This window comes from Dipodomys spectabilis, unplaced genomic scaffold (assembly GCF_019054845.1).
Source record: "Dipodomys spectabilis isolate Male_0828 unplaced genomic scaffold, ASM1905484v1 ptg000104l, whole genome shotgun sequence".
Taxonomy (NCBI): domain Eukaryota; kingdom Metazoa; phylum Chordata; class Mammalia; order Rodentia; family Heteromyidae; genus Dipodomys; species Dipodomys spectabilis.
Window position 1 is genome coordinate 1,092,231 of NW_024870781.1, and position 72,089 is coordinate 1,164,319.

General features: G+C 41.5%; 1 protein-coding gene across 2 annotated transcripts; it reads right to left on the reverse strand.

Moving 5' to 3' along the window:
• Positions 1-1,792: 1,792 nt before the first annotated feature.
• On the reverse strand, positions 1,793-54,297 carry LOC122114033 (desmoplakin). 2 transcript variants are annotated; one of them, XM_042687144.1, is made up of 24 exons: positions 53,785-54,297; positions 39,205-39,307; positions 36,239-36,387; positions 35,715-35,889; positions 29,716-29,844; positions 28,816-28,866; positions 27,156-27,317; positions 25,106-25,210; positions 23,912-24,007; positions 23,148-23,273; positions 22,480-22,632; positions 21,386-21,540; positions 19,557-19,683; positions 18,507-18,708; positions 16,841-17,067; positions 15,743-15,909; positions 15,146-15,284; positions 13,946-14,139; positions 12,428-12,590; positions 11,160-11,243; positions 10,575-10,682; positions 9,932-10,030; positions 7,016-9,310; positions 1,793-5,687 (listed from the first exon to the last, which is right to left on the reverse strand). In XM_042687144.1, exons 1-24 carry the CDS (start codon positions 53,985-53,987, stop codon positions 2,451-2,453), a joined length of 8,649 nt encoding a protein of 2,882 aa, XP_042543078.1. In that variant the 5' UTR covers positions 53,988-54,297; the 3' UTR covers positions 1,793-2,450. The 2 variants fall into 2 exon arrangements, with proteins under 2 accessions (XP_042543078.1, XP_042543079.1); XM_042687145.1 differs by having other exon boundaries at positions 1,799-5,687; positions 8,813-9,310; positions 53,785-54,032.
• Positions 54,298-72,089: the final 17,792 nt, after the last annotated feature.

Consider the following 72,089-nt stretch of genomic DNA (forward strand, 5'->3'; position numbering starts at 1 on the left):
CCTGAATTCAAACCTTGAGATTAGGGAGGACAAAAAAAGCTTTGGGTAGCTCAAATAATATCTAATCTTAATTGTTTTCTTGTTGCCAGTGTCCAGCATATACACTGCTGACATATAGAAGCTGTCCTGATTGTTTTATATGTTTCATCCCCATTCATACTGCAAATACCTTATCAAGTATTATAATTCTACTGAATAAAGTACTGAGCCCAATACCAGACATAGGTGCTATGGTTTGTACATGAAATGTCTCCCCCTAAGCTCACTGTGGAGGGCATGATCCTTCATTGATGTTGCTATATTAGGAAGTTCTGGAACCTTTAGAAAGTGGGAACTAGTGGAAGAAATAGGTCACTGTGTTGTGGCTTTGGGGCCTTTATCTTCTCTTACTCTCATCTCTATACTGCTCTCCCACTTCCTCTTCCTCCTTGCCTCTCCTTCCTGCCAGCCATGCAATATGTAGCCTCTGCCTCTTGCTCCTGCTGGAACAATGGCTTCACCACTGTGTCAGAAACCAGGCCCAGGTTTACAGACTGAAACCTCTGAAAGCATGAGCCAAAGTAATTTTTCTAAGTGATTTTTCTTGAGTATTTTCCATAGTACAAAAAAGCAACAGTATTTATTAAAGTGAATTTGGTGATAAATTAATTGGAAGCATTTTATTACTTTCTCTTTGATTCAAAGGTGTAAGCTTATTATTTATTGTCTTTCAACAAAGCACCAGGAACTCTTTTGGAGTAATCATTTTCATAAACTCAAGGACAGTTCTCTCCTCTTGGTGGACAAAAATGAAACACTGCCTGTTTTTAGTCACTTCATGATTTTTCAATATTATAATGGTGTGGGGGTTTTCTGTCAGTCATGGGGCCTGAACTCGGGGCCTGGGCGCTGTCCCTCAGCTCTTCAGCTCAAGGCTAGCACTCTACCACTTGAGCCACAGCACCACTTCTGGCTTTTTCTGCATATGTGGTGCTGAGGAATCAAACCCAGAGCCTCATGCATGCAAGACAAGCACTCTACCACTGAGCCACCTTTCCAGTCTATAATGGTGATTTTTGCCAGTGCTTTTTGGAGCATGTGTCCCACAAACCAGAACAGGGTTGTGACATCTCAAATACCCTGTTTTCATAGGCTTCTTTCTAAACTATGTTAGTTCAAAGAACTAACTTCAGGGAACAAACTTCTAACAAGAATTCCAGGGCTGGGAAGGTGGCTCAGTGGTAGAGCGCTTGCCTTGTATGAATGAGGCCCTGGGTTCGATTCCTCAGCACAACATAAGCAAAAAGAAAAAAGCCAGAAGTAGCGCTGTGGCTCAAGTAGTAGAATGCTAGTCTTGAGCTGAAGAGCTGAGGGACAGCGTCCAAGCCCAGAGTTCAGGCCCTGTGACCGGACCCAAAAACAAAACAAAACAAAACAAAAAAGAATTCCAAACTAAGCCAGGCATTGGTGGCTCATGCATTTAATCCTAACTATTCAGGAGGCTGAAATCTTAAGAATCTCAGTTCAGAGACAACCCAAGCAGATAAACCCATAAGAACATCTCCAGATGGATGACTAGCAAAAAAAAAAGTGCAGGTACAGTTCAAGTGGTAGAGTGGAGTGCCAGCCATGAACAAAAAAGTGGAATAAGACCTCAAGGCACTGAATTTAACCCTCTGTATGGGGAAAAAATAATATAAAATATTTTAATGGTATTTCTTATTAGACTTTAAATAAATGGCTTTAGACCTGTTTGTGATAAAAAGCTGCTAAATGCAGTATGTATGAACATTATTAAGTCAAAGCACAAAACTTCCAAAGTCCAAAAGTTTATTGCTAGAACAGTAAACTTCATAAAGACACCTTTTTTTTAAGTACATAGAAAATGACAAGCAAAATAAACAGAAAACTTTGACCAAAGAAAAGCAAAGACTGCTGCTATCATGAGCAAATTAAAACCAAACCAAACAAGTACATTAAAGAGTATTCAGGTTATACAATCTATGTTCTTAAACTAAAGCCCAAGTACATGGAGTTTGGGTTGGGGGTGAGGAGAGGGGGTGCAATTTTTCACCTAATACAGAAAATGTAAATATTTAGATGAGAAACAGCATGTTGACTAAAATATCAAAGATCAATTTATTGTCTCCAAGAATAGAAATGTGCCTCAAAGGCCAAAAAGGGATTCAAGAACAGATCAAAAACCTAAAATAGAGGAATTCTAAATTCAATGTGTGCTATCCTTACAAGAGATTAGCCCTTCATCTACACTACACTAGCTGCACTAGCTAAATGAACTGAAAGAAGAAAAACCAGAACTGCCTTCCCTACTCATTGCACCCATGGGTTTGTTTAAAGCCTATAAAGTTCTATCATTATACTGCAAGCACCAGGTTTTCTTTTTTGTTGTTGTTATTTAATAAAGTAGAAACAGATGAATCCAAGGTATAGCAAAAATTTCCCACTGACTACTAGTGCCCAATAGAGCTAGTGCTAAAGGAGTAGGTATATGAGTAGGAAGAATTCCCTGTAGCATCAAAGCTTCCTCTTCGGGACCCACTTCGGGAACCAGAGCGAGAGCCTGAACGAGACCCAGAGCGGGACCCTGAGCGGGAGCCTGGGGCTGAAGACATATTATATGGGCTAGGTAAGCCCTTGGAGGACACAGATGCTGCTTCCAGAAGGCGCAAACCAGTGATATCTTCCACCATGGAGCGATTCATTGCATCCTTGTAGGATATTTTTAATTTGGTTTTGGGGCAGGTCAGGATTTTGGCATAGCTGCTGATGTCTTGCAATCTCTGAGCTGCTCGGCCGTCAATGAACCCCTTTCTGATGGCTTCTTCGGTACTTATCCTCCCATGCACCTCTGGGTCGACAAGGCCCCCAGTGAGGAACTGGAATTCCAGGAAGCGCTGGCCTGCCTCATAGGGAAGCCATTTTTCTTTCACTGCCTCTGCTGCTGACATTTTCTTCTTTCCCTTCACACCTTCAAATCCAATGAAGGCTTTCTGAGCAGGCTTCAGCCTCGTGGCCATATCTTGGTCAATGAGACCCTGGGAGACTGCATCCTGAAGTGATAGCTTCTGCCCAGTGGTAGGATGGATGATGCCACCTGTGCAGGCCTGAGCTTCCAGAAGCCTCTGACCAGTGATGCTATCAACAATGCCCCTCTCTATACCTTCTGTGATTGAGATTTTCTCCAGGTTTTCAGTGTCAAAGATGGCTGCAATGGGGCTTGATTCCTCCAGGGGATCAGAAAGAGAGCTGCTCCTGATGGTTAGATTCCGGACACTGGAGATGGTGGAAATTTTACTTACTGATTCATGTCGGGAGCTGCTAAAAACATCATCGTTGACACTACTGCTCATGCCACTACTATTGCCCACACCATTTTTCAAGGAGATCATGTCAGCAAACTGAGTGAGGCTAAGGCTGCCTGATCGGTACTGATCAAAGAACTTCCTATCAACAAGGCCCTTGTCAATAGCATCTTGAATATCGTATTGACTGCCTGTCTTCCTATCTACCAGGACCACCCTGGTAGACCCATCTGACCCTGTGATGGTTATTTCTTCCCATTCACACTCCTGCTCACACAGTTCTCTAAAGGTCTCATAATCAATAAGTCCTTTCTTGTAGGCCTCCTGAACAGACATCTCCTTATTGGTTTCTGGATCAACTATGACCACTCTTCGCTTCCTGAGGGTATTCTTTTGTGATGTCTGCACTTGTTTCTTCTTTTCCTTCAGAGGCAGAAGACATAGGCCAGTATCCTCATCCTTAATACATCTTTCTTTTAGTTGCAGATAGGTAAGATTTTCTTCAGTGTTGGGATCAAAAAATCCTTTAGTATCATCACTTGGATCTGAGAGAATCTCACTGAGCTCTTCATTAAAATAGCCCCTCTTATAGGCCATGTCAACAGGTAAACGATGGCTCTCCTTTGGGTCAATGATTCCACCAGTGGCAATCTGAGCTTCCAGTAAGCGAATGCCATGACCCTTTTCAATAAGCTCCTTGTTCATAGCTTGGAATAAAGAGATGATGTTTCCAGTTTCAGGATCATTATAACCAGTGACAGCTCGTTCTGCAGACAGGAGCTTCTCTTTAAACTCAATGCCTACCAGGCCTCTTTTATAGGCTTCCTCCACAGGTAACCTCAAGTTGCTAACAGGATCCACTATAAAACCAGTAGCTGCCTGGGCTTCTAGCAATTCCAGAGCAGTACCAGGTCGAACTAAGCCAATTTTCATGGCCTCATAAATGCCAAGCTTCTGTTTTGTGGTCTCATTGTATATGCCTGCTATACAGCTTGAACCCTGGAGGAAGTCCTTAATTCTCTCTCCCACCTCATCATAAGAAATCTGACCTGATTCCAGTTCATTTACAGTGGATGGTCTCAGTATACCAGAATTGACCAGCTCAGTAACGGTCACGGGTTGTCTGATTCCCTGGAAGGACATGCTTCTCTTCTGCACTGACAGCAAGAGCAGACCTGTGTGGGGTTCAATTCTGCACCGTTCCCTCAGCTGTATGTAACTGACTTTCTTTTTGGTGACTGGATCCACAAAGTTCTTCTGACTATCTCGAGGATCATTCAGGGAACGATACAAATCTCTGTCAATCAGCCCACGAGCCAAGGCGACATCTTTTGGCAAGAAGACACTATTCACAGGGTCTACTACACCACCTGAAGCAAGCTGGGCTTCCAGCAGGCGCATACCAGTTTCTCTGTCAATCAAATTTTTCTTGATAGCTTCTGAAACAGATACTGTCTTGCCTGAAAAGGGATCATCGAAACCAGTGATTGCTTTTTCTGCTGTATAGATTTGCTGGCGGTCATCAAAGTCAATGAGATCCCGAGCTATGGCATTGTCAACGGTGAGTTTCTCATTCCGATGGGGATCAATGATACCACCTGTAGCTGCCTGGGCCTCCAGAAGCATGACTGTAGATTCTGGGGTGATGAATTTCTTCCTCTTGGCCTCTACCAAAGAGTATTTTTCCTTGGGGGAAGCAGAAGCACCAGCAATAGCACCTGCACCACGCAGGAAAGGCTGGATTTCAGAAGCCACTTCTTCCACTGACTTCTTCCCCTTCAATAGTTTGTCCAAAGTTGTCTTGTCAATCAGCTGGCACTCATAGAGTTGCATCGCGGTCACTTTCTTCCTTAGTCCATCAAACACCAGCTTGGAGGAATCAACAGTCCATTCATATTCAGTCTGGGTCTCCCGATGGGACCCGTAGGGGCGCTGTCTGAGCTTATCGATCTCCCTCTGAAGTCGGCAGCGCTCATTTTCCAGCTGTGACTGTGTCTCCCTGCTGGAATCCTCCAGCTTTCTTCTGCATCTCTCCTCAATCCTCTTGATCTCTGCTTGGAGTCTTTCAATCTCACTCCTCAGGCTGTTCTTCTCTCTCTCACTCTTTTCTCTTTCTGACTCTATCTTCCTAATTGCCTCCTCCTTTCGAGAATACTGAGTTTTCCACTGGTTCAGGTCATTCTGGATCTGCTGTTTTTCACACTCCAGGCGCTGTTTCACCCTGCTTTCTGCCTCCAGGGTGGCCTTTGCACGATTCAGCTCATCCTCCAGCCGCTGCAGCCTGGCCTTGTCTTGCTCTAGGACTTTGATTTTTACCAGAAGACTCTCTCTCTCCTGAACCACCTGAGTACATTGACTCTTGGATTCCTGAATCCTATTAGATGCCTAGAATTTAAGAAGAAAGAAATGGGAAAAAAACAATGTTATGATCTTATAATAGTATCATAATGTAACTTCATTTAAAGTTGTTTACTTGGTTTTCCTTTCTGTGCCTTCCCTGAACAGTTGGCTTGCTATCTTATAAATTCATCAAAAAATTATGTAAATATATGTTACCACTGTGATACATGGCTTCATACTTACTGTTTTCTGGGTTTCCCAAAAAAGGAACTAAGAGAAGCTGTAGACTTGTCTTATTTTTAAACAATAATTATGGTTTGAAAACTACAGATTTTCTTCTAAGGTATCATCCCTACTAAAGCTCCATCTCAACTGTCACAGCCATAGTGACATGTTTAATAAAAGAATACAAATAGGGAGATATATACAGGTACCTTCCCAGCCCCACACAAATATTGTCTATGGAGAGCAAATGTATTAGAAGTTACAAGAAGTTAGTTTTTAAATTATGGGTTAAAAGAAGAAAGGTCAGAAAAAGTATTAGGATCATGATCAGAAAGAACAAGATAATACGTGCAGAAAATCATCTATGCAAGACAGAAATGGTGATTTAAAAAATTTTATAGAGAAATGCTTATGGCTCTCCCTTGAGGAAAATCCAAATTTGAAATGTACATCCTACAGGGATGCCCAGTGGCTCACACCTGTAATCCTAGCTACTCACAAGGCTGAGATCTGAAGACTGCAATTCAAAGCCAACTTAGGGCAGGAAAAGTCTAAGACTCTTATTTCCAATGAACCAGAAAAAAGCTGGAAGTAGAGATATAACTTAAGTGGTAGAGCTCTAGCCTTGAGTGAAAAAGCCAAGCAAAAGCTCAAGGCTCTAAGTTCAAACCCCTAGTAGTGGTACTGGCGTGCACATGCACACACATACATCCTAGATCACCCAATAAAAACTACTTGCTACTTCATTTGGTTACTTTAATTTTTTGGTGCTAGAGATTGAACTCAGTACCTCGTGCACGCTAAGGACACTCTACCACAGAACTATATCCCTAGCCAAAAGCTATCTTGAAGAAACTAGGTAGCTAATTTCTTCCATTCTGAGCAAGGAACATTCAGATGAAGTGATCTGAAATGTTACACACATGCTAAAGTTCTTACAAGCGAGGCCAAACAGGTTCCACACAAACTGACATTTCATGCAGTGACAGGAAAAAAGGGCAAAGAGCACTAAAATGACAAAAAGCATTTTTCTAGGTTTATGACAGGAAGTAGTTGAGCAACAAAAAGGAAAATTAGACTTTCCAGATCAGATGGTAACAGGGTCAACTGAGAAAACAGTGAAGCTGTGATCAAATATTTGTGAATACCTCTAAAGCCTGCTTTTGGAATTTCTCAATTTCCTGTCTCAAATTTTCCCTCTCTCTCTGTAAATCATTAATCAGCCCCTGCAGTTCCAGGGTACGGTTGTTGCTGATCTGCAGTTGGGTTCTTAATTCAGAGATGGTGGCGTTCTTATCACTATCTGCTTCACTGCGGCCCCTTCGCAGGTCATCATATTCCAGTCTCAGATTTCGTAGTTCTTCCTCCAACATCAAGTGCTCCTTTGTCAGGTTTTCTGTAAGAGACTGCAGCCTCTCGATTTCTATCTTGCTTTCATTAAGACTTCTGCTCTTATCTTCTATGGCCTTTTGGAAGTGTTCATTCCTCAAGTGAGCCTGCTTCACGTTTTCTTGCTCCTGGACCAGCTGTCGCCTCAAGGCCTCCACTTCTGAGGAGAGTATCCTCAGCTCTTCCTGGGTCCTCTGCTTATCCCTCACATGTCCATCCAGCACATCCCTCTGCTGCCGGAGGTCATCCTCACTCCTTTTCTTAACAATGGACGCCTGCTCCAGCTGCTGGGTCAGATTGGTGATTTTGATGGCTTGCTCTTTCAAAGACCTCCTCATGCCTTCCAGTTCATCCTCTAGCTTCTTCCTCTTGGAAGAGTCTTCGCAGGCTGTCCTCTTCAGCCGATTCAGCTCCTCCTCCACTTTCTGCTTCTGCAACTGCAGTTCCTTCAGAGAGCTCTGGAAGCGTGTGATGTCCTGATCCTTCACAGTCCTCTCCTGGGAGACCCTTTCATAGTCTATCCTCAGGCGAGTCAGTTCCTGCTCCTGAACTTTCAGCTTACTTATAGTCTCAGTTGCATTACTGTTGGCTTTCTGCAGGTCATACTGGACCCTTTGTAATTTCGCATTCTCATCTTCCAGGCTCTTCCGTTCATTAGTTTCTTTTTCCACCAGTTGCTTTAGCCTTTCTATCTCCTTATTCTTATCCTGGATTGTCTTGGCAGCATCATCAAGGGATTGCTTGTATCTCATGCTCTCTTCGGTCCGCATCTGAGTTACCTGTCTCAGCTCAATCTCCAATTGCTGTTTCCTCTGAATCACCTCCGAGCCAGTGGCCTTTTGCTGTTGGACATTTTCTTCAACTCTCCTTAAATTCTCAGTGGTCTGAGCTAAGGTGCTTTTTAGCCTCTTAATCTCTTCAGCTAAATTCCTGTTTTCTCTGGTGAGATTGTCTATCTGAGCTCGGTAGCCACTGGTATCTTCTTCCTTTTGCATGGTGAGCTGGTGGATGGTGGTCTTGGTGATGTTGATCTCAGTCTCAAACTGGTTTTTTAAGCTAATGATCTCCTCATCGTAACTGTTTCTTACCTTACTCAGTTCATTTTCGTATTCCCAACGGCGTTTGGCCTCCTCCTGAAACTCAGCTTTGAGTCTTTCGATTTCTTTATTTTTGTCCTGAATAGTCTTAGCAGCTTCCTCCAGAGACTGCTTATGTCTTGCATTGTCCTCTGAGCGCTGCTGGATGACCTGCTTCAGTTCAATCTCCAGATGTTGCTTCTTCTGCATGATCTCAGAGCCACAGGCTTTTTGCTGAAGAACATTTTCTTCAGCCCGCCTTCGCTGCTCAGTGGCCTGCAGGATGCTGTCATTGAGCCTGACAATCTCATCTTTCAGATCTCGGTTCTCCCTTGAGAGTCTATCAAGCTGGTTTCTAAGATTTTTGGAATCATCCTCTTTCTGCATAGATATCTCCTTGATGGTAGTCTTCGTAATGTTAATTTCTGTTTCATACTTGTTCCTTAAATTACTCATCTCCTCATTATAGTGGTTTCTTACCTTTGCCAGCTCATTTTCATATTCTCTCTTCCGGGCACCTTCTTCCTGCAGCAGAACCCTCAACCTTTCTATCTCATACTCCTTCTCCTTGATGGCTTTCTCAGACTCTAATTTCTGCCAGCCGAGGTTCTCCTTTTCACACTGCCTTGCTTTCTGCAGCTGGTCATAATCATTCTTTTGCTGGTCAAATCTGTCCTCTACAGTCTTTCTTCTTCGCTTTTCATCTTCAATCTCATACGTCAGTCGGGTGATTTTCTCATTGAGCTCTTTTATTTGGGCATAGCACTTGTCTAGATTTTGTTTTGCTGACTTTCCGTCCAGCTCAGCTTGTCTCTTCAGTTCCTCCAAGCTCACAAGCTTTGCTTTGAACTGGGAACACTCTGCCTGGTATTTCTGCAGGTTCTGATCCAAGAATTTGTTCTTATTACAATTTTCTGAGTTGGCATCTCGGGCCAGTCTGAGTTCCTCTTCCAAAACTTCAATCTTGGTATTTTTTAGCTGTGGATATGAAATCAGAAACTATGTTAAAAGAAAAGCACCTTACATCACAAGAAAGAAACAGCACTTTCCTCTTTCCAAACAAGTGTACATCTTCCACGCTCTCTCTCTCTCTCTCTCTCTCTCTCTCTCTCTCTCTCACACACACACACACACACACACACACATGCACACACACACACACACACACACACACACACACACACACAATGAGGTAATTTCTTTTAGGATTCAAAAGTTTATAATATCTAACATGCTGTTCATTTTATTTCAAGGTACAAGGTAAGTTTCCATATAAAAATCAATTCCAGTATTAAAAGGGAAGAATAAAATTAGTCACTTGGCATGAAAGATTTATATCCAACTAGCTCAGGGTATGCTTATCCAAAAGTTTACGAAGAAATAAAGCCAATTCCTTTACCAAACACCAAATGAAACTACTGAGTTGTGGTAAAGTGGCTACAATTTTGCAAGTATTTCCTAAGTCCATTTCCAGTATTAATACTAGAACACAGAAGTAATTCCAAACTCACAAGCACAGTGTATTATGTGAATGTTTAGAAGAAAGGCAATTAGATCTGTGATTTTCTATGTAATGAAGAACTCCAAGAAAACAATTACCTTTAGATCCTCCAGACTCTTCAGCATCTCACTTAAGAATCTATAATAATCTCCAGACCTTGTAAGTAGCTCTATGTACCGAGCATGAATGTCTGCAGCCTTTGAGAAAAGAAGAAAACATGTGTATATTTCATTTTAAAAAGTTCTGTGCAAGTTAACCAATTTTGTTTTTTAAAATAATGAGCTGACATTATGCAAAGGGAAAATTCTCTCATCATGTGTACCAGTTCCAAAAACCCAGAAGTCCAGCAAAACAAAGGCCCCCAAAATATGCATCCTACCCTTGTCACCCCACGATTTTTCCCTTAAACACCCTGATGGGTGACTCTCCAATTATCTTTGGCGAGAAATTGTCTTTCAGAAATCTACTATATGACTTCCACTTCTCCCTCTCCATAGCCAGAAATTTAAATCCAATTTCTACAAAGGCTCAAATAGCACACTCAGATTTTACTGAACATTTCTTTAAATGTATTATGTTTGAGTATGTTAAGCTGGAGGTAGCCTAACCTGCCTGCTCTTAAACTTTACAAGTGGACTGTCTGTACCAGGGATGAATTCAAGGTAATAGAGAGTAAGACAGGAAACAGGGAATAGAAAGGCAGAAGGGCAGATGCTAAGAGTTATGAAATGACATATATACCTCTTGAAGAATCACCCCAGATGGGGACTGAACCATGGTTCTCTTGATAGGTATGTTCAGCAGAGTTTCTAGTCCTGAAGTGTAGGATGCCAACTGGAGTTCATAATCCTGCAGGAAAAAAACAAGTTTAAAAAAAAAACACGTGTGTATACACCGCTATATAGCTGTGTGTGTGTGTGTGTGTGTGTGTGTGTGTGTGTGTGTGTGTGTGTGTGTGTGTGTGTGTGTGTGTGTGTGTGTGTGTGTGTGTGTGTGTGTAATGGGGTTCAAACCCAGGGTCTTGTGCATATTTGGTCAGTGTTCTATCTCTGATCTATATCACTTCAGCTACGTACCATCCCTTTTTTGTTTTAGTTATTTTTGAGGAATGGTCTTGTATTTTTGCCCACAGCTGGCCTCCCTGGCCTCTCTGCTAGCTGAGATAAAAAATATACATACCTTTATACCTAGCTACATGACCTAGATTTGTCTGGGCTGGTCTTGAACTATAGTCTTCCTGATCTTCACCTCCCAAGTAGCTAGGATTTCAGGTATGAACTACTAGTGCTAGGCTTGAAACACCAACACTCAATGAAACCAACATACCTTAATTGAATTTGCACAAAGTTCAGCAATTTTTTGTACTTCTTCTGATTTGTCTCGTTTGCCAGATATTTCATTGTGCAAGTTCTATATAAAGGAGAAAATATTTACAAATGTTATGCAACTATCTTTTAATGTCATGCTACTCCTTTACGATGGTTATTTTTCCTTCTTTGGTTTACTACTACATGTACTGTCTTTGTATTTTCAGTTACAGCTTAGGAGAAGAACATATTTTCTGTCATTTAGCAAGAGAAGAAGACTCTCTGATTCATTACTCCCGTTAAGGGGCTATTTTCAAGTCACTGCTGTTCTTCTGGTCATCTCACCTCAACTTTTACTTTACTTTATTTTTATTATTATTTTGAACTAGGAGCTTGTATATAGCCCAGGCTGGTCCCAAATTTTCAGTCCTCTTGTCTCCAAGTGGTGGGATACATGCATGTGCCCTTATCATCTCAATTTATAAAGACATTTTGATACAGAGCCAGGCACCAGTGGTTCACGCCTATAATCCTAGTTACTCAAGAGGCTGAAATCTGAGGATTGTGGTTTGAAGCCAACCAACACAGGAAACTCCATGAGACTTTTTATCTCCAATTAAACACCAAAAAGCAAGACATGGAGCTATGGCTCAAGAGGTAGAGTGCTAGCCTTGAGCAAAACAGCTCAGGGAAAGGACCCAGACCCTGAGTTCAAGCCCCAGGACTAGCACAAAACAAAACAAAATGATACTTTAGTATAATATGAACAGCATACTACATTGTTTCTATTTTCATAATTACATTATTTTCTTTTTTTGGTACCAGTACTGGGGCTTCAATTCAGGGTCTTGTGCTCTCACTTGGGTTTTTAGCTCAAGGTTAACACTCTTATCACTTGAATCACAGTTCCATTCTCAGCTCAAGGTTAACACTCTTATCACTTGAATCACAGTTCCATTCTCAGCTTGTTGCTGGTTATTTAAAGATAATTTGTCTCACAGATTTTTCTTCCCAGGATGGCTTCAAACCTTGGTCTTCAGCTCTCAGTCTCTGAGTAGCTAGGATTACAAAAGTGAACCTTTAATACAGCACTAGGATATTTATAGCATACCTTCCTAAATACCAGAGACTCTTTTCCTCTAGGTATACTTTAAGCATTTGCAAGGTATTGCATAATATGAAATACACATCATTTAGAACCAAGGAACGACAATAAAAACCAGAGGAAAATGCAGTAAATGCACAATTAAACTCAAAACAGTTATAGAAGGACAAGTTGGCTTATACCTTCTGCTCATTCAAAAACCGCATGACTGTATTGGAGTCTCCAAACTTCATGGACTCTAAGGAATCCTGGCGGCGCTTGGCATCATACAGCCACTTACAGAAACTCTGATAATTATCACGATAATTCCTCAGTTGCTTAATCTGTTTCTCCAGGTCCCATAATCTGAGGAAAAAGCAATACAACTATTAAGCATTGTTATTAGTTTCTAAAATATGTAACATATTGAATCACCCAGAAATTCCACTTGGTATATACCAATGAGAACTGAAAACGTGTGCCTATGCTTTAACTTACCCATCAATAATCACAGCATCATTTTTTCCAAATATCCACTGACTGGTGAAAGGATTCGTGAAATTTGTTATAGCTAAGCAACAGAATACTATCCACTCATTAAAAAGAGATGGAAAAATAAATAAATAATGCATTCCAGGAAATGAAACAGGAATTTTTTTTTCTTTGTTGTTTTTGTTTTCTTTTGTCTTGTTTGTTCATTTTTCTGTTTTGGGGAGAGTAAGAGTGGCACAGAAATGGAAGACAAAGGGTGGACATGCAGCAGTGGTACTCACTAGACACTATGTTGAAAATACAACTTGTGGGTGGGGATGGGGGAGGGAAACCTATAGAGAGCAAAAGATGAGTGACACTGTCCAAAAAGAAATGTATTCTTTAGTTGACTTATATAACTGTAACCCCTCTGTATATCACCTTTATAAGAACAATTAAATTTAAGTTAAAAAAAGATTTACAAAAAAAGAGCTGAAATATGTTTCAACAGCATGAACTCTGGGAATACTATAATATATAAAATGAACCATTATTAAAATGCCATCTAGTGTATTTATTTGAAATAATATTTACATGAAATATCTCAAATAGGCAACTCTCAAGAGACCCAAAGTAGACTGGTGACTGCCTAGGGCTGGGGAGTAAGGGGGGAAGGAAGGGGTATCTGCAGGGCATGGGGGTTTCTTTGGGGATGATGAAAATGTTCAAATTTCATATCAGATAGGACTGGAGTGTGACCGATGGAGGGCCTGGCTAGCATGTGAGAGGCTCTGGGTTCCAGCTCAGCAATAAGTAAATACAGATATACATAAAATTCACTTAACTGTCTACTTTATGTGAATGAATTGTATAGTGTGTTAGTATTTCCATAAAGACTTTATCTTTAAAAGAGCCTTGTTTTATGTAAAGATTTCTTCTAAGATGCAGTTTTCATACATTTTTGGACAACACTCAGCAGCTCCTACTTCCTAATAATAAGTCATAATAAAAGTTTATAGGGCATAAAAGTGCTTGTGAAGTGTCTTCTATGTTTCTAAACATCCTGGAGAGCTCCCATGCTGTGTTCTTCCCAACACAGTCTGTAGGCAAGCTTGAAACAAGCATCTACTCGGCTTAACTTCTACATAATCTAAGTCAGTATTTTTTGTATAGCCCCTTGACAAAGTGACATTTTCATGATCCTCGATCCACCAGATGGGATAAGAATGGGTAAGGAAGTTGGCACACACCTGAAGTCTATCTGTTTATCTATTTTCTGCCAGCGATCTGACAGCTGTATGACTTTCTCATTGAACTTTCCCAGGTCTAGATCATAGAGCGGATACTGCTGAGAAGACTGTGAATGGATCTGCTGGGCTTTCTGTAGCTCTGTCTTCATGGTGGCCAGCAGCGATTTCTTCAAGTTCAAGTCATTTTTTATTTTCTGTAAGAGTCAACAGGAAAACATAAGCACACACAGATTAGTCCTTTCTTCCACTATATGCTACAGTACAAGTCACTGCTTTGTGTGTGTGCACACATGCACGTGCATGCACGCATGCACACAACCATGTGCTTGTGCCCTGAGGATCAACCTCAAGGCTTCGCTTTACAAAGGCTCAATTAAACCCAAGTCACTAATTTTTTTAATTGGGGGGGGGCTGGAAATATGATTCAGTGATAGAGCACATGCTCAGTATGCATAGGCCCTGGGTTCAATCTCCAGCACTTCAAAAAAAAAAACCAAAACAATCCATGAAAGGCTTTAAAATATTCAGAATATGCGTATCTTTTATTATTGTCAACCCAGAAAAACGTATGTACTGAATTGCAATTTTCCATTATTTGTTCCAGTGACATAATTCTCTGTGCTACTCCATTATAGAAGGATCCAACATATGTACTAGACTGAGATGTGCTAACTGCTACATTCCATTCCTGAGTAATTATAAAGTCTCTTAACCTATAAAAGGCTCTGAGAAGTCCCTTAAGGACGAAATCAGCTCAACTCCACACACCCCCAAAATAACCCTCCACCCCAGTTAACTTCCATATTGTTCAGGAGACAGGAAGTAGAAAGACAAGACTAACATCAACTACGTGTGGCCAATGAAAGTCAGTAATCCTCAAAACTAATGAGACTGAGGAGAAATATGAATAAAGCACCAGTTAGCTCACACTAATAAAATGATGTGGACTTATTAATCCTATTAAACATACCACACAAATGTTAGGTGTTAATAATAGGAGAAACAAGGTGCAGTATATTTGGACCTTGTAACATCTCGCCAATTTTCCTGTGAATCTAGAGCTGTTCTAAGAAAACAAATGTCTTTGGAAAAATAAATAAACAACAGCCAAGAAAAAGAAAAAGAAATCCACTCATAACAGCTTGATGAGATTTTTGTACTTTCTGTACACAGGGCCATTGGTCCAACCAATGGAGTTACCTTCAGTCCACAGCGGTAAGCCTCTACTTTATCCAGATCCAGGCAGACGGTTTCCTCTTCAGTAAGCCTGGCTTCATAGACCTTTAACATGTCTTCTGTTTGGAGAATAGCCTGGAGAAGGGCTCTTACTGAGCACAAGCTGGGAAGAGCATGAAAGGCAGATAAAACTTGAGATGCTGTAGATTGTGACCATTTGTCTCTTGGCACTATTCATAAACAAGAACCATGCTAAGCAGATGAAATTTATTTTGCCTATTCTACAGTCTGTGAAAGCAGTTCCCCCACCCCAACCCCCGCCGTCCCTGTCCTCTTCATTCAGACTACCCTTCTATATTCCCTAAAGAAATTCAAATTCTGGTCCTACAGTATACCTGAGGTCTAAGCTTCATAGAAACAGTTCTAAGATTTCAGAATAGTGGAATTAACATCCTTGGCGGAGGATGTTCTTTCTAAACCATAGAAGAATAAAAGCAATTGTCTGGGGAAATCAGCACAGTATGACACAAGGTTCAATGAGCAGAGCAGAACTGGCACAGAAGCCTGTCAAGACTGGAGCATTAGGAAAGCAAAATCTGTGATTACTTTAGCTGTGCTTACCTATTTAAGTAACCATCTGAAACACCATTGATATTTTCCAGCTTCTGAAACAGTCCAAACACCTCATTCTGTAGGTAGCAGTATTTTTCGGAACCTCTGAAGTTAGCAAGCATATCTTTAAGCTGGTTGAGAACCTCAGCAATTGCCTGTGAATCATTCTGTATGCTCTGTTGGAAAAGAAAGCAAACTCTTTCATTAGCTATCTGGCCTTTAATTGTGTGTGTGTGTGTGTGTGTGTGTGTGTGTGTGTGTGTGTGTGTGTGTGTGTGTATGCATCAGTACTCAGGGCCTTGTACTCTCGTATGGCTTTTGCCCTCTTGGCTAGCACTCTACCCTTTGAGCCAAATCTCCATGTTTTTTTGCTGGTTAATTGGAGATAAGAGTATCACAGATTTGTTTGCCCAGGATGACTCTGACCCATGATCCTCAAATCTCAGCCTCCTGAATAACTCAGTTTACAAGTGTGAGTCACTGGCTAAAACTGGTTTTTATCACATGTATTTAAGGTGTACAAGATGCTGTTTTGATATACATACGTGAAACATCAACCTTCCATGGTTACTTTTGTGCATGTGTGTATGTTAATAGCACCTAAATCTAGCTCTTCGCAAATTTTCAAGAGACACAATAATATAATCTACTACTTTTCTGCTATACACTAGGTGTTTAGACTTAGCCTACATAACTGGTTGTTTTACACTCTGACCTACAGCTCTCCATTTCCTCCCAGGCCTCATCTTGGTAATCACTATTTCTGTGAGTTGGACTCTTAGATTCCACACAAATGAGATCATGCAGATCATGAGATCATGAAATCATCTGGTCTATGTCACTTAGCATAATGTCCTCCAGGTTCATTCATACAGTTGCAATTAGAAGAATTCCTTTTAAGGCTGAATGCTATTGGTGACCAATACTCTGCTGTGTGATTCTTAGGATCATAATTGTCCTTTGTCCCTACTGTAGCAACAAAAAACAAACCAATATACTTGCCAGTCAACATGCAAATGGAGGTCTTGTTGGTCTTATTTTTGTTTTCATTTGCAGATGAGTCTAAAAGTAAATGTGAATTCAGGCCAAGGATTTGTGTGTACCTACCTTGAGCTCATTTATTTTCACTGTGATGTGGTGTGTAGAGGCTTGATCTGTCAGCAGGAGGTTTCTGAGAGACATCCGACCCTCACAATGCTCCATCTGTCTGCGAATCTTCTGGAGCTCCATCAGCAACCATGTTTCTTGCTTGTCATTTTCTCTATTGGTCTCAATGACTTTATTATGATTGACATCTTGGCAGGTACCAACATGTGTGATTTCTGTCTTGGTTACTGTAAAAATGAGTTTAAGACCACAAATGTCAGAAATTCCTAGCTCACAGGGTGCTAGACCTCAAACAAACCTACATTCTGCATACAGGTATGCCCGTTTCATTAGATCTAATGCTAGAAATTTGGCGTATGGATGTTTTTTTTCAACCTATCAGACATAGACATGTGGCCCGAAGGGTAAAGTGCTAGCCAAGAGGGCAAAAGCCATACAAGAGTGCAAGGCCCTGAGTACTGGAGCACACGCCACACACACACACACACACACACACACACACACACACACACACACACACACACACACACACACACACACACACACACACACACACACACAAAATTAAAGGCCAGATAGCTAATGAAAGAGCTTGCTTTCTTTTCCAACAGAGCATACAGAATGATTCACAAGTGATTGCTGAGGTTCTCAACCAGCTTAAAGACATGCTATGGTATGGGGAAGGCTTCCCTACCACCTTCATGTGTTGGAACTGGTCTCTAAGTTAAAACCTCTAAGAGGTGGAACCTCAGGAAAGTTGATGAGATTATGGGGCACTTTTTGAGAGTATGAGATTATTCTTAGCCAGCAAAAATGGCCATTTTTTGAGAAAGGGTTGTCTCTGTGTCTGCGTGTGTATGTATGTATGTGTTGGTCCTGGGCTTGAAGTCAGGGCCTGGGCACTATCCTTCAGCCTTTTTGCTCAAGGCTAGTGCTCTACTACTTGAGCCATAGCTCTACTAACAGCTTTTGGGTAGTTAATTGGAGATAGGAGTCTCACAGACTTTTCATACCTGGGCTAGCTTTGATCCTCACTCAATTCTCAGATCTCAGTCTCCTAAGTAGCTAGGATTACAGGCATGAGCCACTGGCACCAGCTGGATTCAGTCCCTTGAGACTAGGTTGGTTCTCAGGAGAGTGAGTGATTATCTCTAAAACGAGATACTTCATGTACTTGGCTGGCTATGTGCTATTTTCCCCTTTATGCTTCTACACTGAATTGTGTTGCACTCAGAGATCTCTCACCAGAGACCATGCTGTTTGCACTTTCCAGGCACCATAACTGTGAGCCAAACAAACCTCTTTGCTTTACTAATTACCCCATTTCAGGCTTTTTGTTTTAACAATATAAAACATGACTGTGATAGAATGTTTGAAGAAATGTTCTAAAGCTAGTTTTTTTTTTTTTTTTTGGGGTCCAGTTGTGGGGCCTGAACTCTGGGCCTGGGCGCTGTCCCTCAGCTCTTCAGCTCAAGGCTAGAGCTCTACCACTTGAGCCACAGCGCCACTTCCGGCTTTTTTCTTTTTTGCTTATATGGTGCTGAGGAATCAAACCCAAGGCCTCAGGCATGCAAGGCAAGCACTCTACCACTGAGCCACCTTCCCAGCCCTCTAAAGCTAGTTTTATACAAATGGCTCTCTTTTCCAAATCATCCATGTAGCTCACCTGTCTGGTGCTGGGGGTGGCCGGGGAGCTGGATGACCAGGGTCTGGTAATGCTTCTGAGCATCGGTGAACTGAGACTGCATCTTCCGCTTGTCGTCATCTCCAAACATCTCGGAGCCTTGGCTGTTTCTGATGAATTCTTGGTAATGGAGCTCAAGGTCAGCTATGGTCTTCATGTAATCCTCCTGCCGCATCGTTTTCAGCTAGAAGTCAGGCAGAGAAAGTTAAGACGTGATTTGCCCTTTCTGAGCATCCCCACTGAAAAATGCCTCCACTAGATGGAGCTTGAGGCAAATCTTGTCTTCGGACTGTATTGAAAAGTCTTTTAGAGTTCCATTACTGTTCCTACAAACCACAGCAGTGGACTGTCTTTTTTTTTTTTTTTTACTCTACAGAATACTTTTTCTTTAAACAAAATTATTTAGTCAGAAGTCCCAAGTATAGAGTAGAGCACAGCAAAGCTTTGGCTACAAAGAAGACAGGCTTAGGAGAGGCCCCTAAAGATACTCATTCTGTACACCTCTCTTCATTTGACTTTTTTTGTCACCATCCCACTAACCACCAAGGATTCTTCAGATCACATCTGATCTAGAGTAACTAATACTTTCAGTATTCTTTCAAGAATTCCATCAGCCTTTGCCTACGGTATCCAGGGAATCACTTAATACCTAATTTTTCATGAACTCAAAGAAGACTAGGTGCCAGAACACTGTAGGCCCACTTTGCTTTTTTTTTTTTTTTTTTTTGCTTTTGGCTTGTCAGTTCACTTCATTAGATGTTTCTGTTTGTCTCCCAGCCAACCATATGCCAAGTCCCTCTTCCTGTTTTTTTACAGGGCTAGGGATCAAATCCAGGCCCTTCCACATTCTAATTTAGTGCTCTACCATTGGGCTACACTCCTACCCCCACTCTTGTTCTATTAGACAGATCATAACTATGTGGAAGGCTGAGTGGCCTCACTTGATAAGATGGCAAAGACCCAGTGTCTGATGAGGTCTTCCCATCAGCAGCACGGCAAGCCCTCCAAGCAGACGCGCTCCCCACAACATACCTTGGCAATAGTCATGGCCCTGATTTTCTCAATGTCGATCATGCAATAATGCCAAGACACCAGACTCTTCATGTTGATGTAGAGCTGGTTCCACAGAGCCAAGATGGCTTCATAGTATTGCTCAATCCTGAGATGCACAAAGGGAAAGTAGTCTGGAGTCAGACTTTTATACTTCTCTATGCAGCTGCACAAAAACCTAAAATGATCCCTTATGAAGTAAAAGGTCTGTGTATAATTTTCCAAACTTTCAACATTGGTACTAATCTACTCTCCAAAAATACAGCCAGCATCTTATCTGCACTAGTATAGGTTATTCAAATCATTTTGCTTGAGACATGCAGTATTATTTTTGTTATTGATGTGTTGTTTATCAGCAACAATTGTTTGTGTGTGTATGTGTGTGAGAGAGAGTATCCTGGGACTTAAACTCAGGGCCTGGGCATTGTGCTTGAGCTTCTTTTGCCCAAGGCTAACACTCTACCACTTGGGAAGCTCCTCCTCTGGCTTTTTTTCCCCAGTAGTTTACTGGAGATAAAGAGTCTCACAGACTTTCTTGCCCAGGCTGGCTTTGAACAGTGATACTCAAATCTCAGCCTCTTGAGTAGCTAGGATTACAGGCATGAGCCTCCATTGCCAAGCTATAGCAACATTTTTTTTTTCTGGGTGGGGGCAGTTGTGGGGCATGAACTCTGGGCCTGGGCACTTTCCCTCAGCTCTTCAGCTCAAGGCTAGTGCTCTACCACTTGAGCCACAGTGCCACTTCTGGCTTTTTTTTTCTGCTTATGTGGTGCTGAGGAATCGAACCCAGGGCCTCAAGCATGCAAGGCAAGTGCTCTGAGCTACCTTCCCAGCCCTATAGCAACATTTTTATTGACAAATGTCTAATGCAGCAGTGGAGATGAATTATGTGTCTACAACACTGAAAGTCTGATTATGGGGACATAAGAACTCATCATATCTCTGTCCCTACTCTGTGTTTCTACACTAAGCAATTTTTTTAAAAAATCTATTAAAAAAAGAATGTTCTCCCTATCAATGAACAAATAATGGTATTGAAAGCAACTTACATTTATAGCTACTTGTAAAATGACCAACTTTCTAAGAAGGAAGAAACTCCAAGTGCATGATAAGTTCTTTTTTTTTTTTTTTCCAGTTGTGAGGCTTGAACTCTGGGCCTGGGCGCTGTCCCTCAGCTCTTCAGCTGTCGACTAGCGCTCTACCACTTGAGCCTCAGCCCCACTTCCAGCTTTTTCTGCTTATGTGGTGCTGAAGAATCAAACCCAGGGCCTCATGCATTGCAAGGCAAGCACTCTACCACTGAGCCCCCTTCCCAGCCCCAAGTTCTATTCACTCTAACCTCCTACATGGCAACGCATTATTTTTTCTTTCTTTATTATTTTTATTGTGCCAGTACTGGGGCTTGAACTCAGAGGCTTCTGCCCTTACTTGGTTTTTTTCTCAAGGCTGGCACTCTGCTACTTGAGCCACATATCAACTTCTGACTTTTGCTGGTTAACTGGAGATAAAAGAGTCTCTTGGATTTGTCTGCCTGGGCTGGCTTTGAACTAGAATCATCCAATCTCAGCCTACTAAGCAGCTAGGATTACAGTCATGAGCCACAGACACTTGGCTGGCTGATTATGATCTTCCAAGCATAATCATACTGTTTTCAAAATGAAAGTGCCAAAGTAAACATGACCTTCAGAAGGGTTCTCTATGGAAAGTGATTATAGTAAGGAAGTGTTTGCTTAAGTTTCTTTCTGACTAACCTACCCTCCTATCTGTCATTTGCATTAAGGCCACAGCTTTTAGGACTGTCCACAACTTACTTGCAAGAGAGGTCCACGGCCAGTGGGTTGGGAGGAGGAATGATGAGTCCCACAGAAGGAACAAGCATGTCCACGCCTCCAGGTCCTGTCACGTACCACTTGCTGCGCTCATTGTTGTCTTTCAGAATGCATTCATCCCCTTTGTGCACAATTTTCTACAAGGTAAACAGCTCCATGATTTGGCTTTATTTCTAAGTGGACATGTTTATCTTTTTTCTCAAAGAAACAAAGATGAAAGCATGCAAGCTGGTAAAGTTCTTATTTTTCTCCCTTAGAGAAGCTAATCACTACAAAACCTCATAATATGGATTTTTTTTTTTTTTGGTGATACTGCAGTTTGAACTCAAGGCCTTGCACTTGCTAGTGGCACTCTACTACTGAGTCACACCTCCAGCAGATGCTAAATAATACTGATGTTTTAAATAATACACTGGAACCTACAGGGTGTGTCTATAAAGTCAGCTATGCTGTAAGCGAATTAGATAAAATGACTTTCTGAAGGTCGCCTGGGGGGATCTACCTGGACAGAAGGAAATCCTTTTGGAAAGCAAAACCTCACCCTATCATGCATCTATTTCTGGGAATTCGTGTTTTATATATTAGACTTTGATTATGGGGAGGGAGAATCACTGTATCACTTCCTCTGAAAATTTTAGAACAAAATGGAAATATGCTAGTACTAGTCTCCAGAAAATAAGTAAATAAAACTCCAGTATCTATAAACAGTTTTGTTTATAAATTAAGTCCAGCATCTATATAGCTTCTTAAAATGGCTACTTAGCGGCTTGGAATATAGCTCAATGACAGAGCACTTGCCTAGATAGAGGATAGGAATCCCCAGCATCACACACACACACACACACACACACACACACACACACACACACACGCGCGCGCTTTTCAATATATAACTATGACTTTGTAACCTGATACAAGAAGCATTATTGTTTATACATTTCAATATCCATGCATATTTACTTCATATTGATCACTACAGTAGGAAATTAAAATGTTCTTACACTACTTCTTTAGACTGACAATCTTTCGTGTAAAGAGGACAACTTTGATACGCATCTGAATAACCAAGTACACACCTGGTCCTGTTTGTAGTCACAGAGAGCCCTGAGAATGATGGGTTTATTGCTCCTGTAGTCTGGGTTCCTTGGTTTCAGCTGCACAATCTTCTTGGACTTGTTTACCAAGTTCTGTACTTGCCGCTTATACTCAAGGATTTTCTCCCGTTCTTTCTACAATTGCAAATCAAATCTGATTAACACAGATTCTCTGTGGATTTCAGAACCCTTCAAAGGACAATGATGCAGATCAGAAGATGTTACAAATGAAATACGCTGTCCTTGCAGTAGCTGAATGTAATAAGCCACAAATTCCTCAGCAGGGAATATGAGAACTTTCCATGATAAGCCTCTAGAAGCTACGTGGCCTTGAATTAAGTCTGAGGGAAAGAATATGTTTGTGTGGAAAGCCATGTGGATAAAACATTAAGTTTATTTTTTTTCAAGCTATTGGTATTCTTGCATTTTTTATTTTCAGCAAGTTATCTAGATACTGAAACAGAGGTCCTTATCAACAGTTGTTGGTTGTGCAAAGAATTTTGTTTTAAAGAAAACTATTGGAGGATGAAAAGAAATGTTGACTTGGATCCTAAGTATGTACCATACAGTGACACCAATGGCTGTGTGTGGAGATGCGTTAATCTTCCCCTAGGGGTGGCTGCTAAGGTCTGGAAGTAGGTAGTAAGTACCTCCAGCTCCTTGATCTGCTCCAGCAGGTGCTGCAAGGGCATGTTCTTGTCACAGGGGTACTTCTTCCTGATGGAATCCTGAAGGCCCTTCAGATAGGCTTCAGTAGACTGAGCCTCTTCAAAAAACTGTTAGGAGATGAACACAATCCCATGTCAATAAGAAGTCATTTAATAACCAAAATCATTATCATACTTTGGATCATGAATGTATTCCCAAGGCTCATGTGTAGAAGGTAGGGTTTCCAAGTGGTACTGCTGGGAGGTGGTGAAACCATTGGGAGTATAGGCCCTAGGGGAGACCTTTATTAGATCATTGGGAGAGGACCCTCGAAGGGGATTACAGAACCTCGGTCCCTTCTTCTTCTTCCCTTTGTTCCCTGGCTGGTAAAAATTAAATGGATCTTTCCTGTCCAATGCTTCTACCATAATGTGCCACCTCTTCACAAGCCTAAAGTAATAGCGCAGCAATCATGGACTAGAACCACCAAAGCTGTGGCTCAAAAGGACCTTTCTTTCTTTATAAGTTAATTATCTCAGGGTATTTTGCTCTGGTGACAGGAAGTTAACTAACTCAAGCATTTAGAAGTTCTGCTTCAAGGACTATCGTGCCTATCCTGGATTACATGATTAAAGGAAAACTTGAGAGCACAAAGTATTTTTGTATGTGAAGCATGAGACTGAGTTACTGACTGGGACCAGTTTACAAATCTAAGTTCCTCAAAATCAAAACCAATAAGTAAGATTTATACAACAGGTATGCAAACCTGAAAGTAGGTGGCATTTTCTTTGAGATGAATATCAATGCACTTGGTGATCTGCAGAATCCAGCTCCATTGTGTCTGCAGAGTGTCCATGTATGCCTGAAACAAGAAAGTGTCAGCTGCCCATTCTCACTCAGTGTACAAAGGTCTATCCCAGTGTGTTCTGGGATAGACCTGTGTGCCCGATAGAAGCCATCATAAAATGCCTTTAAGCTGATTCAAAGTGGAGAAATCTTTTGTCTAAGAGTAATAATAGAATTTCCCCAAGGAGAAGTTATAAGGTGGGAGAAATTAAATCTCTAGTTTTTACAATAGCAACCATGAGGACCATTGGTCAAAATGTAGACCAATGCAGACCAATCAACAGAGTCCCCACTGGGACAGCATTGGGGTAAGGGTCCTTTTGCCACATTTGTTTCTACACAGGTATAAGATTATGGGTATAATCTTATATACCCATACAGAAGGCTGTTGGAGCTTATGACAGTGACTCTTATCAACTCACACGGATATTTTCACTTAAGAAAATATACGGGCTGGGTGCTGGTAGCTCATGCCTGTAATCCTAGCTATAGCTATGAAAGAGGCTGAGAGCTGAGGATTGAGGTTAAAAACTAGCCTGCACAGAAAAGTCTGTGAGACTCTATCTCCAATTAACTGGCAAAAAGCTGGAAGTGAACTGCGGATCAAGTGGTAGGGCCAGCCTTGAAGGGAAAAAGTTAAGGGAGAGAGCATTCTAGCCCTGAGGTCAAGCCCTAGCACAGGCACAAAAAAAGAAGCAATATGGCCATACCAATGCTATCACCTAATGTCAGCCTAGAGTAGAATCCACAGAAGTCAGCAAACTGATTCCTAAGAGCCACATTAGGCCCACTACTATTATTTGTAAATAAAGTTTTACTGGAACACAATTCAATCATTCATGTGTCTCTGGGTGCTTCTGTCACACAATGGGAGCTTTCCCTTTCTGAAAGAGACCAATAAGGCCCAGTAGTCTAAAATATTTTTATCTGGTTTTTACCAAAAAAAAAAAAAAAAAAAAAAAAAGATATCAATTCCCAACCTAGGCTGTTGACCCCAAACTAGAAAATAAAGCTGGCACAGTTTAAAATGGAGAAGCCATTCATCTAAAAAAGTCTTACTTTATGAAAATTTCCCAACTCCTAAAAAAAAAATTAAACATTCCATGACACTTACCTCAATTTTGTCTGAAGCTGGATGCTGATTGAGAACAAGTTGGTCACTTTCTTGTTTCAGCTTGTTGAGCTCTTTCTCCTTGGCTTCAAGTTGACTCATACGAATCTTAAAAAAGAAAGAAAGAAAAAAAATCCCTTGAGAGCATGTCCCCATTAGGTTTTGGCCACATTATTTGGAGAAAACATTGCATTTTAGAAATGAACAACATCAAAGACTCATGTTTTATTTGTCATAGCATATTTAATATAATGTATTTGTTTAGTAGTACCAGGGTGAAGAGTCACAGCAATTTTAAGGCTGGAAAGCATATTTGGGATCAGACAGGACATCTGCCCACAGATCAATAAAATGGCCAGTCCAAGACAGTTCATGCAAAGTATGAGAGCTGGCTCAGTGAAGATACCTTATTGAAAATGCTGGGACCAGGACTGTTTCAGATTTGGGGTATTTTTGTTTTCATATTTTAGAACATTTGAATATATATGATGAGATATCTTGGGGATGAGCCCCAGTATGTTTAAATGCCACCTGTCACATGAGGTCTAGTGTGGAATTTTCCACATAGGGTATCATGTCAGCACTCGTGAAGTTCCAGAATTTAGAGTACATTAAATGTCAGATTTGTGTGTGTGTGTGTGTGTGTGTGTGTGTGTGCGTGCGCACGCGCGCGCATGCATATACACACGCCAGTCCTGGGCTTGAACTCAGGATCTGGGTGCTGTCTTTGAGGTTTTTGCTCAGGGCTAGCACTCTACTACTTGAGTACAGGTCCACTTCCAACTTTTCTTTTTCTTTTTGCCTTTTTCTGGTGGTTAATTGGAGATAAAGAGTCACACAAACTGTCTTGCCCAGACTGTCTTTGAACCAAGATCCTCAGATGACCTCCTGAAAAGCTAGGATTATAGGCATGAGCCTATAATTTTTGAATTATAGATGTTCATCTGGTTCTGATTCCTAATTCCATGTTTTCATCTACCATTCTACAGTTCTACTCTACTCTAGGTTACCTGAGTAAATTAATCTCACACTCCCTAAGGAATCATTCTTCTGGGATATTTAACAATGTACTTGGGAAAAAAAGTTATTTAGCCCAGTGCAATGATGTGTGTTTTTTGTTGTTGGTGGTGGTTTTTTTTTTGGTGAGGGGACCGGTCATGGGCCTGAACTCTGGGCCTGGGCGCTGTCCCTCAGCTCTTCACTTCCAGGCTAGCTCTACCTCTTGAGCCACAGCACCACTTCTGGCTTTTTTTCTTTTTGCTTATGTGGTGTCAGAGAATCGAACCCAGGGCCTCATGCATGCAAGACAAGCGCTCTACCACTGAGCCACCTTCCCAGCCCATGATGTGTGTTTTTAATCCCAGATACTCAAGACATTGAGGCAGAAGGTTCACTTAAGTACAGAAATTGGAGATTAGCCTGGGCAACAGAGAGAGAGGCCCTCTTTTTAAAAAAGGAGAGGTAAGGGAAGTAGAAAGGTGGCTCAAGTGGTAGAGTGATAGTCTTGAGCTAAAAAGCCAAGTAAGAGTGCACAAGGCCCTAAGTTCAAGCCCCAGTACCAGCATTTAAAAAAGAGAAGAGATAGCCAGGCACTGGTGGCTCATACCTGTAATCCTAGCTACAGAGGAGGCTGAGTCTGAAGATTGCTGTTCAAAGTCAGCCCAAGTAGGAAAGGCCGTGAAACTCTCATCTCCAATAAACCACCAGAAAACCAGAAGCGGCACTGTGGCTCAAGTGATAGAGCCCTAGCCTTGGGCTAAAGAGCTGAGGGACAGCACTCAGGCCCAGAGTTCAAGCCCCTTGATCAACAAAAGAGAGAGACAGACAGACAGACAGACAGAGACAGAGAGAGAGAGAGAGAGGAGAAAAATGTGTCTGTCCTTTACATGTACTAGCCAGCTCTGAGAAAGGAATGTTTTTTTTTTACCCAGACTGAATTACAAGTGGCCAGTTAAATTATTAAAAGGCCACTCATATCTCCCCCCCTCAAAACCCCCAAGGGTTTTGCCCCCAAGACCGGCGGCAAATGCCTACAACAACTGGAACAGCTTACAGAGAAGGCCTCCTGTTTCTGAGCAATGTTGGTATTCTTGTCACTCCAATCATACAGTAGTTCTTCCTCCTCGCAGTCATTGATCCACATGATCTCGCGAGATGTGGCCTGGATGATGCTCTGTAGCTGACGCAGATGGTCCATCCTCTCAAAGGATAATTTCTGCAGGGCAAGTTCAAAAGACAATTAGACAATCGGCATACCAGGGGAGAGAGTTCTCTGCAGACTTCATTGGTAAACCAAGGTGAGGACTTCCTCTACCAAAACTACCCTGGGAATAGCGGAAACCTAGCTGGGGCATCCACTGGCCACCTGGTATGGGAAAGGACCCACCAATTTGATGACTGTAATTCTCAATTCAAATAGTCTTATCCCAGAGGGTCTCTTTTTTAATGTGATGCTAGGGATAGAATCCATGGTCTCCCTCCAGCTAGGCAAGTACTCTACCACTGAGCAACATCCCTGCTCCCCAAAGGTTCTGGGCTCAGATAATGCTATTTGTGGCTAATAGTTTTAGACAATAAAAGTGAATGAAACATTTTCTACTCTCTCCTTTCCTTACCAAAATTTTAAAGTACCATTAGTTATTATTTACAAAGCAATGCTGCCAACAAGGAAATGTTGAAAAGGTAAAAATGAGGCACAAATAGCTGGACACTAGGGGCTCATGCCAATAATCCCAGCTAGTCAAGAGTCTGAGAATTAAAGTATGAAGCCAGCCTGGGCAGAAAAGTCCTTAAGACTCTTTTTTTAAATTTTATTTTCTTATAAAGATGCCGTACAGCGGGGTTACAGTTACATCAGTAAGGTGATAAATACATTTCTTGTTGAGCATTGTTACCCCCTCCTTTGTTTTTCTCGTACTATCCTTTTCCTCCAACCCCTCAAATCCTCCCCCGCCCCCAAGTTGTAAAGTTCATTTCCAACCTTAAGACTCTTATCTACAAGTAACCAGCAAAAAGTCAGGAGTAGAGGTGTGTCTCAAGTGGTAGAATGCCAGATTTGAGCAGAAAAAGCCAAGCAAGAGCTCAAGACCCACAGTATAACCCCTAATATACACTACACACACAAACACACATACACACACACACACACACTCATGTGTGCACTGTAAAAGGAAAAAAGAGAAAAGGAAAAAACACTTTATAGGAAAATGTGTCCTTCTTTAGGTTTTTTAGGTTTTATTTTTAATAATAAAGATGTAAACATAAAAAAAGAAAATCGACTGACTCTTTACAATTGACTTTTTTCTCTTTTTTTTTCTTGGTCCTGGGACTTACACTCGGGAGCTGGGTACTGTCCCTGAGCTGCTTTTGCTCAAGGCTATTGCTCTACCACTTGAGGCATAGCTGTATTTCTAACTTTTTGATGGTTAATTGGAAATGAAAGTCTCACAAATGAAATGAAAGCCACACAGGCTGGCTTTGAATTGCAATCCTCAGACCTCAATCTCAGTCTCCTGAGTGACTAGGATTAAAATTGATTTCTAAAGGAAAATTGGCATGAAATTACATTCCATGGCACAGAGGGAAGTGTCTTTCTGGGATTTGGGTTGTGACATCAGCAGGTACCCTGTCTTCAGGAGGTACTACGTATTTAGGGAACCTAATCTGAATCGAAAACAGAGACTACACAGGAACATCAGAAGAAGTAGACTTACCAGCAGGTTTTCATATTCCTCCTCCAACTGGTAGATTGCAGATTTCTCACGCTAGAAGACCAGACAAACAAGGTAATTATTGAATTCCCTTTGTGGATTTGCATGAAAAGAGCATCTCTCCTACACCTTCATTTTTTGTAAGGTACAAGCCCCTCTCTTTGCTCTACAAAGTCTTAACCCACAGGGTCCTTTTCCCAAGGTGGTCTGAAGCAATCCTTCACTGTTCTACCCACAAAGTTAATGAAAGACCTATCACTGTCACTTCAAGAGCTGCTTGTTACAAACTTCATTAAAGTTTAAAAATACAATTTAAGATGCTCTAGATCTTTGAGAAATGAGGGAAACTGATGACCAGGCAAAGTAGACAAAATTAAGGCCAAAAAAAAAAAACTATATAAGTAAGGATGAACAGCTTTGATCTCACTGAATGTGATGCCAACATTCAGAGAGATCTCTGGGTGTGGGGGTAAGATGGGGGAAATCATTTCTCATCAGATTGACAATATGGTGTCTTTCTTGACTCAGCTCCAAAGTTAACTTAACATTAACCAAGACAAGTGTCTGGATGAGACGGGATTTCCTTCAGTAGAAATGTCTTAATTACCACTTAGAAAAGGATTCACCAATAACATAAACTACATGATAGTCAAAGTTTCTTTACTGGAAGTGATGTTCTGTTCTCTGCAGAAAGGGACTCCCTTATAACATGCCCCCTAGGAGTGCCTACTTTCCCCTAAACTTTAATTCAACAACTCTACCAGGAACCAATATCTGATTCTACTTCCCCTATATAAAATGGAATTTTTAAAACTTCCAATTTCTTGGGAAAGAAATTAAGAGCCTACTATTGCAGATGATAGAGTAATTGCACAATCCTATGGTATGAAGCTGAAAAGGTACCAAGTCAGCTTTAATTTTGTCCAGCTGCCAGCGGTAGTCTCCAATGGCATTGTGAATGCTCCTGTGGCTGTTGATATGCTGCTCCACGGAGGCCAGGTCCACACCCCATGCAACCATATCCATCTCCGCCTATGTTTGGAAGACAAAGCGAAAGAGATGTGCCTTTCATTGTCACTTGTCTATAACTGGCTCATTTCTCTACAGCAACAGTGGTCAAAATACCAGGGGACATAAATAGCTCTGCTTCAGATAAAACTAAAGATGGACAACCAGCTATTTGGGAGGCTGAAATGAGAAGATCATGTGAACGCAGGAATTTGAGAGCATACTGGGTAATACTGTAAGCCATCATCTAAAAACCACCTAATTTTTTTAAGGGAACCAAAATCATACTAATCTAAAAATGCAAATATAAAGTATGTTAGAAGCAAGAGTCTCAAAGAGCTAATATAAGAAGGATCAAATAAATTCTTCAACATGCCTCATTTGAAAATGGGCTGAGAAAGGAATGCAGAAACGAGTTCTTTGGGAGCTAGACAGCATAGCTCAAGCAGTAGATAGAATACCTGCTTAGCCGGCTCCAAACTCTGAATTCAGTACAGCCAGAAAAAAAAAAAGTAAACTCCTTAGAACCTAGATTATGCCTTCTTAAAGATGTGTCTGAACAGATTTAACATATATATAAGATTATAAAAATCAGTAGATAATGCTTTATTCAATCCTCTGTGTGTGTATGCATGCACGCACATGCGTGATTGTGCATGCATACTGCTACTGGAGCTTGAATTTGGGGCCTGGATGCTGTTCCTTTTCCACTCAAGGCTGTCTCTCTACCACTGAGTCACAGTTCCACTTTTGGATTTTGTTGTTGTTGTTAATGTAGATAAGCGTTCCAAGGGCTTTCCTGTCCAGGCTAGTTAGTTTCAAACCTCAATCCTCAGATCTCAGCCTCCTGAAGTAGCTAAAATTACAGGCATGAGCTACCTGTGCCTGGCAATTCAATCATTTTTAAATGTGCATTTAAAAAATCACTCATGAGACACATTTGTGCATCGCTTCCTAAGCTAAAGAGCTATCCTCAAAGTTCGTGTCACTGTTTCTTTCTTTCAATTATTATTATTTTTTTATTACTAGAGATCAAATCCAAGGCTTTGAAAAATAATGCACTGTAGGTAAGGATGGGAGGGAAAAACTGGGAGAGAGCAAAGGCAGGAATGACATTTTCCAAAAAGAAATGTACTCTCTACCTGACATTTCTAACTGTGACCCCCTCTATACATCACCTTTATAATAACAATAACAATAAAAATTTAATTAAAAAAGAAGATTGCTGCATACCTGTACACTGGCAGCTCATGCCTATAATTCCAGCTACTCAGGAGAATGAGATTGGAGGATCTCAGTTCAAAGCCAGCCCAGGCAGAAAAGCCCAAGAGACTCTCATCTCCAATTAACCAACAAAAACAAACAAACAAAACAGAAGTGATAGTGTGGCTTAAGTGATAGGGCATCAACCTGGAGTGAAAAAGCCAATGCAACAGCACAGGGCCCTGAGTTCAAGTCCCAGTACCAGCACCACAAAAAAAAAGTTACATAAAAATCAAACATACTGTCCCACAAGTTTCATCCTCCTTTTGTATGAGCATGTGTAAATTTCCAAATCACCTTTTATCATCTGTAAGACAGGCCAAGGGCAAACATTCCAGCCCGGATGGCAGCAAGAACAGAAAGCAATTGTTCTAAGCCATATCCATGTTCTAGTACACTTGGCAGGGCTTCAAAAAGGGGAGCTCTTTCAGACTCAGATAACTGAAGGTTACTAAGGACTTTGACCCTTGTCTCCTGCAACTGCTCCAGCTTTAAAACAGAAACAGCAGGTTCATGCACACGGAAGTTAGTGAGATGACTGGCTCCAATTCAAGCTGCCTATTACCAGCCAGGTGTATGCTATCTGTCTCATCCATCAGCAGAATCACTAATCAGGGATATAAAACAAAAACCTGGCATGGGAGATGTGTGCGCCTGCCTACAGATTGTACTTCTCTGACTAGGGTGTGCTTATCAGCAGTGGCTTCACTGGGTTTCCTAGGATCAAATAAAGAATGCTAACTATGTATGGAGGAAGAGGAGAGAAAAAAAGAATTTCAGGGAAATCCAGGAGCAGTAACCCAACAGCTTTTAGTTTGTTAGAAACCATGAGGGATACCTGCCTGATATCAAGAAAGGATTGGTCACCAGTGGGTCTCTGTTAGAAAACAATGATCTAAAACTGAGTCTACGTGGTAAGGTCGTTTTCTGAAATTAAGAAACACTGAGCCTTAGCTGGGCACTGGTGGCTCACATCTGTACCCCTAGCTACTTAGGAGGCTGAGATAGATGCTCATGGTTCAAAGCCAGCCCAGGCAGGAAAGTCTGTGAAACTCTTATCTCCACTAAACTGTCAAAAAAAAGCAGGAAGTGGAGCTGTGTCTCAAGTGGTGGTACAGTACTACCCTTGAGCAGAAGTTGTTCAAGGACAGTGCTCAGGCTCTGACTTCAAGTCCCAGAGCAAGCACAAAACAAAAAATAAAACAATGAACAACAACAACAAAAAATCTTGTCTAAGAATGGTGGAAATTTTGTTGTTGATGGAATTCTCGTTTAGAGGATGGTAGTGCTGCTGGGTAGGGACTGAACCTAGGCACTACAACTAGACTACGCCCACAGTTCTCATGTTGTTAGCCTGTCTGGTCTCAAACTCATGATCCTCCTGTCTCTGCTCCCTAAGTGCTAAGACAACAGACCTACATCTCCAACCCCTTTCAGACAGTAGTATGCTATGTAGTCCAGGTTGATGTAAGTCAAAATTCTCCTGCTTCAGCTTCCTGAGTGCTAGGATTACAAGTAGCCACCACCACACCCACCTCTCCAAAGTATTCTTTACAAAGCTACACCCAATATGAATAGAGAAAATGACAAACTATGAGTTGTCATTTTATATAGCTATCATACTGTCTTAGGAAACATCAAGGGATATGATGTTTCATGATTACTTTGGCTCAAAGGTTGGTTTGCCTGCCATCAAGGGTCTGTAAGGTACAGATCAAGCTCGTCATTTCAAGTCTTCCTTTCATAGGACTAGAGCACCATCTTCTTTTCTGCTCTTAAGCAAGACTTCACTATAGCTCCTAGAGGATTTGACACATATCTTGTTTCTCATAGCAGTCATCTTCAGGAAAAATGTATTTATTTATATGCATATTATTTATGTATATATACACATGTATATAGATATACAAATACTGGGGTTTGAACCCAGAGCTTCATGCTTGCTCAGCTGGTGCTCTACTATTTGAGCCATACCTTTAGCCCTGTTTTTTGATGGGCATTTTGGAGATCAAATCTCAAGGACTTCTCTTTTTTTTTTTTTTTTTTGGTTGGGGGGGGGGGTCCAGTCATGGAGCCTGAACTCTGGGCCTGGGTGCTGTCCCTCAGCTCTTCAGCTCAAGGCTAGCGCTCTACCACTTGAGCCACAGCGTCACTTCCGGCTTTTTTCTTTTTGCTTATGTGCCTGAGGAATTGAACCCAGGGCCTCAGCCATGCAAGGCAAGTGCTCTACCACTGAGCCACCTTCCCAGCCCCTCTCAAGGACTTTTCTGCCTGGGTTGGCTTCAAACTTCAATGCTCAGTCTCAGCCTCCAGTGCAGCTAGGATTATAGGTGTGAGCCACTGGCATCCAGTTTTATTTTTACACAATTTTTGAACCATCAGTTCCTGGAATGATACATACATATGTATATGTATGTATATTTGTATATATGTGTGTGTGTGTCCTCAAGAAATGTGTATTTAAAGATTTGAAGGGAATCTAAATCAGTTTATATTTAATTTCTGAAATGTCACTGCCTTTTATCCTCTACGCACCCCGCTTTCTGTAATAGTTTAGTCTTTAGAAATAAATGGTGGGAAGGCTGAAGCAAGACAATCCTAACTTTAAAGCCAACCTAAGGTAAATATCAGAACTGTCTTTAAAAAAAAGAGAGAATGAGGGAACAGATGACACTATACAGAAGGAAATGTACTCATTACCTGATGCATGTAAATGTAACCTCTCTGTATATCACCTCTACAACAACAGTATAGTAAATTCTTTTTTTTTTTTTTTTTGGGTCCGGTCGTGGGGCCTGAACTCTGGGCCTGGGCGCTGTCCCTCAGCTCTTCAGCTCAAGGCTAGCGCTCTACCACTTGAGCCACAGTGTCACTTCCGGCTTTTTTCTTTTTGCTTATGTGGTGCTGAAGAATCGAACCCAGGGCCTCAGGCATGCAAGGCAAGCGCCTTAACCACTGAGCCACCTTCTCAGCCCCCAGTATAGTAAATTCTTTAAAAAAAAAAAAAAACTAAAAATATAAAACTAAATAGAAATAAAAGGTTGGCTGAATAAATAAATGAATGCTTAGTGGCAAAAGTACTATTTAGAGAGAAAATATTCAAAGGAAAAGAAAAAAAACATACAGGGTCAATCATTTTGAGATACACTACAACTATATATGAAAATAACATGAAGAATTTCAATGAAAGCTGTTGACTGATACGAGGTTGAAGGGAGGAGAAAATGAAGCAGTTTCTATTTGGGGTTGGGTACTAGGGAGAGTGGGATGGGCTAACAAGGGGGAAATAGGATGAATTTGGTCAAAATAGATTGTCAACCTATATGGAAACAAAACAATGAGAGTGGGGTGAAATTGTATTAGGAAGCAGGGAGGGAGTAAAGGACAGGTCTAGAGGAATGAGATTGGTTGGTTGCAATACATTGTAAACATTCATGAAAATGTTACAATAAAAGCCCCACTGAATAGCTAAAATATGCAAATAAATATAAGTAAAAGAAAAAATACTCAAAACTTTGCTTGCCTGTGGAGACTGATTTGGGATGATCACTTTAAGCCCATAAGTTTGAACCTATCCTGAGCAACATAATAAAACCTGATCTCCAAAAACAAATGAAAATGTAAGTGGCTGAGAAATCTTAGAACTGGATCCAGCTAGAACTAATCAGCCTTTCTTACATTCAAAAACCACATTACATAACCGTGTGTCCACAAAGTATCATTCTAACACATCCACCTTCTCAAAAGGAGGATGGTTCATTAGTAAGTAGTAGGTTTTCATTATAAAATTCCCATCTAGGTGATAATGGCATATTTCTACTGCCACCTGCTCATTACAGGGCATAATCACTACATAAAACAACACAACAATAATTAGCATTGAAAATGCTCTGTAGAAACTCCCGTTCTGGAGAAAGGATAAACACAGACTTCTATGCCATTATTTTATTTCACTCCCACACCAGTGACGTTGACACTTGCACAACCAGACAACTGACACTTCAGAACTACAAGGGAAGAAACCAAGAAGCCCAAACCAGAATATCCAGTTTGTTCTTAACTCCTCCAATTTGTTAGTAGTTTAAATAAACCCCCATGATATTTTTCCTTTTTTTTTTTTCACTTGGAATTTCACTTGGAGTTTAGTTTTGAAATAGGGTCTCCCCCGCTCCCCTCCTTGGGAGCTGTCCTGGACCTCAATCCTTCTACTTATACTTTCCATCACAACTGGAATGACAAGGCACACACCACTACATCCAGTTGTTGTTTTTTTTCTGTTGAGATGGGTAGATTTTCAAACTTTTATTTTTTTGTCCCAGCTGGCCTGGGACAGAAATGCTATTGGTCTTTGCTTCCAGGGTAGCTAAGATTATAGGTGTGAGCCTTCCCTGCTGGCTCTTCATTTTCTAAGTTTCTATCTGCAATATGCACGAGGTGAGCGAGCCCTAACGCAAAACAAAGAAGACATGTAGCAAGTGGAAGTCATTTAGCACAGAACAGCGAGTGGTTGCTGTCACTGGAGGACCAGAACACTATGAGTTATCATCAGAACACTGGGGTTGACCCACTAGCCTCTGCATAGCTGTGTATAGCAGGCTTGAGGGTCACAGAACCATCATGGTGTTGCTTACCCTTTGCTGTCTCATCCACCCCAGGCATTCACCAGTGAGTCTCTTGGTAAACTCATCCCAGCCAGAGCCACTCTGACAAGTGTAGCCTCCACCTCCTTTCGAGCTGGCCCTTCGGACCCGAGGGACGCTGATGGCCTTATAAAGAGCTCGCATTTGCTCCTGGAGCTGGAGCAGCCTGAAAGAAAAGGAAAACAATGTTAGCATTGCAGGAAAACAAATGTGGGACAAATGTCCCCTTATCTGGGTCTTCGATAGGTCACTGTACAGGTTACACATGTTTTATTTGATGGTATCGTTTCTTTACTCCATGATTTGGAACTTGACAACCTCCAAGACATTAATTCCTGACAAGATGCTCCAAGGCATCAATACAGAAATGTTCTACCCTTTGCAGGACAAGGGGTTATCCTTCGTAGCATGTGTGCTACCTCCAGAAAAAGATCCGGATCATGGGACTAAGCAACAGGGTGTAAAGCACTCATCACAAGACCACTTCGATCCACACTCTGTTGTGTGCATAGTACCTTTTCTGATAAGCGTCACAGGGCTGGCCCATCTGTCGCATCTCCCGGATCAAGCTGTCTGTGATTTCCATCTGGTCATTAGCCTGTGTGAAACACTCATCCAGTTCTCTACTTCTAGCTAGCTGTATTCCATCTCCATATTTCAGTTCCTGAGAGAAAGAAGTAGCAGAGAAGAAAACACATAAGACTGGGAAGGAAAGCCTCTTGTATATTAGCAAAAAGCCAAAACTTTCTACTGTAAATGTAACAAATATATAATAAGCCCCTCTCCCTTTCCTCCACCCTCATAGAAAATTTCTAACTGAAACAATCTGAGATGAGGAAGCAGAGGAAGAAGGAAGAACTAAATTCTACTGAGTATCTCTAGTTTTCACTTGATTATTTGCTTCCCTTTATTTCAGTATGCTAAATGTCAATCTTTCATAGTCGCATTGAGCCCTCAGTGAATGGGTATTTCACTGTGGCATAGCTCAGTAACAGTAAACCAGATAAAGCCTTTTACATACCAACTAAGACTTTCCTGCACCTTACAGGAAAATGAAATTTTCAGTTCTTAAAAAGGAGGCTTTTGAGCTGTGAGCTAGTAGCTCATAGCCATCTGAGAATCAAGGTTCAAAGACAGCACAGGCAAAAAAATAATCTATGAGACCCTTATCTCCAATTAATCAGCAAAAAGCAAGAAGTAGAATTTTGGCTCAAGTGGTAGAGCACCAGCCTTGCATGTAAAAAGAGAGTAAGAGTATGAGAGACTCTGAGACTGGTGAACTATATCAATTGGACCTACCCACATCCCAATTTAGATGACGCATTACTGTTATATAAGATGTCACCAGTGGAGGAAGCTGAATGAAGGGTACACAGACTAAGCTCAACTATTTTTGCAACTTCTTATGAGTCTATGCTTATTAAATAAAAACTTCTTTCCTTTCTTTCTGGCAGTACTAGGGTTTGAACTAGGCTTCAGACTTGCTTGGCCAATGCTCTATCACCTGAGCCATACCTCTACCATGTTCCTCCCACCTTTATTTTTTCTTTTTCTTTTCTTTTTCTTTTTGTCTTTCTTTTGTTTTTCTTAACCTCGGGGTCTATGCACTGTTCCTAAGGGTTTTTTCTCAAGACTGGAACTCTATCACTTAACCCACAGCTCCACTTCTAGCTTTTCAGTGATTAGTTGGAGATAAAGAGTCTCAGAGACTTTCCAGCCCCTGATGGCTTCAAACAGTGATCCTCAGATTCAGCCTCCTTAGTAGCTTGGCCCACCTTTGCTTTAAATAGAAAATTTCCATGTCACTTGGAAGCTTATTCCAGAATTTTATATCTACTGCTTTCATTTGGTTTCCAGCCAAATAAAACTCAATTCTCTTTACAGAAATGTTAGCAATTAGGATATACTTTACTCAAACATGTTTTGTACTTCAATGCATATCAGTAGAAATAAGCTTTCAAAAAAATGATGCCACGTCTGGCTTTAGAACATGCACATATATCAAATCACTTCAATTGTGTCCAGAGATAAGCTGTGTTCAACAAGGCCTCCAATTTAGCTTCATGAGAGAGAGAGAGGCAGGCAGATAGAGAAAAACAGAAAAAACAGAGAAATGAAGAAACAGAGACAGGGAAAGAGGGAATATGTCTTCCTATGCAGTCAAGGCTGGCCTTGGAACGAAAATCCACCGATTATTTAAACTAAGATATGAGAACATTAAGTTATTCTTCAAACAGAAGAACCTATCAATTTGTTTAGCTAAACTCTGCTTCAAATGCAGACTATTTAGAGAATTTAGCAGATTCCGGATTCTAGTCATCACTCTAACATTAATGTCAACACTGGAGAGACTGGAATCCAATCCCTTTGCTGAAAAGATACAATAATTCTTCTCCACTCTCTAGTCTGTTTTTAGCAAACTCAGATGAAACCCAAGTGCCACAACATATTGAAATGGGCACTTTACACAGCAAATAGCTGGAACCTGTTATTTTTACTCCCAATCTAATGACTTAAGATAGCTAGATTTCTTAAGACATATCATAATCAAAGCCAAGAGTATAGCTTAGTGGTAGAGTGCTTGTTTCACATGTGCAAGGTCATAGGTTCTATGTCAGATCCCTAAGAAATAAGAAAGAAATTTTTCTTTAAAAATATGTCATAAGGTTCTCACAATGCTTGCTTACTTTCCAAAGTTCTATGTTTGTCTAGTAGAGTTGTTCTCTCAATACAGTCACTTTTCCAAAAGTGGACAATACAAGAGGCAATCCATCCCAATCTAGTCCTAGACACATGTCAGGCTACATTTCTCAAAAAAATGTTGTTCAATTTCAAAAAGGTCTCATTAGTCTGTAATAGAAACGTCTATGGCATGAGACTTTATTTGAAAACTAGTTCTCATGGTTACATCAGCATTACAAATAAGATACACATCTGCTATGGTTTAAACATTGCTCTGGCTTGTCCCCTGTGAAATGGTAGTTGACATTTAATCCCTATTATGAAGATACTAAGATGTAGGACCTTTAAGAGGTGGTTAAGCTAGTCATGTGATCAATGGATTCACAGGCTAATAGGTCACCTTCAGAGAAGGTCTGCTAGGAAAGCCAGTTTGGCTAGACCTCTTGTGAATTCCCTGTCTCTTCCGCGATTGATGCCTTTGCTGCCAGCAAGACCACCACCAGATGTGGCTCTTGATCCTAGACCATAAGCTAAAATAAACCTCTTTTCTTTGTAATAGACCCAGACTGGGGTACTGTATTACAATATGTATCCTTCTCTAGTCTATTAGGAAAAATACCCCAGAAAACAAAGACAATATCCCCTCTAGTCAATTCTGAAAAAAGACCATCTCTAACACAGTAAGTCTAAGAAAGAGGTCAGAGAACAGGATGTACAATCAGGAGAGCTGAAAGCTACAGGAACCCACTAGAGCATGGATGAAACTTTGCAAGAAGCACCCAGAATAAAGAAAGCTTACCGGCTGTACAATGAGCTCTGCTCGCATCAGGCAGTCAGCGCAGTTCTGCAGGAGCTCCTGGATGGTGTTCTGGTTCTGATGTCTGGACATGGTGCCAGTTTGACTGAGGAGGAAAACACAAAGAAATCAGACATCAAATGGCATTTAAAAATCTAATGGTGAAATTATCTGAAACTTTCATATAAGTTGTAATAACAAGACAAAAATACTCCCATTAGGCTCTCCACCCAGATTACCCAGCGGTTAAGTTAGCATTGTGTTGTTTCCTTCTCTCCTCTCTGTTATGTGTATTTGTGTATATGTACCTTTGTTCTGAATCATTTCAGAGTTACAATGACCTGTTACATTTCAGCATACATTTCCTTAGAATAACAACACTTATTTACAAATCCACAGTGCAGTTACTAACATCAGGGAATTTAAAATGGGTATAACTATTTTCCAATCTTCAAAACTTTTTCAAATGTCGCCACTTAGACCAATAAAGCTGTTTACAACTTTTTTTTGTTTGTAGTTGCAAAAACATATTTCCAGTAATGACAGGAAGCCATTTCAGACTATTTATCAAGCCTTCCACTTCAGCCCACAACAATACACAATGCCATGTTCCCAACAACACAAGGGAAGCCCTCCTGAGGTCCAACGTGGAGTGTGGAGATTTCACTTGCAAGTCTACAAGAAGAGAGAAAAGCTTATTCTACAAAAGATTGTTCGCAATCTCAGCCAATGCCAGTAATGGAAAAGAAATCACAGTGTGAAGAAAGTGATGAAAATTCAGTATCTTTAATGCAAAAGCAAGCTTCTTTCTTTAGAAGTTCCTTGAATGAATACTTTTCTCAACAGTGAGGTTCATTCTATGTACATCCCAAGTGTGACACTTTTCTGGAAGACATGGCAGAAACTTTAAAAAATGGTGGTATTGCATAAGGGTGTAGATATATATATTTGTATGTATATATATTTATATATATACATATATATGTATGTATATAGTACATATGTATATATACATAGTACATATTTATATATACATATATATGCGTGTATATATATTTACTGTGTGTACCAGCACTAGGCTTTGAACTCAAGACCTTAGCACTAGCCCTTTGCTTTTTCACTCAAGGGTCTACAAATTAAGCCACAGCTCTACCTTTAGCTTTTTTTTCTGGGTAATTGGTGGTAAAAGTCTTACCAACTTTCTGCCCAAGCTGGCTTGAAACCTCCATACTCAGATCTCGGTCTTATGAGTAGCAAGGATTACAGGCATGAGCCATGGGCTCCTGGCTCCATAGATGTATTAAAGAATTTCATTGCTTTAAAAAAGGTAAGTTTGATGGTGGGTGCTGGTGGCTCACAACTGTAATCCACACAAGTCAGGAGGCTGAGATCTGAGGCTCATGGTTCAAAACCAGCCAGGGCAGGAAAGTTCCTAAGACTGTTACCTCCAATTAATCACCAGAAAACCATAAGTGGTAGTGTAGCCCAAAGTGTTGGAGTACTGGCCTTGAGCAAAGGAGCTTAGGGACAGTGCCCAGGCCCCAACTTTAAGCACCATGCCCTACAAAAAAAATAATAATAAATAAATAAATAATAAAGGTAAGTTTGGGCTGAAGGTGTAGCTTAGAGATAAAACATTTGCCTATCATATATAAGGCCCTGGGTTCCATTCCCAGCAATAAAAAGGAAAAAAATAAAAAGGTTTGAGAAATAATGGCCATGTTATACACAGATGGGTAGGCTCCCAAGAATGTGGGAACTTTTCCCACAGCGCCTGACCATGCATCTTCATACCATAAGGAAGTACTTTCTTTTCTTGCCACCTCTTTGGGGTCCCTGCCTGCAAAGCAAGTCTCCCCAACAAGCCTGTACAAGCTGAATGTGGGTGAGGAACCCAGCCCTCCCTGGGAACCACTCCCAAAGGATGATACCAGCTCCTCCAGGCACTGCCTGAGCTGTCCACCCATCAAAACCATACTGGCCTCCCCCTCTGATCCACCATGAATACAACCAGTCTCTCCTCCACTCAGGTACACAGGAAATCTGGCACGCTTCTCAGGCTGCTGGGGCATAAGCTAGACTACACCCATTGTCCTAACTTGTTCAGAATTCCAACTACCTTAGAACACTTCCCCAAATGTACCTATTAGGTAAGAAACTCAAAAGACAAAGGAAACATTATTAAGAAATACAGAAACCTCATTTCTAACCCTAGAAGAGTATGAAAGTAAGAAGGTCCTTCTAATTGTTCAAGCCTAGTTGAAAAGTTCACACTGACAACACAGCAAGACCCTGTACACATTCTTAAAAAGGAAATTAGGAGGACTGGGAAGGTGGCTCAATGCTAGAGTGCTTGCCTTGCATGTATGAGACCCTGGGTTCGATTCCTCAGCACCACATAGGCAGAAAAAGTGGAAGTGGCGCTGTGGCTCAAGTAGTAGAGTGCTAGCCTTGAGCTGAAGAACTGAGGGACAGCGCTCAGGCCCAGAGTTCAGGCTCCACAACCGACAAAAAAATAAAATAATTTTTTTTTAAGAAAGGGAATTAGGAGAGCCTTTCGTAATTGTGTTTGTTGCCTGTGTTGAAAGAAAATGAGTGCACCTTTCATCTGAAATATCTGGAAATTCTGTTCAGCAAGTTAGGTCCAAGAGCGATCCCCAACAAAGAATGCCAGTCCTGAGCACATAAATGACAGAGTTCTCTCTTAGCAGAATGTAAAGTCAGAGTTTCTAAGTGATTTAACAAGGTGTGCCACTATAAAAACTATCATAAACTGAGCTTTAAGACAGAGGTAGTTAAGGAAAACTGGGTACAATAAATACAAGAACTTTGTACTAACTTTTCTGTGAATGTTAAACTATTCCAAAATAAAAATGTATTAAGGGGTGGGGAGGGATTGTAGCTCAATGACAGTGTGCATGCTTACCATGCATGAGACCCTGAGTTCTCTCTCCAGCACTGTAAAACACAGAGATAGGAAGTCAAGTTCAAGTGTGAAAAAATGTATCAAAAGTGTATGAGAGAATTTTTTCTGATTTTGCATTCCCTCCTTGTTTTAGAAGACATTCCTATTTCTAGATATCAGCTGGCCTCTCTATGAGGAAAAGACTTTTCTCCTCTTCTCCTTTTCTCCTCTTCTCTTTGCCTCTCTGAACTTTTCAGAACCAGGCAATTCCAGATGCTGCTCATAATACTAAAAATTCCTTTGTGCTTTATTAAACGACTTGCATGCATTCACAACATGCCCTTCCTACGGCTGAGCATTCATGTATTACACCTTGTACTTTATAGGTTAGCAATTGTATGTGAAAGGGGTGCACAGAAATCTCATTTCTTTAAAGATTGAAAAAGAAAAGCTAAAAGAGCTGAAAGAATGAACATAAGCATCTCTTGTATTGTAATTTGTATGCAGGAAACAATATTCTCATTAATCAAATTTCAGTAACTCCTCTTTGCCCACAGATGATACATTCTAAGGCCCCCCAGTAGACACTAGAAACCCCACATGGTACTAAATCCTACAGTTTTGTTTTTTTTTTACCTATATACATAGACACCTATGATCAAGTTTAATTTGTAATTACCAAATAAGAGGGTTAACATTAACAGCAACATTATAACAATATATTGTAATGAAAGGTATTGGAAACTTCTGAACTGCTGATTTCTAGACCTTTTATTTAATAATTTAATTGAATTTTAACTGAAACTGCAGAAAGTGAAACTACGGATAAGGAGTGACAGCTTGCTGAACACAATTTTTCTTTTTTAAGTAAGACCTGCTTATGCTGTCTTTCATCCATAGAATCCTGACTTGAGACTAAAGTGTGAAAACAAAGTGAAAGGGAGCCAGGGGGCCTGTCTGGTGGTTCTGTCCACCACAAAAGGCAGATTCAGCCAACTGAAGCTCAGTGAAGAGAAAAAATCCACCTTGACATTTCAGTTTGCTTGTCTTAGCCTAGAAAAGAATCTGCTCAGAACTAGCTGTGCTTGAACCAAGGACAGCCTTAAAGCACAGGCAGAAAAGTTTGATCTACCTGGTCAGTCTCAAGTAAGTCAGATAAATCATCAATGCTTTGGGTGGAGTATAAAACCCTCAGTCTGAGAGTCTGAGGGTTGGCTTCCTGGAACACATCTAATTAGTGGTAAAGTAGTTTCCTCTTGCACAGACAGAGCACTACCATGTGTGAACAAAATAAGTTAAATAAATATATCATTTGACTTAGGTATGTGTTTCAAAAATCTCTAGCTTCAAAAGAAAATCTCAATACTGCTAAAAATGGATGTTAGAGGTACAAGATTTAATATCATGTTAGAAATTGAACTAACATGCATCCAATTTCCTCTGTGTGTGTGTGTGTGTGCACGTGTGCACCAGGACAGGGCTTGAACTCTCGGTCTGGGTGCTGTCCCTTAGCTTTTTCACTCAAGGCTGATGCTCTACCACTTGAACCACACCTTCACTCCCAGCTTTTTGTTGGTAAATGAATATAAGAATCTCATAGATATTTCTGCCAGAACTGGCTTTAAACCTTGATCCTTAGATCTCAGCTCTCTGAATAGCAGCTAGGATTACAGGAAGAGCCACAACATCGAGCCAAGTTTTCATTTTTAAATCTCATTTCAGTGGCATAGAAGATAGATGATAACATAGACTTTTTTGGAAAAAAAAGGAAAACTATTTGAGGCAAATCAAACAAAAGAATATTGATTTCTCAGCAGGGACCGTGGCTTACAGTGCTTGCCTACCATACATGAGGCCCTGGGTTCAATTCCTCAGTACACCAACAAAAAGTAAATAAAATTAATTAAAATTTATTAAATTAAAATTTATAATTTATTAATTTAATTTATTAAAATTAAAATTTATTAATTAAAATTAATAAAAATAAAAGGAAAATACAAATTTAAAAAGGACTATGGAGAAAAACAAACTTTACAACTTTGGGGGGGGCAGGAATGGGAGGGTGGGATGGGAGGGCAGGGATGGGAAGGGGAAACAAAGCAGGAGGCAACAATGCTTGATAAGAAATGTACTCATTACCTAGGTCATGTAATTGTAACCCCTCTCTACGGTATTTTCACAATAAAAAAAAATTATTTTTTTTTTTTGGGTCCGGTCGTGGGGCCTGAACTCTGGGCCTGGGCGCTGTCCCTCAGCTCTTCAGCTCAAGGCAAGCACTCTACCACTTGAGCCACAGCTCCACTTCCGGCTTTTTTCTTTTTGCTTATGTGGTGCTGAGGAATCGAACCCAGGGCCTGGAGCATGCAAGGCAAGCGCTGTACCACTGAGCCACCTTCCCAGCCCATAAAAAATTTTTTTAATTAAAAAAATTTTTAAAAAGACTCAAGGAGAAACTTCTCAGAAGAAGAATGGCCAATAGATGCATGAAAAATGTTCAATATCTCTGGCCACAAAATAAGTGCAAATTGTGGAATTAACAATAGCCAATGTTGGTAGGGATGTGACCTAAAGGTAACGCTACTACACTGCTGGTGGGAATGTAAACTTGTTCAATGGTTACGTAAGTGGTTTTGAATAAATAAATATATTCAATAAACAGATGTAAAATTCCAGGGAGAAAAAGAAAAGGATTATTGACTTCTAAACTAGAATTAATAGTAATCTTTGAAAAAAATAACACATCCTTAAAAGTTTTTCTTTGGGGCCGGGCGCTGGTGGCTCACGCCTGTAATCCTAGCTACTCGGGAGGCTGAGATCTGAGGATCGCGGTTCAAAGCCAGCCCGGGCAGGAGAGACCGTGAGACTCCTATCTCCAATAAACCACCAGAAAACCAGAAGTGGCGCTGTAGTTCAAGTGGTAGAGCGCTCGCCTTGAGCTGAAGAGCTGAGGGACAGCGCCCAGGCCCAGAGTTCAAGCCCCACGACTGACAAAAAAAAAAAAAAAAAAAGTTTTTCTTTGGGCCGGGCACCAGTGGCTCACGCCTGTAATCCTAGCCACTCAGGAGGCTGAGATTTGAGGATTGTGGTTCAAAGCCAGCCTGAGCAGGAAAGGCCATGAAACTCTTAAATAAACCACCCAGAAAACCGAAAATGGTGCTGCAGTTCAAGCACTAGAGCACTCATCTTGAGCTGAAGAGCTGAAGGATAGCACCCAGGCCCAGAGTTCAAGCCCCACGACTGACCAAAAAATATATTTTTTCTTTGGTGTTTATATGTTTTATAGTGCCAAGGATCTAACTGAAAACTTCCTTTACACATGTTCCACAAGCACTTTACCACTGAGCTACACCCCAGTACAAAACTTTTTAATTCTTCTAAAATTGTTTTATCTTCAAACTCACAAAGACAAATGACTCATACTACAAAGAACCTGCCTGTGCAAACTTTTTCCCCTTAGTTCATTTACAAGTTTAAACAAGTAATGGTTCCAAGCATTTGTATAAAGATCATTGGCTATAAGGAAAACATGTTCTGGATTTTAATCCAAACAGTTCATATGAAAATCTGAACAGCATCCTAGAACTATATCTTTTTTTTTTTTTTTTACTATGTTTAAACGTTTTAATAGGTCTTGAGGTATCAGTTTAACACTAGTTGCCAGAATATTGTAGTTTTTTAAAAAAAACAAATGTTCATGAGAAGCATACAGCATTACTAAGTAAAATTATTTTTTAAAGAATTACTCAATTTTACTGCTCATTAGACACTCAAGCTAACTGTATTTCTTTTATACTTTATCATTTCTTTCCTTCCTTTCTTTTTCCACGCCTCTCTCATTCTCCTTTTTAAAAACTTTAATCGATGCAGTCTTGTATGTATTCCTCAAACAAATTCCTCTGCATTCAGGTTCACTGAATTCAGCTTAGAAATAAATCTCAGTAAATTTTTTTGTAAATTATAATTGTAAAATACATTAATGTGAGCTCGTGGCCTTTTTGTTTAGCTCTTTATAATTTTTGTTTTCAATGCTGGAGATGGAACCTGAGCCTTACACATGCTTAAGTGCTATACCACTGGATACATCCCCAGCCTTTTTACAATTTTTTTTGTATATACTTTTTATTGTAAAGGTACTGTACAGAGGGGTTACAGTGACATGAGGAAAGTAATGAGCATATTTCCAATCGAGCATTGTTACCTCCTTCTTTATGCCTTTTTACAATTTTAACACCTCTTTCACATATTCTATATTGATTGCGTTTCTTTAAGGAATCTTAAGCAAAAAGAAGAAATATTTTTTTTCATGTAAGATACCGTCCTTCCAAGATTCACTAAACATCCTAGACATCACAGATGTGGGAGGAGGAATGACTGACCAATAACGCCTCCTCATGGTAGCTCATCTGGTCACAGTCTGCCCCTATTTCTGCACTATTTGCACACCTGGCTACACACTCCTGGAGAGCAAAGTTCCATACCTTAGTCATCTTTACTCCTACACACGCCTAACAACACAAGGCCTTGCACACATAATGAACCTGACGTATGTTTATTTGACTTATTAAAGTAGAAGAAAAAACAAAGGCAAATAAACAAAGGCAAATAAATGACTGATTTAAGAGTCAGTCCTTATCTGATTTGAAAAGAGAAACTGGGGAGCACAGCTATTCCTGCCCCCATTCCTATCCCAACAAATGAGCAAAAGAAAAGGGTTTCTTCCTGTAGACCTAAGTGAAAGGGTCTCACATATCTCTAGATCCTTCACTTTGCCCTCATGGAGGAGCTAGGGAGACAGTACTCGGACAAAAGTCCCACTTCCTGTCTGGGTAGCTCTCTATTTGTCATGTTTGTGAATGGTATAGGGAAGGGAGCAACTTGATCACATCCTGTTGCCTTCATTAAGATTTTGAGTTTGGGCACAGTTGGAGCCCTACTCCAACTCCAACACCGAGCTGGGCATCTGAGCAAGCTGGAGTGATCAGCCTTCACAATGCTTGCCTGTCATGTCTGAATCAGAGGTAGGTAGGAACACCCAACAGTGGTGTGCAGGCACGACAGAATGAACTCCTCACTTCCAAAGGGCTCTGCCTCTGGTGGCTGCTACTATTCCACAATCCTGGAATTTTCTTTTGTGCTTTTGTCTTTGCCCCAGTCTATAATTTTAATGTGTGCAGAAAATTGGGTAAGGGTGAGAAAACAAAAATAAGAGTGCATTCATGTAGCAGTTAAAGTAAATTTATGTTTTTAAAAAGTGAGATTCATAGTTGGTGTCTCCTGCCTGTAATCTTAGCTACTTAGAAGGCTGAGATCTGAGGATTCTGATACAAAGCCAACTCCAAAAATCCAGACTCTTATTTCCAATTAACTAGTAAAAAAAAAAAAAAAAAAAAAAGCTGGAAGAGGAGGTATGGCTCACGTGGTAGAGGCCACCCTGGAGCAAAAACAACTAAGCAAGAACATGAATCCCTGAGTTCAAGCCCCACTAACAGCACACACACACAAAAAGAGGGATTCAAGAAAATGAATTTAGAATTAAGCGAGCCGTTTGTAAGAATTCTTAAGATTATCTAAAGTTTCTACAATTCAACAAGAATAATATATTTAAATTGCATGAAAAAAGCTTATTGAGGAATGAGAAAATTCACCAAAAGATGCCTTCTTTTCTTTTATGCGTAGAATGTCCTAAGAATGTTTGGTTCTTACAAATTCAATACCAAACTAAGGGTTTCTATTTTGAATCGTTTTCCGGTTCAAAAACTTACATTTATTTTACTGAGCACCCCCAAATTGTTAACAAGTTGCCTGCTTATCCATGAAGAAGCCAACTCTTTATCTTCCCCCCAGATGCCAAATAAATGAGGCATGTTGAATTTGAATTTTTAAAAAAAGTGATTTCCAAGAAAACCTTAGATCTGTTTGCTGCACCTTTTCACTAAAAGAGTTATCTTTTTTCATAAAGTGTAGAGATAGCCTTCCTTGTGTTTTCAAAGATGTGGGTCCATCCAGCTCAAGGTAACAGGGCATTCATAGGAGGTCACTCCACACAGTTCACTGGGTCTCAAAGGGCTTTCACTTCACCATCAGAACTACCTGAAACCATTTTTAGTTTTAAAAGACAGGACACTGGGATCAACCTAGCAGAAGAGAAACGGAGAAAAGCCTGGGAAGGACCAGTGCTCCCAGCACTAAAGCCTTCAGACAGAAAGGTCTTCTAGAATCGTCTAGAACCTCCTCATCTGGAAAGACTGGTTCTTGTCAAGGTAGAATTCTCCCAGTCACACCCAAGCCCTCTTCTACTCCACGCCCACCTGCTCCCTCCCCCAAGAAGTCAGCATCCAGGCGTCAGGCATCAGCAGATTTTCTCTTCCAAGACATTTCAGTCTCCTGAGCAACAATGATATCATACCCATATTTAGAGAAAAGCATTACTACCATTGAAAGCTGTTTTGTCCCACTAAATAACTATTAGACAGCTGAATACAGAATCAACAAGCGATCCTCAGTACAGAATCATATTGGCAAGCAAGCAAGCAAGCAAGAAAGAGAGAGAGAGAAAAAGAAAGAAAGAAAGAAAGAAAAGAAAGGCAGGAAGGCAGGAAGGCAGGAAGGAAGGGAGGGAGGGAGGGAGGGAAAGGAAGGAAGGAAGGAAACCACTTCCTTTAAAAGGAAATAGAAACTTAAGAATACTAATGAAAGAAACAACGGTTCTGAAATTAATATTTTACAGGAATGCAGAGGAGGATCACAACAGATTAAAAAGAAGTAAAACCTTGTATTTGCTAGAGAAGAGTTTACAAGTGGAAAAGATAAGTTCTAACAAGAAAGGGTGGATGTTTCCCTGGATCATATGTCATCTTGGATTGAAAGTCCACCACTTGTTAGTTGTACAACCATGGGGCAAACTATTTATTTATTTTTATTTATTTATTGCCTGCCCTGGACCTTGAACTCAGGGCCTCTCTGTGCTCAAGGCTAGCCCTCTACACTTGAGTCACAGCATCACTTCCAGCTGCCACTTTCTGCTTTTTCTGCTTATGTGGTTCTAAGGAATCAAACCCAGGGCTTCATGCATGCTAGGCAAGCACTCTATCACTAAGCTGCATTCCCAAGCCCTGTTTAACTAAATTTTAACCTCAGTTTCCCATCAGCAAACTGATTTAGTTGTGAGGTTTAAGACAAGATGCATAAAACATACCTTGCATATCAGAGATGTCTACTAGGTAATAGGAACAATTATTAGCCATGGAGCTGATCTTTAATAAAATATATACCTTACCCACATTTAATAGCCATGTAAATGTTGTCCACCATATATTAAGCCTACCTGAATCTTACTTTGCCATCATTTCTCTGAAAAATATTTAGATCATACATTCTATGAGTCACCCAAGCTCTGAGCCTGTGTTCCCAAGACTCTCCCTGGCCTCTTGCCTCAAGCGGTTAGCTGAAGCTATCACTCCACCTGGGCTATACCTACTCTCCTTTCCCACGGCCAGGGCCCACATTCAGACTTCTGTTCCCTTCTTCCTGCAGTAGGGCAAGGGCTCCCTTACTCCTACTCCTCCAGGTAGTCTTTTCCCACTTCACCACTCCACACAGAGCTGTGGTGTTCTTTGAAGAGCATCCTGCAGCTCAGTTATGACCACTCTACTTCCCTGCTCCCTCAAAAGAATCGCCTTTTATTGGCTACAATGACAACCTGCCAGTGCTCTCTTCCAACTGGCCAAGTGCTTTTCCATCATCTTCCAAACTACCTTTTGCCTTCCTTTTGAGTGCTTTCTTAGTTACAGTGAATGCCCAAAAAGGCCTCCCAAACTTTTCTCACCTCATCTTCTCTGATGGCCCATCAGAGCTGAAATACTCCAAAATCTAATTCAACACCACTTCTTTTATAAAGCCTGTGAAGACCCTGAAGTCACTTATACCCCTCGCATCAATCAGCCTATGACTTTTCAGTTTGGTTTGTAAAGTTAGCAATGGAACCTAGAGCCTTGCACATGCTCGGCAAGTATTCTAGAGTCTAATTCTGCTCTCCTATATCACCATACTTGTGTTGTTTCCAAGCTACAGTCCTTTCAAGCATTCTCATTTTCACCTTGTCAATACCTAATGCATGCCTATGAAAATACTGGCTGCATGAAAATATTAACTTTGAGATACTGTCATTTAAGTACAGGACTATCCAATCTAAAAGTCAGGGAGGATGGCCCAGAGAGGACCAAATTGAGGCTAAGTGACCCTCAGCAGTTCTTCCTGCTCTAGATCAGCACTAATGATTCTACTTGTCTCATGCTAAGAAACCAGGTTTTGTTGGTCTGTTTTGTAATGCTGAGGCACTGGCACATACCAGACAAGCACTCTACCAATATCTACTTTCCAAACTCTGGTTTTACTTTTGAAATAATGAGGTCTGGAGGAAAATAAGCATTAGCATTATAACCAAATATTTTTGAGGCTTAACAACTATGTCCTTGCCTTGAAATCCTTCTACAAAGTCCATGCTTGATTGGTGGAAAATCTAACCAGGAACTTGGTTACTTAGGTGAGAAATTTCGTCACAAATTAGTAATTTGTTAAGAACAAGTCTAGAGAAGTTTTTCTTCCATTGAAAACCGTATTAATCTAATGCCTTATAAAAATCTTAAGTTTATAACTTTCAAAATTATACCTATTACGTACTAGGCACACACACTTACTAAACATTAGTAAAATGTTAAGTTGAACATAAGAAAGAGTTTAAAAAGTCATTGTAGATTTCATTAGCCTAAATAATTACACAAGACAAATAGGTCATGGGAGAATATACTCAGATGCTAAGTATATAAATATAAAAGGAAGAGCTGAATACATAAAACAAAATTTAAAAAATCACCCATCTAATTTAGCCAATAAAGGAGTAGTTCTTGAAATGAGTATAAATCCAACCAGCTGTTTTCATACTGGTTTGGGGGCCATTAAAAAAATGGCTTTCAGTGTCTTATTGGCACAGTTAATTGGACAAAGGGGTTTCCTTGTGATCTTTAAAACCTTTTACTTTGGGGGGAGCCTTTTGGCCAGAAAGGGACTTCTTAAATTCAGTGTCATCTGTTTAGCAGAGGCAGGGCTCCCTCCACCCTTGAGCAGAGGCCTCCTACTTCTAAGAGTACGTAGTCTGAGAAAACAGATCTCTCAGTACAAAACTGTAAGCCACCAGAAAAACAGGTACCGGGTGCCTGTTCCATCAGTAGCCATTATTTGAAAATGGAGAAGTCAGCATTTATGGGCTATTTTGTATTCAGCAACACCCCTACAGGCTAGGACAGGCTTGGGGGGAATGGGAGGGGGACTCCAATACCTGGGTGGAGGAAAGAATGAGAGCCTGCTTGCTGACTCAAAAGCTCCAGAGTCTGATGCTTGGCTCTGAGGCTGAGACACATCCCAGGTAAGGGGGAAAAAAACTCTTTCCTCCAAGTGAGATAAGCTTTTCACTAGGGTCTGCTTTCCCTTCTCAAGGGGATGTAAAACTTGACAGGCTTATAAACACTAGGAAAACAGAACACAGGACACCGTACAATGGGAAAACACTGATCCTCCTCATACTAAATGGTTCAGTAAAGAATCTTAATAAGCCTGTATCTTTATGAAGTTTACTACCAATAAATGAATTAAAAATCTCCTGGCCAGGCCAGGCGCTGGTAGCTCCTGCCTGTAAGCCTAGCTACTCAGGAGGCTCAGATTGGAGGATCTCCACTCAAAGCCAGCCAGGGTAGCAAACAAAGTCCATGAGATTCTTATCTTAAATTAACCACCAAAAAGCCAGAAATGGAGCTGTGGCTCAAGTGGCAGAGTGCTAGTCTTGAATAAAGGAAGCTTATGGACAACATCCAGACCCGGTGTTCAATCTCCAAGAATGAAAAAGAAAAGAAAAAAATCTCCACAAAGTGTGTGAGAAGTCAAAGGAATGACACATTTCATTAACAGGCTCTGGTTATTGTCAAGATAAAAGCACTATGCGGGGGAGGGCATAGCTCAGTGGTAGAATGTTTGACTAGAATGTTCAAGAACCAACACTGCAAAAACAATAATTACAAAGGTAAAGATAAGAAATCCAGGCCAGTTAAAAGAATATTAAATAAAAGATTAATAATAAATCTCTCCCCCCCCCCCCCACAAAACTACTAAAGAAATTACACATATTCTGACTTGGATTTAAATGATAAATCCACCCATTTAAAGGAATATACACTTCCTAAATCCTGGAAGACCGAGATATAAAAATAAAGCTTCAGACTTAAATTGTTAGCAATTTAAATTTTCTTTTTTAAACAAACTTTTGTGAAAACCCAAGTTTTTACTCCTATTGCTTAGCTTTAAAAAAAAAAAAAAAAAAAAAAAACGATGGAAATCCCCGGCACATTCTGTACAGAAAATAAAAAAAGATCCAAGAGTGTGACAATATTTTTTTGCTCACACTCGTACACAGAAACGAGAAAATAGATGATCAAGATGTTCCAGGAGTAAATAAATAAATCTAAGAGGAAAACAGGTTGCAACTCGCCTAAGTCTCGGCGTTCAACACTGCCAGCAAAACAAAACTCTCGGAAGTGTTCAGGTGGCTCCTCCCCAGCCGAAGGCCACAACGCTGGGGAGGTTAAGTCCCAGAGCTAGGGCTTCTTTCCCCAAGCTCGACGTGAGTCCACTCCGGCGACGGAGTGAGAGCTTGTCCCTTACCTCCCCTCCCTCACGCCGGGGACCCTTGGATCTGAATCTGCTGCGACCTGGGAAAGCAGACCCCGTGCCGCCTCCGGCAGGAGCCTCTTCCCCCGCTTCTAGGCCAGGGAGCCCCCGCGCCCTCAAACCCTCCCCTCCCCCAGAGGCGCTGGGGACGTCTGTCCCGAGTTTGTTTAAGGAAACGATCGGAAAGTCACGCGTGGTGTTGCCAGCTGGCCAGGGCTGGTGGTCACTGGGAGGATGTGGGTGTTATCTGGGGGTCGTGGATATGATCTGGGGGGTCGTGGGGGTTATGGGGAGGGGGGGGACGAGGGTGCTTTGGTCAGAGTTCCGGTCACCAGCCTAGCCACCGCCCCTAAAAGCAGCCTTCCCTGGGGGAGTGGGGGCCAAAGGATCCGAGGCGGGGTCTTCGCGGGAGAAGGGTCTTCTTGCAACGCCAACCATACAAACACTCTGGGCTGGCCCAGGACCCCCAGGTGTCGTAATCCTGGGGAAGACCCTGAATTTGGGGTGACCATAGTGTAGACGGGCGGAGCCCCGAATCCCTCCAGGACAGCGGGCAACGCCGGGACCTCACCCCCGCGGGCCAGGAGCCACCGCTGTGGTCACCCCGGGGGGCGGCGGAGAGTCGCGCGGCCCGCGCGCCCCCAGAGCCCTTCCGGGGCACCCCGCTGGCCGGGGATGGGAGGGGTGACGCCCCCTTCCAGCCACCTGGCCCAGGCTCGCGAGAGAGGGCCGAATCGGGCTCCCAGGGCCGGCCTCGGGCGCGGCGCCCACCCACACCCACCGAGGTCAGCGCCGCGCGCCGCGGGTCCTGCGCCCGGCGCGGTCGGTTAATGCTTTGGTGACTCCGGGCACACACGCTCCGCGTTGAGACCAGCACGTCCGGGTCGCCTCCCTATCCCGAGGCTCTGGGACCCGGCTGGGAGCCCGTGCGCGCCCCGCGGCCGGACCCCGCGGGTACCCACCAGTAGCCATCCGAGTTCTGGTCGTTGACGGTGCAGCGCCGCGAGTAGTAGGTCCTGGTGGTGGTGCACCCGCCTCCGCCACCGCCGCCGCCGCCGCCGCCGCCGCCGCAGGTCACCTCGTAGCGCAGGTCCGGGCCGGACTCGGCGCGGGTCATGCGGCCCAGCGTGTTGATCCGCGGGTGGGACCCCCCGTTGCAGCTCATGTCGCCGGGCACTCAGGAGAGCCGCTCAGCGCCCAGGCCTACGCCGGGAGGGGCCGCCTTGGACAAGGTTGGCGGGGGCTCAAACAACGGGGGAAACGGAGGACAGGGGAGTAGGGGGGGGAGCGCAGGAGGAGGGGGGCGCGAGGACGGCGACGACCGGCCCGGAGCAGCGGCCGCAGCGGGAGGAAGAGCTGTGGCTGTGAGCGTGGCGCGGGCGCAGAGGAGCTGGGTCTCGGAGGGGTGTTGGTGTGGGTCGGCGAGGGCTCGAGTCTCCTCCCCCGTTGGCACCCGGCGCTGGAGCCACACCTGGCCGGTTTCTTCCCAGGGCGGGGTGCGGCCGCCGCGCCTCCCCCGTGCTCTCCCCCCCCCTCCCCGTCCCGTGTCACCGACGCGCACCAGCCGCCCCACCCCACCTGCGCCCGCCAGCCGCCGGCCCCGCCCTGCCTGCGCCGTGGGGAGGGGCGGGGTCTGGACTCGGCGCCACCCCACCCGCAACACACACCGCGCAGCGCCGGGACCCCCCTTTAAAGGATTTATTCCCTTCTGGGGGGGGCGAAAATAAACTGGAATGGAAGGGCCTTTCGATTGGACAATTACTTGTTAAAACACTTATCTTTGCTCGCCCTGGAAACTGTGCCAGGCAAGCTTTGAATAGAAACCCAACCGAAGACAGAACGCCTGGTTGGTGGATTTGTTTGATGAGTTTTAATCCAGGAAATTGCCTGCGAATGTCCGATGTGTAAAAACTTAAAAAGAAAAAAAAAAGAGAGAGAACTGCCACCTCTAGAAAAATCTTCACAAGAATTATTTTCTCTGACGCATGAAGATAAAGACGAAAACACAACGGTTACTTTTCGTGGGATAACATCAAAATGTTACTTTAAAGCTTTTTTTTCCCCTTTTGACCGTAGCTTTCATTAGGAAATTGCAAAAAGTAAAACTTCAGTTTCCACGTGTTGTACAAAGAACCTTGGCTGTGCTTTTCTGGCTCATGCCCCAGGGCACTGTCTGGCCAGATCCAAGCACTTTTGAAACTATGAGCACTTCCAGCAAGTCAGTGACCGGGACCCTTGTGCCACACGAGCCTGAGAGCCACCTAGAGCCTGATAACCTCCCCACTGGGTGCAGATGAGTAATTCCAAACCAGAACATTCCAGCAACTGGCTCCAAAACCACGCCCAGTTAGTAGCTGAGTGTTAACTACACTACACCGAAGACTCTATCAGCTGAGTGGAGATACCAACCCATACACCATCCAGAAAAGCTGATTCTATCATCTGGGAAAATGTTGAAATCATTCCTCAATCAATATCCTTTAAGGATCTTTATAATAAATTTATTTCTCATCTTTACAAATGTTAGCTAACTTCCTTATTATACAATTTCTGAAATGTGTACAAACTGACAAAAAAGCAGTGAAATAATATCCAAATATTTGTTCTAAAGGAAACAGAAGTGAAAATTCTAAATGTGTCATATTTGTACCCCTAATAAATAATACTTTTAGCTTAGGCACAACCTTTAGCAACAACCATGAAAAAACAAAAACAAAAAAAAACAAAAAAAAACCTCTTGCTCTTTTGCTCCACAGTTGACAAGAGCTAACCAGTTTAAAATCTGGTGAGATAAAAGTTTGCCACTGTTTGCACCCCCAATAATTTCCATCACTGCCTCAAGTACCTCTTGTTTTCAATAAATGTAAATGCAATCAAGTGTCCAAATGAATGCACAAACACTAATGTCTAAACAACCCAAGTTTTCTTCAGGAACAAAATCAAAAGCCAGAAATTAGCCTCACCAAAATCAGCCCATAATATTCTTCGGTTGGAGAAGAGAAAGACCATTTCCAAGAGTAAGTAAATCACACACACACACACACACACACACACACACACACAAATGATTTGGGGGTTTTCTCTCTACCTGCCTTGTTTGTTCAGCAAATAATCATAAGCTGCTATCTGGAAGCACTCATACCAGACCCTGCAAATGAGAAAAGTGAGTAAGGCATAGAGTTTCTGAGGGAGGGAGTGACACTGTCCAAAAGGAAATGTGCTCATTACCTGACTTGTGTAATTGCAACTCCTCTGTACATCACCTTTACAATGAAAGTTTAAAATCTAAAAAAAAAAAAAAAAAAAAAAAGAGTTGCTGGGCACTGGTGTCTCATCCCTGTAATCTGAGCTACTCAGAAGACCAACATATGAGGATGCAGGTTCAAAGCCAGCCCTGGCAGGTAAGTCCACTTATCTCCAATTAACCACCAAATAGCTAGAACTGGAGCTATGGCTCAAGTGGTAGAGCACTAGCCTTCAGTGAAAAAGTTAAGGGACAGTGCTTAGGCCTTGAGTTCAATCCCTAGTACTGGCACCAACTTAAACAATTCAGGGTCTCTCTCCTCTCTCTTTTCCTCCAATAATGCAGAGCCCAACTCATTAGTCACCCCCCCCCCCATCATGGCTTTCTAGCCTACCTTATTACAGCCTGCCCTCCTCCAGGTTTTCCCAGGAGCACGAATGGCTTCTGATAGCCAAACATGCCAGCTCTGGGAAGACGAGGCTCATCATGTCTCTTTCTCTAAGGTGAAATAGAAAGATAAGAGGATGAAATAAGTAGGTTGACATGCTAGGAAGAGGAGCCCAGACAGCACACAACATTGTGGGCTAGGTTGGCTCCTCTTTGGATACAGGTTGAACATGGGAAGACTATAGTTTTGATCATTGTGCTATAGTTTACTTAGGCAGGAGTTCAACCTCTGCTTGGAAAACAGAAATAATAATACTTGCCCTGCCAGCCCTCCACCTCTACAGCAAGAACAAGATGAGATAAAATAGGTGATCATTCTTGAAAGCTGTGGTTATACTATATAATGCTTAAGGTACCACCCATTAAGCCAAAAACTTTGGCTGGATGCGTAATCTTAACTATATTATTTCTGTCTTTATCCACAAGTGAGTCAGTAAACCTTCCTGTCTCTCTTGGAGCTATTTAATAAATAAACAAGTATTTATTTATAATATTAATTGGACTGTCCATATTATATTACTTATATATGTCCCAAACATAGAGGGTTTTTTTTCTTTTCTTTTTTTCTTTTCTGGGGATGGATCCCAGAGCCTGCTATCTAGCCACCGAGTTACAACCCTAGCCCAACTATACATTCATTTAAAAAGTCATTTTAAGCTGGGCGCTGGTGGCTCACGCCTGTAATCCTAGCTACTCCAGAGGAGTAGAGATCTGAGGATGGCCGTTCAAAGTCAGCCCGGGCAGGAAAGTCCGTGAGACTCTTATTTCCAATAAAAAAACACCAGAAAACCAAAGTGGAACTGTGGCTGAAGTAGTAGAATGCTAGACTTAAGCTAATAGCTGAGGGACAGGGCCCAGGCCCAGCGTTCAAGCCCCACAACTGGAAAAAAAAAAAAAAGATATTAAGTATCTACTATTACTGGGCACTGGTGTCTCATGTCTGTAATCCTAGCTACTTAGAAGGTAGAGATCTGAGTACTAGAGTTCAAAGCTAGCTTGGGCAAGACTCTTATCGCTAATTAACCAGCAAAAAGCCAGAAGTGGAGGTGAGGTTCAATTGGTAGAGCACTTAGCCCGAGCTTCAGGCCCTGAGTTTATCTCTAGTACCAGCATACACACACAAAGAATACACACACACACACACACACACATATATATATATACATATACATATATATGTGCATGTATATACATATATATGTGTCATGCTTCATTAGACTCAGTGTGAATAAAGTATACTTCTTATCCTGTAGGATATCAAAATCTGCATTGAGATAACAACAGCATTAGACATGTCATAATGCAGGTGTATTTTTAGGAACATAGTAAAGAGGTTGAAATGAACCATGTTTCTTACAACTTAGTTTTTGGGGTGTTTTTTTTTTTTTGGTCCTGGGACTTGAAATCAAGACCTATGCACTGTCCCCGAGCTTCTTCATGCTCTACCAGTTGAACCATGACACCACTTCTGACTTTTTCTAAGAAGTTTATTGGAGATAGTAACTATCTCCACTGGTGCCAGCTACAACTAGGTGTTTCAAAAACACAAAACCCCAAGTCTGGCAAAGTTTTCACTAGTTGTCCTGACTAAGGTCAGCTATTTTTTCCCCTGCCACTTGTAGATATCTCCTTGTACTGATAGAGACAGATCACTGACTGGCAAGTTGTTATTTAGGTGACATTAGAAGTGACCTTGCAGTCAGGAAAAAGTCATCCATCATACACTACGCAGATTTTAAAAACAAAACAGAATATCTTGATTTCAATGAGATTAAAGAATCATTGGCTTGCTCAAAATCCCATGGGACCTCTCATATCTCTTTGTTGGAAAGTGATATACATTTGTTGCTTAAAGATTTACAGCCCACAAGTTAAAATAGGAGTCATATTTTGAAAAACCAGAACTACAACAGAAGCTAAGATTGAAATTTACAAGAGATAAATGCCTGTTGAAGTGGCAAATATTAAGCAATATATAGGAATATAGGGACTGGGTATGTAGTGCAGTGATAGAGCACTGGCTTGGCATGCTCCAAACTCTGGGTTCCATCCATAACACTGGAAAACACACACACACACACACACACACACACTACTTTTTGCTGACTATTCTGGTGATGGAGTTGAGTGAAATTTTCTGCCCAGGCTGGCCTTAAATCTTATTCTTTAGTTCTCAGCCTCCTAAGTAGCTAGAATTGTGCGTATGACCCAGTGGCACTGGTGAAACTTGTTTTGCTTTGTTTTTTCTTTCTATTTGTAGGAACAAATTAAAATCCTCCAGAAGTCATAAAATCTAGGATCTCAATATTATCAAAACAAGACCAATCTTTCCTACAGTTGTAGAAACTATTCAAAGATGTTATTGAAGAAAGGATGTTGATAAAAATCATCATAAATCTATTTCAGAAATGGAAATTTTATTTTCTTTTATTTAAGTGTCCTCGTGAACAGGAAAACAGTTGGGTTTGTAAAGTTGTTGAGTTTGTTGTTGTTGTTGTTAGTTTCTGCCAGAGAAGGATGGTTTACTTCATAGGGATTAAACAACCAATACATATAAGAAGCCAATATATACCTCAGATACATATTCTGTCACTAGTGATGAGAATTGTCATCAATGCTGCTCATTTTCGTTTTTGCACAGATAACACCTAGTTAATTGTCCTAACTTTTTGTGGGCTTTAAAGTCAATTGTTTGCTTGCTTTGGTTTACTAGCCCTAGAACTCCTGATCCTCCTGACTCAGCCTACCAAGTACTGGGATTATAAGCATATACTTCCACACCTGGTAGAACGTTTGTGTTTTGAGAATAGTGTACCTTCCTTTTATTGTAAAGGACACATATTGGAGATTGATCAATACTTTCCTGTGTGAATCTCTTTTTCAATAAGAGCTCAAGTTTTCAAAGCAAAAGGCTAAATGTCAAGGTATCAAACATTGTAAGCACAGTTTTGAACCACACATGGGCACCCACACCTGGGGCCAGATGGCTTCTAACCCACCAAGCTAAATAATAACTTACAGGTATTTTAGTGAGCAACCCACATAGACAATAAATACATCACAAGAGCTAGAATAGTGAACCTTAATATACTGTCAAAGTAATATTCTAAGCTCCTCATGATTATGAGGAGCTCTCAATCTGAATCACGTTCAAGAATTGGAACTTTTGCTCAAACCTCTCTAATTATAAAGTCAAGCCACAGGGTACTGCTGGTAACCTCAGGTATCAGCACCCATCATGTGGATGTGCTAATAGCTGCACAAAGAAACATGAATAGCTCTTCCACTTTGCTGAAGGAATTGAACATTCCTAAGACATAAAGGATTGCAGAAATGAAAGTTGTCTTAAGGAACTTTTATGCCAGTTGCTTCAGTTTTGGCTTTCATTTCCTTTCCTTTTCTTTCTTTTCCTTTTCTTCCTTTCTTTCTTTTTTCTTCCTTCCTTTCTTCTTTCCATCCTTTTTTTCTTCCTTTTTTTCTTTGATTCTTCCCTCCCTCCCTCCTTCCTTCCTTCCCTCCCTCCTCCCTCCCTCCCTTCCTTCCTTCTTTCCTTTCTTCCTTTCTGTGATAACATGGAATCCACAACTTTGCACATCCACTCTGCCACTCAGGTACCCCTTGCCCAACCCTTAGAACAGTGATATCCAAACTGTATCCACAAATGAAACCTGATAAGGACATCCACTCACAGAAACTGGTCACAGCAGTACTAGGCTAGTGGTGGCTTAGGTGGGGATTGTTCTATCCACTGTTCTTGGACCACACCCTCTGATGCTCTGCCTCCAGAAGCACTTCTTCAGCCCAAGTACCAGGCAAACCCAAATTCATATTTTAAAAAGAGAAAACATTGAATCCAGAGACATGAGAAGCTTCCCTGAGTTATTCTGAATGTCTTTCTCATAGAATTCTATCTGGTCTGGTCTCTCATCCTTTCCATTATGCCAAAATTCCTGTCCAATTAGACATGAAAGAACTTATCTCTTAATGATGATTTGGTGTAGCAGAAGCTGCATCAAAAATTATTTTACAGCCAACCGCTGGTGGCTCACATCTGTAATCTGAGCTAGTCAGGAGATCAAGATATGAGGATGGAGGTTCAAAGCCAGCCTGGGCAGGAAAGTTCGTGAGACTCTTATCTCCAATTAACCACCAGAAAACTGGAAGTGGTGTTGTGGCTCAAGTGGTAGAGTGCTCGCCTTGAGCTAAAGAGCTGAGGAATAGCACCCAGGCCCAGAGTTCAATTAGAAAGAAAAAAATTAGAAAAAAAAAAAATCTTACTACTGAAATTAAGCCACAAGTGATCTGAGATTTATCTTACTTTAGCTGGCAAGTGGAAGGTAATTTAGTTTCTAAAATGACCGTCTTTCAAGATCCTAGACATTCACAGGCAATAACAAATTCCCACACCCATTATCATTAAGTATTTATTGCAATATTTTGTTTCATTGTTGCAGAGAGAAATGGAAGAGCACAGATTAAGGAAAATGTCCAAATTTTTAATCCCAATGATCTTAATCTAAAGGAGATAAAATATAAAACATCCCACTGTCAGTAATTAATAGAACACAAGAAGTGAGCATCTATACATACCTATATATTTAATCTTTATTGTTATTATAAAGGTGATCTACAGAGGGGTTACAGTTACATGAGTCAGGTAAATAGTACGTTTCTTTTTAGACAATGTCACCCCTTCCTTCACTCTCTCCCAGGTTCTCCTTCCTGTCCCCATAATAAGTTCATTTTTATAATTCATTCTAACATAGTGTCTAGTAAGTACTACTAAATACTCCCTCCATTTCTGTTCCCCTCTTACCATCCCAAAGGCATCCAAAAAGTAAAGAAAGGACAAAAAGAAAAGAAAGCAAAAACAGCAACAAAGAAAAAAACCTCTTGTTTCCATTTCCGATAGTTCATTTCAATAAATATTATTTTATATGATTACAGGCATATAGGCATTGCACCTTTGTGTTCCTCTCCTAAGAGCATCATCCTTTGGCTTCACTGTGCCGTGAATGCCTAGAGTCCTGTATAACTCCTGTATAATGTCCTTGTGTATTTTGAATCTAGCTTCCACATGTGAAAAAAAAAACAAAACAGCAACAACAAAAAAAGTGTGTGTTTGTCTCTCTGAGCATGGATTACTTCAAAAAAGTGAGCATATAAATAGAGAAAATCATCTTCCATTTCAACTGATTCTTCTAGGGACCCAAGAGACATCTACTATCTGTCTATCTGCTATCTATCTATCATCTATCTACCTTTCTATCATCTATCCATCTAGCTCTACATTTAGTTGTTTATCTACTTGCTTAATTGTATCAGAGATTTGGCAGGATCACGTGTTACAGGGTAGGAGCTGATGCAAACTCTTCATCTCATTCTACGATAAAAAACTCATGCCCAGAGAAGGAATTTGTGGTATTGGCCAAGGCCTAAACTGGAAGGAGTAAAACTCAGGTTAGAGTCAAGTGCTCACTTAGTAAAGCCATAAGAGGCTTGCATAGAAGGATAAATCCAAACCTAGAATTTTTTTTCTTTCTGATTATAAAAGTCTATGTTTTCTGTGATGCTTAGAAATGCTAGAAAAGGCATGGAGAAAAGCTAAGAAACTTTCATCAATAGTTACCAGACAAATCAATCATAGTATACTTTTTTTTTTGGTTTTGGGACTTGAACTCAGGGCCTAGGCACTATTTCTGAACTTTGCACTAAAGGCTAACACTCTATCACTTTGAGCCACAGTGCTACTTCCAGTTTTCTGGGGGTTAATTGGAGATAAGAATTTTACAACTTTTTCTGGGCTGATTTCAAACTGTGATCCCCATATCTTAGCCTCTTGAGTAGCTAAGATTACAGGCATGAGCCCCAGGCACTGGGCTGATAACACGCCTTTGAGTGTACTGCCCCCCACCCCCATGAGTTCGGTACCCTGATGTTAGATATCATGTTGTATTCCATTTCTTAAGTTTAGCATTATATCATGAGTGATTGCCAAGCTTAGTTGTTTTGTTCTAGTACTGGGACTTGAACTCAGAACCTTATGCTCTGGCTTGGCGTTTTCACTCAAGGCTATCACTCTAGCATGCCATTTTCTCCAACCTCATTTAGATCATCTTATTATCATTGCTTTAAAAGACACGTGATATTTTCTAGTGGCATTTGTTATTTGTTGCTCTCAAAGTATCAAGGTGTATGTAGATCCTGGAGCTTTTCTTTAAAGACACACCTGTGTTATAGAATTTTCCATAGCCCATGGAAAAAAGCATCTCATGTAGATGGGATGCAGGGGTGGGGGGGGGAGTGGGGAGGTTGGGAGGTGGGGGGGGTGGAGAGTGAGGAATGCTGGATGGAGAGCAGTTACAACTACCAAATGGTATTTAGGAAAACAAGTTTGCCCTAAGGTCTGCAGGACTTCCTTGTAAGGGCTTCCCAGCACTCTTCCGTAGCTCTCATCCTAGCTTTGCAGATGGTAAGGTGAGAGATTTTCTTCCAGAAACATTCAGGAATCCAGACTGTTCCTACTTGGAAAGCCCTGAAAGCACCAGGATATTCCGGTTTCTTTAACCAATGCTTCCCTTCAGCAAGAGTTGGATTCAAGAACAAGTTGTGAAAATCAAGCGAAGACCTCAAAGGCTGTTTCTTCTCACACAAATTAATATACATTGAACTGCACTTGATTTCTGCATTTGCAGAACTTCATCCTGAAGCATTTAAACAATGATGTCAGGGGATAAGAACAAATCAAATATAAAAGATACTGTCCATTTCCACAGCAGTTTCAACAAAGCAGTGAGGTAGTTTTGTCTTGCAAAGGTGGGTGTGGAAAGGTACTCTTCATTGTCATTCTAGATAAACCTGTCTGACAGCTCCAGAGTTTTAGCTGCTAAGCAGTTTGTCTTCAAGTAAAACATAGCAAAGCATCAAGAGCCTTTTCCCACCAGTGAGGCAAAAGAAATATCTTCTGTCATCTCTAAACAAAATAATCTCATGATTTAAAATAGGAATTCATCTTCTTAAAGTAAAAATTCAATATTCTTTTTCCTCCTGAGAAAATGTGAAGTATACAGAAGAATATATTTTAAAGCTTCCCTTTTAACAATAGAGGAACTTGGCTCTATGAGAGGGACTTCCAGGAATATGAAATAATTCAGGGTTATCATTACAAATAAATGTTAAGAAATTGAGTGTGTTCATAGGCACATAGACAGGCAAAGAAGGCAAAATGTTTGTAGAAGGCAATTTTTTTTCTTGTGAAAATACTGTACAGAGAGGTTACAATTACATGGTCAAGATAATGAGTACATTTCTTATCAAGCATTGTAGCCTCCTCCTTTGTTTCCCCTTCCCATCCCTTCCCATCCTCCCCCCACCCCCCCCACCCAATCCTCCCCGCCCCCTCCCCCCCACTAAAGTTGTAAAGTTCATTTTCGACATAATGACTTGTACATCTCATTGTTGCAATGAGTCCACCTGTATCCCTATTTAAACGATTTGTTTCTCCCCTTCCCCTCCACAAATTATAGCGACATCAAATACAGTGAAAGCAGGGGTTATATTGTGGGGGAGGGACATACAAAGCAACAAAGAATAGAAGGCAATTTTTAAGCCATATATATATATAAATATATATATATATATATGCACACACACAGAGGTTATCAGAAGTAAGCTTTTTATATTACAAGTATTTTTATATTTTATATTAAGTTCAAAATATTTATATCAAGAATTTTATATCGGGGCTGGGAAGGTGGCTCAGTGGTAGAGTGCTTGCCTTGCATGCCTGAGGCCCTGGGTTCGATTCCTCAGCACCACATAAGAAAAAAAAAGCCGGAAGTGGCGCTGTGGCTCAAGTGGTAGGGCTCTAGCCTTGAGCTGAAGAGCTGAGGGACAGCGCCCAGGCCCAGAGTTCAGGCCCCATGACCGGACCAAAAAAAAAAAAAAAAAAGAATTTTATATCAAAATATGTTAGAGGAATCTTACAAAGTGATTTTAATATAGAGAGAATGTATAGAATATGGATGTACAGAGGACTTACTTGTTAGAGTATACTTTTCATTTCTTCTCTCTCCTCTTTATTTTAACATAGGTTTTTTAAGTAAAGACAAACCATTCTGTAGGGGAAAAGGTAGTTTTTACACCTAGTTTTGAAAATGCAATAAGATCCCTAACACCAGGATCTTTCTTTTCCAATACAATGTAAATCATTATGAGAAAAACTGTAAGTCCATTCATGAATGTGACACTTTGCAAGGATATTTTTATGTCACTCCAAGAGAGCCCTGCTTTGAACCATTTTGCTATGTTAAATAAACAGCAAAGGGTATCTCCACGGTTTTTTGTTATCTAACCATACTCCACAGAATCAAATGTACCAAAAAGTAAATGACTTTCTCTGAATTTGGGGATAATGAGCTGCTCTTCTTTAATCATTTAAAATATTTTCAAAGCTATTGTCTTTACAATAACCTTATGCGAGGAAAACATAGTTAAAATCTGAAAACATAGTTAAAAACATAGTTAAAACACTAACTTTATAATCAGAAAAAAAACATAGCTACATAAATCATATTCAATGTCTTGATTGCTGTTTTCCTTGTCTGGAACAGGTTGAAAACCCCCTGGGGAAGGAGGGCTGCCTTCACAGCACTGATTATCCTGCTGGGCTTCGGATAATAAACTTAATGACACATCTGTCAGCCTAGCCTGTAGTTCTATCTCAAAAAGGGTTGAGTGCAGCCTCTAAGACCTGCAACAGGTCAACCTCCCCCACCTCCAGATGTGTAGAACTGGGTTAACTCTATCTCTTGGCTGACAATACATACTCATCATTGGTCTCTGCATGTGTACCTCACTTTACTTGTAAAGTAATTCACATATAGCCACTAATCTGCTGTTCAGAACATAGGTAACTTAGATCTGCCCACCTGAGCAAACAAACAATCCTGCATGCCGACTTAGCCTCTAACTCCTGGTATTTTCTTATAAAAGGAGCTTCAGGTTCATGTAATTTCTTGGACTTATCTTTCTCATTCTGTATTATATATTTTAAGATGTATACATTTTGTTGCATTTTGCTGTAGTTTACATTCTGTTTCCAAGTTTGTGGCTGTAGTTTGGGTTTTTGTTTGTTTGTTTGTTTTGTCTGTCCTAGTGTTTGAACTCTGGGCTTGGCTGCTGTCCCTGAGCTTTTGTGCTCAAGCTAGCGTTCTACCACTTGAGCCATAGCTCCATTTCCAGCTTTTTGTGGTTAATTGGAGATAAGAGTCTCACAGATGTTTTTGTCCAGGCTAGCTTTGAACCATGATCCTCAGATCTCAGCCTCCTGAGTAGCTAGGATTACAGGGGTGAGCCACTGGTACCTAGCTGTTTTGTTTCTATTTTGATTTTGATTTAGTAACTTTCTATTCAGGCTGAGGGTGGTTCAGTGGTAGAGCACTTGTCTAGCACCAACAAAGCCATGAGTTCCAATGTTTTCCTTGTTTTATTTGCTTATCCCAGAGCAACAGTGGGGGAAGGGTGAGCCCTTTGACAAAATGAAAGAGAAATTAGTAATTGCCTCTGCTCTAGGATTTCCTGACTCACATACATAAGCTTAAAAGAATGCTCATAACATAACTTTTATTGTGAAAACTTATTTACAATGAATCTGATCTCTGTTGATAATGAGGCATTCAGTTAATTTACAAACTTTGGCTCCCTCCTCCTTCTCCGCCTCCTCCTTTTCCTCTGTCCTGGAGTTTGAAATCAGGGCCTAGGCTCTGTCCCTGAGCCTTTCTGTACTCAAGGCTACCTCTCTACCACTTGAGCCACAGAGATACTTCCAGCTTTTTCTGAGTAGTTTATTGGAGATAAGAGTCTTACAGACTTCCTTCCCAAACTGGCTTAGAACCATGATCCTCAGATTTGAGTCTTCTGAGTAGCTAGTATTACAGGTGTGAGCCACCAGCACCTGGTTAAATTTTGGCTCTTATAAACAAATCTTCCTCTAGACATTCTGAGATGTGCCTCCTGTATTTTCTCTTGTGGGTATACCCAAAAGGCCGGGTCCTAGGTATGCGAAGTTTTAAACTCTCAAGGAAAACAAACAAACAAACAAAAAAACGGCATCCAAACCCCCTGTGTATAAGAAATCTGAGACTACTTGCTTCTACAATTTGCATATAGATTCCACAACACATCTGTATCCTGTTTGACCAAGTTTGTGGAATCTGATTCATGCCAAAATTCTAGGTGTAGGGTCATGTTTCTTGCCTTCTGTAGACATTTTAAAGAGATGGCTACATGTAATTTCCTCCAATCTTCTTGGGTTTATCTAATTGAATAAAGAATTTATGAAGCTTTAGAGAAGATCCAGTCTTTATAGCATTCGGTAGTGCCACAGGAAAATCCTTAGTGGATGGGAGGTTTTCTTCTGCGCTGCTGGAGATAGATCTTAAGTAGCACCTGCACCACCACTGAGCTACAGCCTCAGCTGCAAAGGAAGTCCTTCCTTCTTTCCTCTCTCCCCTTCCCTAAAGATAGTAATTTTATCTACAGAAAATTCTCTTCAGAGAGATGGACTTTGCAGAGCTATGCTTCAAGTGGTAGAGCACCAGCCATGAGAAGAAAAGCCAAGAAAGACTTGAGGCTTGAACTCACAAGCTCTAGTATGTGAGTGTCCCACAGCCCCTCCCCGCCCCCCATCCCGGGAAATGTTGCACAAGCAGGTGGCCTGCTAATGCTGGACCCATGGCCCATTCTCCATTGTGTCCAGGTCAATGACTATGGAGGGGGAAAGGGAGGTGTCCAGAGGAAGTGCCCAACAGAAGCGAAGGGAGAAGAAGAGGGATGTGTATGGGAAGTAGAGGGAAAGGAACAGGTGCAGGGGAGGGAAGGAGAGGGAGAGGAGGCATTGTCTTCCTGCAGGGAAAGGTGTGCCACTTCTGGCCTCCTTTCCCTCACCTGTGGCTCTCACCTCCACTGCAGGCGGAGCCTGCTTCCTGTCTCCTGTCAGCTAACCTTGATCCTACTGTTGGACTGATTCCAAGTTTGCATTTTGAGTTTCTTTAGGGTTCCCCTGATGCCCAGGTTAAACCCAGTGCCTGGTACCTCAAGTTTACTATTGTCTGTGTAAGTGGATCTGCCCACAGTTTAACCATATGAGCTCTGGTCCATATTTTCTAGAATATTCCTGTGGCCCACGCTATCTCTCACTACTACTTATCTTCCTAAGTCTCTAAGAGAAAACAAAAAGAAGGTCGACCCTCAAATCCCCAAAAATTCACTTCTGATTCATGCTCCAACATTCCTCAATCCATTCTTCCAACAAAGTGTTTACCTACAGGTTTTTATAAATGCTACCTTGTGTATCAAGGGCATGTACATTGCCAAATGTTCAAATGACCACAGGAAGAATTCATAGAATACAGAGAATACTAGAGATGGCTGCCTTCCTTTGTCCACTCTTTAATTCTCCTAGTTTCCATTGTTGTTGCCCTGGTCAGGAACTTGGCCATATGAAATTGCCCACTTCCTTTCTTTCCAGACTCTACACCATGCCCCAGCACCACAGCAAACTTCTGAAAAGTTGTCTCCTCATGTGACTGTCCTCAAAATTCCTCACTGACTCCCTGACAGCGATAAGATATACATCCTGGGCTGGGAAAGTGGCTTAGTGGTAGAATGCTTGCCAAGCATGCATAAAGCCCTGGGTTTGATTCCTTAGTACCACATAAACAGAAAAGGCTGGAAATGGTGCTGTGCCTCAAGTGGTGGAATGCTTGCATGCAGAAATCTCACAGACAGCACCCAGACCTTGAGTTCACGCCCCAATGACCGCCCTACCCCCCAAAAAAAATCCACATTCCCCAACTTGGCAAGCTAAATATAAGGCAGAAGTCTCACAGTTGAATATGAACAGAAAAAGCTGCAAGTGAAGCTGTGGCTCAAGTGGTAGAGTGCTAGCCTTGAGCACAGAGAGGCTCAGGGACAGTGCTCAGGCCCTGAGTTCGAGCCCCAGGACTGGCCAAAAAAAAAATGGAGCTGGGAAGGTGGCTCAGTGGTATAGTGCTTGCATGCATGAGGCCCTGGGTTCGATAACTCAGCACCACATAAGCAGAAAAAGCCAGAAATGGTGCTGTGGCTCAAGTGGTAGAGCACTAGCCTTGAGCTGAAGAACTGAAGGACAGCACCCAGAGTTCAGACCCCACAACTGACAATAATTAATTAATTAATCAATCAATTAATTAAAGGAGAAAACAGGTGCTGATGGTTCACTCCTGCAATCCTAGCTACTCAGGAAGCTGAGATCTGAGGATTGAGGTTCAAAAGGCAGCCTGGGCAGAAACGTACATAAAACTCTTACTTCCAATTAACAAGCAAAAAGCCAGAAATGGAATGGTGTTTCAAATGGTCAAGTGGCAGCCTTGACCAAAAAGATTAAATGAGAGGTGAAGGGCCGAATTCAAGCCTTAATATTGGGGGGAGGGGCTGGGAAGGTGGCTCAGTGGTGGCGCACTTGCCTTGCATGCATGAGGCCTTAGGTTCCATTCCTCAGCACCACATAAGCAGAAAAAGCCAGAAGAAGTGGCACTGTGGCTCAAGTGGTAGAGTGTTAGTCTTGAGCTGAAGAGCTGAGGGAGCTCCCAGGCCCAGAGTTCAGGCCCCACAACCACCACCACCAGCAACAACAACAAATATATGGGGGGAAAGTTAGAAGGGAAGCTCATTGTCTGAAAGTGTTGGTGATCATTTTAGATCATTGATGAGCAGTTCCTAGCTTTAGCTCCATCCTTCCATCCATTCATTCAGCAAACTTTATTTTTTGAGAACCTATTATGAACCAGACAGCATGCTAGATTCTAGGGAAACACAATCCAATAGGGATTCACAATTCAATAGAATAAGTAATAACTACCATTTAGTTTATGCAGGTGTAATAGAAAGCATTTAAAATGCTTTTTCATACATTATCTTCATAATAACATCATGAGGGAGGTAATAAAATCTTGATTTTATTGATAGTAAAGCAGCAGTTCAAGGGGGTCAGCTTTATCTATTCATGGTCAATAAGTGTTAATTAGCAGAGCCACAAAGTTGACCTCTTCCTTCCTTCTCCTTCTCTCCTTGACCTTTCCTCTGAGTTCACAGCATTTGGCAAACAATCATATAGGATGTTTTCTCCTTGCATTTTCTTAACCTGTTATTTAACTGTGTATGTACTCATATCCTATTCTCAATTAGATTTGTAAACACCATGAGACAGAGGAAGTTAAGAAAGGATACAATCAAGAGTGTGCCTTAGGCCAAACTTACATCTGTAATCTTAGCGACTCAGGAGGACATTAGGAGGGTGGCAATTGCCATCCTGAGCAAACATTTCAGGAGACCCCCTTATCTCAACAGAAAAAGTGGGATGTGGGCTGGGAAGGTGGCTCAGTGGGAGAGCGCTTGCCTTACATGCCTGAGGCCCTGGGTTCCATTCCTCAGCACCACATAAGCAAAAAGAAAAAAGCCAGAAGTGGCGCTGTGGCTCAAGTGGTAGAGCGCTAGCCTTGGGCTGAAGAGCTGAGGGACAGCGTCCAGGCCCAGAGTTCAGGCCCCACGACCGGACCTCCCCCCCCCCCCAAAAAAATTGCATATCTGAGCTGGCCACCAGTGGCTCATGCCTATAATCCTAGCTACTCAGGAGGCTCAGATCTGAGGATTGCAGTTCAGACCCAGCCTGGGCAGAAATGTCTGTGAGACTTTTATCTCCAATAAACCACAAAAACTTGAAGTAGAGGTATGGCTCCAGTGATAGAGTGCTGACCTTGAGCAAAAATTCAGGGGCAGGCCCCATCCCCTGAGATCAAACCCCTAAACTGGTACACACAAGCATACAAAAAAATTGCAAATCTGTACCTAATAAAATTGCACTCTGACAGAAATTAATGAAAAAACACTGTTATTATGTGTGTGTGTGCGCGTGCGTGCATGCGTGCGTGCATGTGTGTGTGTGTGTGTGTGTGTGTGTGTGTGTGTGTGTGTAGGTGTGGGGGCTTGAATTCAGGTAGTAGGTGTTTTACCACTTGAGCCCATGACACTTAGTATAGTCAATTATGCCAAAACTTAGTTTGGCCCACAGTTTTGGAAGTTTCTGTCCATCATTCTTGGCTCTGTTGAGGCCGGGCCTATGGTGAAGCAGAATAGCATGGCCATGGCAGATGCCATTCATTTCATAGCAGAAAAGGAGGCAAAGAGCAATACAGAGAAGGGCCAAAGGAAGATACAACACTCAAGAATTTACTCCCCGTGACCTATTTCTTCCAGCTAATGTTCCCTCCTAAATATTCCAGAACTTCTCCAAATATCAAAACACTTAAACCATAACATTCCACCTCTAGCTTCCAAGGGCTCATGACAATCTCATAGTACAAAATGTGTTTACTCCCTCTGTAAGAGTCCCTAAAGTCATAACAGTTCCAACATGGTCCAAAATCCAAGGCCAAAGTCTCTTCTGAGACTCAAGATGAACTATAAGCTGTGAGCCCCTGGAACATAAAAAACAAGTCACATACTTCTAACATAAAAATGACACAAAGTAGACCAGGTGCTGGTGGCTCATGCCTGTATTCTAGCTATTCAGGAGGCTGAGATCTGAGGATCACAGTTTAAAACCAGCCCAGGCAGGAAAGTCCATGAGACTCTTATCTCCAATTAACCACCAGAAAAGTGGAAGTGGTACTGTAGCTCCAGTGGTAGTGCACTAGCCTTGAGCTGAAGAGCTGAAGGACAGTGCCCAGGCCCAGAGTTCAAGTCCCATGACCCATTCTCAAAGGGAGAAAAAAGAGGTTAGTAAGAATAGGAGAAATGCAAGACCAACACAGCAGGGCAAATGTTAACTTCTATAGCTCCACTTCTAGCATCCACAGCATGTAGGACCATGATGTGGGCTCCACCAGACTTGGCAGCCCCACCCATATGTACGCTGTGTGCAGCCCACATAGGCTATTTCTTGGACTGCCTCCAGTCATTGCCTGCTGATTTCCTCGACAGAGGTCCCACATTCCTGGCATCTCCAACATCCTGGGGTCTCTGTTGCAGCCAAGGCTTCACACATTACCATTCAGGTGTGTCTGCCAGGACCCTAATGGCCCACACATCATCTGGCCTCCCAGGCTTTCTTTTGAAGTCCATGTGGAAGCCTCCATAACTCTTACTACTCTTGAAAGCCCGAAAACCAGTAATGCAATGGATAACACCAAGATTTGCTATCAGTTTTAGCCCTGTGTTCTCTGAATGTCTAGGCAGTTGAATCCCAGAAATCAACTTTGTAGGCGACCTTGTGTCAGCTTCATATCCTTACAGTTCTCCCTTTCCAAAGCAAGGTTTTTTTGTTTGTTTGTTTTGGGGGGTTGTTTTTGTTTTTGCTTTGTGCTGGTCCTGGGGCTTGAACTCAGGGCCTGTTTGCTGTCCCTGAGCAATTTTTTTCAAAGTTATCTCCACTTAATCACCAAAAAATTGGAAGTGGAGCTATGGCTCAAGAGTTTCACGGATATTCCTATCCAGAATGGTTTCAAATGGTGATCTGGACCCCTAAGTACCTAGGAT

What these genes read in the sequence shown, in the direction of transcription:
- LOC122114033 (XM_042687144.1), bottom strand. Translation starts at nt 53,987, where the DNA reads ATGAGCTGCAACGGGGGGTCCCACCCGCGGATCAACACGCTGGGCCGC. An exon ending in CAGCTTCAGACAAAATTGAG is followed by an intron (nt 24,008 to 25,105) that starts GTAAGTGTCATG and finishes TTCTTGTTTCAG; the next exon opens with GCATACATGGACACTCTGCA. An exon ending in TCAGATGGTTACTTAAATAG is followed by an intron (nt 15,285 to 15,742) that starts GTAAGCACAGCT and finishes TGCTCTTCCCAG; the next exon opens with CTTGTGCTCAGTAAGAGCCC.